At 37.5% G+C, this 72,089-nt stretch overlaps 1 protein-coding gene and 1 long non-coding RNA gene across 2 annotated transcripts; one reads left to right on the top strand and one right to left on the bottom strand.

Annotated features, from left to right (window-relative positions):
• The first annotated feature begins 36,915 nt into the window (after positions 1-36,915).
• LOC139429443 (uncharacterized) lies at positions 36,916-39,848 on the top strand. Its single transcript, XM_071195205.1, has 2 exons — positions 36,916-39,571; positions 39,826-39,848. Exons 1-2 carry the CDS (start codon positions 36,916-36,918, stop codon positions 39,846-39,848), a joined length of 2,679 nt encoding a protein of 892 aa, XP_071051306.1.
• Positions 39,849-40,260: 412 nt separating this feature from the next.
• On the bottom strand, positions 40,261-41,008 carry LOC139429358 (uncharacterized). The gene is made up of 3 exons (XR_011640006.1): positions 40,918-41,008; positions 40,557-40,834; positions 40,261-40,467 (listed from the first exon to the last, which is right to left on the bottom strand). It is a non-coding gene; the product is annotated as an uncharacterized lncRNA (long non-coding RNA).
• Positions 41,009-72,089: the final 31,081 nt, after the last annotated feature.

The raw sequence follows: 72,089 nt of genomic DNA on the forward strand, positions 1-72,089 counted from the left end.
GCAGAATTATCGGAACCAAAAGTGATAGAAAGTTCAAACATGGCTCAGAACGACGTATAACGTCATAATATCACGTATTGGGCACATTTTATTTTTTATCTCCAACATGCCCCAATATGTTATTTGGCCCCTGAATATCACAAATATGGTCAACAGAATTATCGGAACCAAAAGTGATAGAAAGTTCAAACATGGCTCAGAACGGCATATAACATCATAATATCACGTTTTGGGCACATTTTGTTTTTCATCTCCAACATGCTCCAATGTAACATTTGGCACCTGAATATCACATATATGGTCGACAGAATTACCGGAACCAAAAGTGATAGAAAGTTCAAACATGTCTCAGAACGGCGTATAACGTCATAATATCACGTTTTGGGCACATTTTGTTTTTTATCTCCAACATGGTTCAACATGTCATTTGGCTCCTAAATATCACAAATATGGTCAACAGAATTACCGGAACCAAAAGTGATAGAAAGTTCAAACATGTCTCAGAACGGCGTATAACGTCATAATATCACGTTTTGGGCACATTTTGTTTCTTATCTCCAACTTGCTCCAACATGTCATTTGGTGCCTGAATAACACAAATATGGTCAGCAGAATTATCGGAACCAAAAGTGATAGAAAGTTCAAACATGGCTCAGAACGGCGTATGACGTCATAATATAACGTTTTGGGCACATTTTGTTTTTTATCTCCAACATGGTACATCATGTCATTTGGCACCTGAATAACACAAATATGGTCAACAGAATTATCGGAACCAAAAGTGATAGAAAGTTCAAACATGGCTCAGAACGGCGTATAACGTCATAATATCACGTTTTGGGCACATTTTGTTTTTTATCTCCAACATGGTTCAACATGTCATTTGGCGCCTGAATAATACAAATATGGTCAGCAGAATTATCGGAACCAAAAGTGATAGAAAGTTCAAACATGGCTCAGAACGGCGTATAACGTCATAATATCACGTTTTGGGCACATTTTGTTTTTTATCTCCAACATGGTTCAACATGTCATTTGGCTCCTAAATATCACAAATATGGTCAGCAGAATTATCGGAACCAAAAGTGATAGAAAGTTCAAGCATGGCTCAGAACGGCGTATAACGTCATAATATCACGTTTTAGGCACATTTTGTTTTTTATCTCCAACATGCTCCAATGTGACATTTGGCATCTGAATATCACATATATGGTCGACAGAATTACCGGAACCAAAAGTGATAGAAAGTTCAAACATGGCTCAGAACGACGTATAACGTCATAATATCACGTTTTGGGCACATTTTATTTTTTATCTCCAACATGCCCCAATATGTTATTTGGCCCCTGAATATCACAAATATAGTCAACAGAATTATCGGAACCAAAAGTGATAGAAAGTTCAAACATGGCTCAGAACGGCATATAACATCATAATATCACGTTTTGGTCACATTTTGTATTTCATCTCCAACATGCTCCAATGTGACATTTGGCATCTGAATATCACATATATGGTCGACAGAATTACCGGAACCAAAAGTGATAGAACGTTCAAACATGTCTCAGAACGGCGTATAACGTCATAATATCACGTTTTGGGCACATTTTGTTTTTTATCTCCAACATGGTTCAACTTGTCATTTGGCTCCTAAATATCACAAATATGGTCAGCAGAATTATCGGAACCAAATGTGATAGAAAGTTCAAACATGGCTCAGAACGGCGTATAACGTCATAATATCACGTTTTGGGCACATTTTGTTTTTTATCTCCAACATGCTCCAAGATGTCATTTGGCGCCTGAATATCACAAATATGGTCAACAGAATTACCGGAACCAAAAGTGATAGAAAGTTCAAACATGGCTCAGAACGGCGTATAACGTCATAATATCACGTTTTGGGCACATTTTGTTTTTTATCTCCAACATGCTCCAACATGTCATTTGGTGCCTGAATAACACAAATATGGTCAGCAGAATTATCGGAACCAAAAGTGATAGAAAGTTCAAACATGGCTCAGAACGGCGTATGACGTCATAATATAACGTTTTGGGCACATTTTGTTTTTTATCTCCAACATGGTACATCATGTCATTTGGCACCTGAATAACACAAATATGGTCAACAGAATTATCGGAACCAAAAGTGATAGAAAGTTCAAACATGGCTCAGAACGGCGTATAACGTCATAATATCACGTTTTGGGCACATTTTGTTTTTTATCTCCAACATGGTTCAACATGTCATTTGGCGCCTGAATAATACAAATATGGTCAGCAGAATTATCGGAACCAAAAGTGATAGAAAGTTCAAACATGGCTCAGAACGGCGTATAACGTCATAATATCACGTTTTGGGCACATTTTGTTTTTTATCTCCAACATGGTTCAACATGTCATTTGGCTCCTAAATATCACAAATATGGTCAGCAGAATTATCGGAACCAAAAGTGATAGAAAGTTCAAGCATGGCTCAGAACGGCGTATAACGTCATAATATCACGTTTTAGGCACATTTTGTTTTTTATCTCCAACATGCTCCAATGTGACATTTGGCATCTGAATATCACATATATGGTCGACAGAATTACCGGAACCAAAAGTGATAGAAAGTTCAAACATGGCTCAGAACGACGTATAACGTCATAATATCACGTTTTGGGCACATTTTATTTTTTATCTCCAACATGCCCCAATATGTTATTTGGCCCCTGAATATCACAAATATAGTCAACAGAATTATCGGAACCAAAAGTGATAGAAAGTTCAAACATGGCTCAGAACGGCATATAACATCATAATATCACGTTTTGGTCACATTTTGTATTTCATCTCCAACATGCTCCAATGTGACATTTGGCATCTGAATATCACATATATGGTCGACAGAATTACCGGAACCAAAAGTGATAGAACGTTCAAACATGTCTCAGAACGGCGTATAACGTCATAATATCACGTTTTGGGCACATTTTGTTTTTTATCTCCAACATGGTTCAACTTGTCATTTGGCTCCTAAATATCACAAATATGGTCAGCAGAATTATCGGAACCAAATGTGATAGAAAGTTCAAACATGGCTCAGAACGGCGTATAACGTCATAATATCACGTTTTGGGCACATTTTGTTTTTTATCTCCAACATGCTCCAAGATGTCATTTGGCGCCTGAATATCACAAATATGGTCAACAGAATTACCGGAACCAAAAGTGATAGAAAGTTCAAACATGGCTCAGAACGGCGTATAACGTCATAATATCACGTTTTGGGCACATTTTGTTTTTTATCTCCAACATGCTCCAACATGTCATTTGGTGCCTGAATAACACAAATATGGTCAGCAGAATTATCGGAACCAAAAGTGATAGAAAGTTCAAACATGGCTCAGAACGGCGTATAAAATCATAATATCACGTTTTGGGCACATTTTGTTTTTTATCTCCAACATGGTTCAACATGTCATTTGGCGCCTGAATAACACAAATATGGTCAGCAGAATTATCGGAACCAAAAGTGATAGAAAGTTCAAACATGGCTCAGAACGACGTATAACGTCATAATATCACGTTTTGGTCACATTTTATTTTTTATCTCCAACATGCGCCAATATGTTATTTGGCCCCTGAATATCACAAATATGGTCAACAGAATTATCGGAACCAAAAGTGATAGAAAGTTCAAACATGGCTCAGAACGGCATATAACATCATAATATCACGTTTTGGGCACATTTTGTTTTTCATCTCCAACATGCTCCAATGTGACATTTGGCATCTGAATATCACATATATGGTCGACAGAATTACCGGAACCAAAAGTGATAGAAAGTTCAAACATGTCTCAGAACGGCGTATAACGTCATAATATCACGTTTTGGGCACATTTTGTTTTTTATCTCCAACATGGTTCAACATGTCATTTGGCTCCTAAATATCACAAATATGGTCAGCAAAATTATCGGAACCAAAAGTGATAGAAAGTTCAAACATGGCTCAGAACGGCGTATAACGTCATAATATCACGTTTTGGGCACATTTTCTTTTTTATCTCCAACATGGTTCAACATGTCATTTGGCTCCTAAATATCACAAATATGGTCAGCAGAATTATCGGAACCAAAAGTGATAGAAAGTTCAAACATGGCTCAGAACGGCGTATAACGTCATAATATCACGTTTTGGGCACATTTTGTTTTTTATCTCCGACTTGCTCCAACATGTTATTTGGCGCCTGAATATCACAAATATGGTCAGCAGAATTATCGGAACCAAAAGTGATAGAAAGTTCAAACATGGCTCAGAACGGCGTATAACGTCATAATATCACGTTTTGGGGACATTTTGTTTTTTATCTCCAACATGGTTCAACATGTCATTTGGCTCCTAAATATCACAAATATGGTCAGCAGAATTATCGGAGCCAAAAGTGATAGAAAGTTCAAACATGGCTCAGAACGGCGTATAACGTCATAATATCACGTTTTGGGCACATTTTGTTTTTTATCTCCGACTTGCTCCAACATGTTATTTGGCGCCTGAATATCACAAATATGGTCAGCAGAATTATCGGAACCAAAAGTGATAGAAAGTTCAAACATGGCTCAGAACGGCGTATAACGTCATAATATCACGTTTTGGGCACATTTTGTTTTTTATCTCCAACTTGCTCCAACATGTCATTTGGCGCCTGAATAATACAAATATGGTCAGCAGAATTATCGGAACCAAAAGTGATAGAAAGTTCAAACATGGCTCAGAACGGCGTATAGCGTCATAATATCACGTTTTGGGCACATTTTGTTTTTTATCTCCAACATGGTTCAACATGTCATTTGGCGCCTGAATAACACAAATATGGTCAGCAGAATTATCGGAACCAAAAGTGATAGAAAGTTCAAACATGGCTCAGAACGGCGATAACGTCATAATATCACGTTTTGGGCACATTTTGTTTCTTATCTCCAACTTGCTCCAACATGTCATTTGGTGCCTGAATAACACAAATATGGTCAGCAGAATTATCGGAACCAAAAGTGATAGAAAGTTCAAACATGGCTCAGAACGGCGTATGACGTCATAATATAACGTTTTGGGCACATTTTGTTTTTTATCTCCAACATGGTACATCATGTCATTTGGCACCTGAATAACACAAATATGGTCAACAGAATTATCGGAACCAAAAGTGATAGAAAGTTCAAACATGGCTCAGAACGGCGTATGACGTCATAATATCACGTTTTGGGCACATTTTGTTTTTTATCTCCAACATGGTTCAACATGTCATTTGGCGCCTGAATAACACAAATATGGTCAGCAGAATTATCGGAACCAAAAGTGATAGAAAGTTCAAACATGGCTCAGAACGGCGTATAACGTCATAATATCACGTTTTGGGCACATTTTGTTTTTTATCTCCAACATGGTTCAACATGTCATTTGGCTCCTAAATATCACAAATATGGTCAGCAGAATTATCGGAACCAAAAGTGATAGAAAGTTCAAGCATGGCTCAGAACGGCGTATAACGTCATAATATCACGTTTTAGGCACATTTTGTTTTTTATCTCCAACATGCTCCAATGTGACATTTGGCATCTGAATATCACATATATGGTCGACAGAATTACCGGAACCAAAAGTGATAGAAAGTTCAAACATGGCTCAGAACGACGTATAACGTCATAATATCACGTTTTGGGCACATTTTATTTTTTATCTCCAACATGCCCCAATATGTTATTTGGCCCCTGAATATCACAAATATAGTCAACAGAATTATCGGAACCAAAAGTGATAGAAAGTTCAAACATGGCTCAGAACGGCATATAACATCATAATATCACGTTTTGGGCACATTTTGTTTTTCATCTCCAACATGCTCCAATGTGACATTTGGCATCTGAATATAACATATATGGTCGACAGAATTACCGGAACCAAAAGTGATAGAAAGTTCAAACATGTCTCAGAACGGCGTATAACGTCATAATATCACGTTTTGGGCACATTTTGTTTTTTATCTCCAACATGGTTCAACTTGTCATTTGGCTCCTAAATATCACAAATATGGTCAGCAGAATTATCGGAACCAAATGTGATAGAAAGTTCAAACATGGCTCAGAACGGCGTATAAAATCATAATATCACGTTTTGGGCACATTTTGTTTTTTATCTCCAACATGGTTCAACATGTCATTTGGCGCCTGAATAACACAAATATGGTCAGCAGAATTATCGGAACCAAAAGTGATAGAAAGTTCAAACATGGCTCAGAACGACGTATAACGTCATAATATCACGTTTTGGGCACATTTTATTTTTTATCTCCAACATGCCCCAATATGTTATTTGGCCCCTGAATATCACAAATATGGTCAACAGAATTATCGGAACCAAAAGTGATAGAAAGTTCAAACATGGCTCAGAACGGCATATAACATCATAATATCACGTTTTGGGCACATTTTGTTTTTTATCTCCAACATGCTCCAACATGTCATTTGGTGCCTGAATAACACAAATATGGTCAGCAGAATTATCGGAACCAAAAGTGATAGAAAGTTCAAACATGGCTCAGAACGGCGTATAAAATCATAATATCACGTTTTGGGCACATTTTGTTTTTTATCTCCAACATGGTTCAACATGTCATTTGGCGCCTGAATAACACAAATATGGTCAGCAGAATTATCGGAACCAAAAGTGATAGAAAGTTCAAACATGGCTCAGAACGACGTATAACGTCATAATATCACGTTTTGGGCACATTTTATTTTTTATCTCCAACATGCCCCAATATGTTATTTGGCCCCTGAATATCACAAATATGGTCAACAGAATTATCGGAACCAAAAGTGATAGAAAGTTCAAACATGGCTCAGAACGGCATATAACATCATAATATCACGTTTTGGGCACATTTTGTTTTTCATCTCCAACATGCTCCAATGTGACATTTGGCATCTGAATATCACATATATGGTCGACAGAATTACCGGAACCAAAAGTGATAGAAAGTTCAAACATGTCTCAGAACGGCGTATAACGTCATAATATCACGTTTTGGGCACATTTTGTTTTTTATCTCCAACATGGTTCAACATGTCATTTGGCTCCTAAATATCACAAATATGGTCAACAGAATTACCGGAACCAAAAGTGATAGAAAGTTCAAACATGTCTCAGAACGGCGTATAACGTCATAATATCACGTTTTGGGCACATTTTGTTTCTTATCTCCAACTTGCTCCAACATGTCATTTGGTGCCTGAATAACACAAATATGGTCAGCAGAATTATCGGAACCAAAAGTGATAGAAAGTTCAAACATGGCTCAGAACGGCGTATGACGTCATAATATAACGTTTTGGGCACATTTTGTTTTTTATTTCCAACATGGTACATCATGTCATTTGGCACCTGAATAACACAAATATGGTCAACAGAATTATCGGAACCAAAAGTGATAGAAAGTTCAAACATGGCTCAGAACGGCGTATAACGTCATAATATCACGTTTTGGGCACATTTTGTTTTTTATCTCCAACATGGTTCAACATGTCATTTGGCGCCTGAATAACACAAATATGGTCAGCAGAATTATCGGAACCAAAAGTGATAGAAAGTTCAAACATGGCTCAGAACGGCGTATAACGTCATAATATCACGTTTTGGGCACATTTTGTTTTTTATCTCCAACATGGTTCAACATGTCATTTGGCGCCTGAATAACACAATATGGTCAGCAGAATTATCGGAACCAAAAGTGATAGAAAGTTCAAACATGGCTCAGAACGGCGTATAACGTCATAATATCACGTTTTAGGCACATTTTGTTTTTTATCTCCAACATGCTCCAATGTGACATTTGGCATCTGAATATCACATATATGGTCGACAGAATTACCGGAACCAAAAGTGATAGAAAGTTCAAACATATCTCAAAACGGCGTATAACGTCATAATATCACGTTTTGGGGGCATTTTGTTTTTTATCTCCAACATGGTTCAACATGTCATTTGGCTCCTAAATATCACAAATATGGTCAGCAGAATTATTGGAACCAAAAGTGATAGAAAGTTCAAACATGGCTCAGAACGGCGTATAACGTCATAATATCACGTTTTGGGCACATTTTGTTTTTTATCTCCAACATGCTCCAATGTGACATTTGGCATCTGAATATCACATATATGGTCGACAGAATTACCGGAACCAAAAGTGATAGAAAGTTCAAACATGTCTCAGAACGGCGTATAACGTCGTAATATCACGTTTTGGGCACATTTTGTTTTTTATCTCCAACATGCTCCAAAATGTCATTTGGCGCCTGAATATCACAAATATGGTCAACGGGATTATCGGATCCAAAAGTGATAGAAAGTTCAAACATGGCTCAGAACGGCTTATAACGCTATAATATCACGTTTTGGGCACATTTTGTTTTTTATCTCCAACATGGTTCAACATGTCATTTGGCTCCTAAATATCACAAATATGGTCAGCAAAATTATCGGAACCAAAAGTGATAGAAAGTTCAAACATGGCTCAGAACGGCGTATAACGTCATAATATCACGTTTTGGGCACATTTTGTTTTTTATCTCCAACATGGTTCAACATGTCATTTGGCTCCTAAATATCACAAATATGGTCAGCAGAATTATCGGAACCAAAAGTGATAGAAAGTTCAAACATGGCTCAGAACGGCGTATAACGTCATAATATCACGTTTTGGGCACATTTTGTTTTTTATCTCCGACTTGCTCCAACATGTTATTTGGCGCCTGAATATCACAAATATGGTCAGCAGAATTATCGGAACCAAAAGTGATAGAAAGTTCAAACATGGCTCAGAACGGCGTATAACGTCATAATATCACGTTTTGGGCACATTTTGTTTTTTATCTCCAACTTGCTCCAACATGTCATTTGGCGCCTGAATAACACAAATATGGTCAGCAGAATTATCGGAACCAAAAGTGATAGAAAGTTCAAACATGGCTCAGAACGGCGTATAACGTCATAATATCACGTTTTGGGCACATTTTGTTTTTTATATTCGACTTGCTCCAACATGTTATTTGACGCCTGAATATCACAAATATGGTCAGCAGAATTATCGGAACCAAAAGTGATAGAAAGTTCAAACATGGCTCAGAACGGCGTATAGCGTCATAATATCACATTTTGGGCACATTTTGTTTTTTATCTCCAACTTGCTCCAACATGTCATTTGGCGCCTGAATTACACAAATATGGTCAGCAGAATTATCGGAACCAAAAGTGATAGAAAATTCAAACATGGCTCAGAACGGCGTATAGCGTCATAATATCACGTTTTGGGCACATTTTGTTTTTTATCTCCAACATGTTTCAACATGTCATTTGGCTCCTAGATATCACAAATATGGTCAGCAGAATTATCGTAACCAAAAGTGATAGAAAGTTCAAACATGGCTCAGAACGGCGTATAACGTCATAATATCACGTTTTAGGCACATTTTGTTTTTTATCTCCAACATGCTCCAATGTGACATTTGGCATCTGAATATCACATATATGGTCGACAGAATTACCGGAACCAAAAGTGATAGAAAGTTCAAACATGGCTCAGAACGGCGTATAACGTCATAATATCACGTTTTGGGCACATTTTGTTTTTTATCTCCAACATGCTCCAAGATGTCATTTGGCGCCTGAATATCACAAATATGGTCAACAGAATTACCGGAACCAAAAGTGATAGAAAGTTCAAACATGTCTCAGAACGGCGTATAACGTCATAATATCACGTTTTGGGCACATTTTGTTTCTTATCTCCAACATGCTCCAACATGTCATTTGGTGCCTGAATAACACAAATATGGTCAGCAGAATTATCGGAACCAAAAGTGATAGAAAGTTCAAACATGGCTCAGAACGGCGTATAACGTCATAATATCACGTTTTGGGCACATTTTGTTTTTTATCTCCAACATGGTTCAACATGTCATTTGGCGCCTGAATAACACAAATATGGTCAGCAGAATTATCGGAACCAAAAGTGATAGAAAGTTCAAACATGGCTCAGAACGGCGTATAACGTCATAATATCACGTTTTGGGCACATTTTGTTTTTTATCTCCAACATGGTTCAACATGTCATTTATCTCCTAAATATCACAAATATGGTCAGCAGAATTATCGGAACCAAAAGTGATAGAAAGTTCAAACATGGCTCAGAACGGCGTATAACGTCATAATATCACGTTTTGGGCACATTTTGTTTTTTATCTCCAACATGTTTCAACATGTCATTTGGCTCCTAAATATCACAAATATGGTCAGCAGAATTGTCGGAACCAAAAGTGATAGAAAGTTCAAACATGGCTCAGAACGGCGTATAACGTCATAATATCACGTTTTAGGCACATTTTGTTTTTTATCTCCAACATGCTCCAATGTGACATTTGGCATCTGAATATCACATATATGGTCGACAGAATTACCGGAACCAAAAGTGATAGAAAGTTCAAACATGTCTCAGAACGGCGTATAACGTCATAATATAACGTTTTGGGCACATTTTGTTTTTTATCTCCAACATGCTCCAATATGTCATTTGGCCCCTGAATATCACAAATATGGTGAACAGAATTATCGGAACCAAAAGTGATAGAAAGTTCAAACATATCTCAAAACGGTGTATAACGTCATAATATCACGTTTTGGGGACATTTTGTTTTTTATCTCCAACATGGTTCAACATGTCATTTGGCTCCTAAATATCACAAATATGGTCAGCAGAATTATTGGAACCAAAAGTGATAGAAAGTTCAAACATGGCTCAGAACGGCGTATAACGTCATAATATCACGTTTTGGGCACATTTTGTTTTTTATCTCCAACATGCTCCTATGTGACATTTGGCATCTGAATATCACATATATGGTCGACAGAATTACCGGAACCAAAAGTGATAGAAAGTTCAAACATGTCTCAGAACGGCGTATAACGTCATAATATCACGTTTTGGGCACATTTTGTTTTTTATCTCCAACATGCTCCAAAATGTCATTTGGCGCCTGAATATCACAAATATGGTCAACGGGATTATCGGATCCAAAAGTGATAGAAAGTTCAAACATGGGTCAGAACGGCGTATAACGTCATAATATCACGTTTTGGGCACATTTTGTTTTTTATCTCCAACATGCTCCAAGATGTCATTTGGCGCCTGAATATCACAAATATGGTCAGCAGAATTATCGGAACCAAAAGTGATAGAAAGTTCAAACATGGCTCAGAACGGCGTATAACGTTATAATATCACGTTTTGGGCACATTTTGTTTTTTATCTCCAACATGGTTCAACTTGTCATTTGGCTCCTAAATATCACAAATATGGTCAGCAGAATTATCGGAACCAAATGTGATAGAAAGTTCAAACATGGCTCAGAACGGCGTATAAAATCATAATATCACGTTTTGGGCACATTTTGTTTTTTATCTCCAACATGGTTCAACATGTCATTTGGCGCCTGAATAACACAAATATGGTCAGCAGAATTATCGGAACCAAAAGTGATAGAAAGTTCAAACATGGCTCAGAACGACGTATAACGTCATAATATCACGTTTTGGGCACATTTTATTTTTTATCTCCAACATGCCCCAATATGTTATTTGGCCCCTGAATATCACAAATATGGTCAACAGAATTATCGGAACCAAAAGTGATAGAAAGTTCAAACATGGCTCAGAACGGCATATAACATCATAATATCACGTTTTGGGCACATTTTGTTTTTTATCTCCAACATGCTCCAACATGTCATTTGGTGCCTGAATAACACAAATATGGTCAGCAGAATTATCGGAACCAAAAGTGATAGAAAGTTCAAACATGGCTCAGAACGGCGTATAAAATCATAATATCACGTTTTGGGCACATTTTGTTTTTTATCTCCAACATGGTTCAACATGTCATTTGGCGCCTGAATAACACAAATATGGTCAGCAGAATTATCGGAACCAAAAGTGATAGAAAGTTCAAACATGGCTCAGAACGACGTATAACGTCATAATATCACGTTTTGGGCACATTTTATTTTTTATCTCCAACATGCCCCAATATGTTATTTGGCCCCTGAATATCACAAATATGGTCAACAGAATTATCGGAACCAAAAGTGATAGAAAGTTCAAACATGGCTCAGAACGGCATATAACATCATAATATCACGTTTTGGGCACATTTTGTTTTTCATCTCCAACATGCTCCAATGTGACATTTGGCATCTGAATATCACATATATGGTCGACAGAATTACCGGAACCAAAAGTGATAGAAAGTTCAAACATGTCTCAGAACGGCGTATAACGTCATAATATCACGTTTTGGGCACATTTTGTTTTTTATCTCCAACATGGTTCAACATGTCATTTGGCTCCTAAATATCACAAATATGGTCAACAGAATTACCGGAACCAAAAGTGATAGAAAGTTCAAACATGTCTCAGAACGGCGTATAACGTCATAATATCACGTTTTGGGCACATTTTGTTTCTTATCTCCAACTTGCTCCAACATGTCATTTGGTGCCTGAATAACACAAATATGGTCAGCAGAATTATCGGAACCAAAAGTGATAGAAAGTTCAAACATGGCTCAGAACGGCGTATGACGTCATAATATAACGTTTTGGGCACATTTTGTTTTTTATTTCCAACATGGTACATCATGTCATTTGGCACCTGAATAACACAAATATGGTCAACAGAATTATCGGAACCAAAAGTGATAGAAAGTTCAAACATGGCTCAGAACGGCGTATAACGTCATAATATCACGTTTTGGGCACATTTTGTTTTTTATCTCCAACATGGTTCAACATGTCATTTGGCGCCTGAATAACACAAATATGGTCAGCAGAATTATCGGAACCAAAAGTGATAGAAAGTTCAAACATGGCTCAGAACGGCGTATAACGTCATAATATCACGTTTTGGGCACATTTTGTTTTTTATCTCCAACATGGTTCAACATGTCATTTGGCGCCTGAATAACACAATATGGTCAGCAGAATTATCGGAACCAAAAGTGATAGAAAGTTCAAACATGGCTCAGAACGGCGTATAACGTCATAATATCACGTTTTAGGCACATTTTGTTTTTTATCTCCAACATGCTCCAATGTGACATTTGGCATCTGAATATCACATATATGGTCGACAGAATTACCGGAACCAAAAGTGATAGAAAGTTCAAACATATCTCAAAACGGCGTATAACGTCATAATATCACGTTTTGGGGGCATTTTGTTTTTTATCTCCAACATGGTTCAACATGTCATTTGGCTCCTAAATATCACAAATATGGTCAGCAGAATTATTGGAACCAAAAGTGATAGAAAGTTCAAACATGGCTCAGAACGGCGTATAACGTCATAATATCACGTTTTGGGCACATTTTGTTTTTTATCTCCAACATGCTCCAATGTGACATTTGGCATCTGAATATCACATATATGGTCGACAGAATTACCGGAACCAAAAGTGATAGAAAGTTCAAACATGTCTCAGAACGGCGTATAACGTCGTAATATCACGTTTTGGGCACATTTTGTTTTTTATCTCCAACATGCTCCAAAATGTCATTTGGCGCCTGAATATCACAAATATGGTCAACGGGATTATCGGATCCAAAAGTGATAGAAAGTTCAAACATGGCTCAGAACGGCTTATAACGCTATAATATCACGTTTTGGGCACATTTTGTTTTTTATCTCCAACATGGTTCAACATGTCATTTGGCTCCTAAATATCACAAATATGGTCAGCAAAATTATCGGAACCAAAAGTGATAGAAAGTTCAAACATGGCTCAGAACGGCGTATAACGTCATAATATCACGTTTTGGGCACATTTTGTTTTTTATCTCCAACATGGTTCAACATGTCATTTGGCTCCTAAATATCACAAATATGGTCAGCAGAATTATCGGAACCAAAAGTGATAGAAAGTTCAAACATGGCTCAGAACGGCGTATAACGTCATAATATCACGTTTTGGGCACATTTTGTTTTTTATCTCCGACTTGCTCCAACATGTTATTTGGCGCCTGAATATCACAAATATGGTCAGCAGAATTATCGGAACCAAAAGTGATAGAAAGTTCAAACATGGCTCAGAACGGCGTATAACGTCATAATATCACGTTTTGGGCACATTTTGTTTTTTATCTCCAACTTGCTCCAACATGTCATTTGGCGCCTGAATAACACAAATATGGTCAGCAGAATTATCGGAACCAAAAGTGATAGAAAGTTCAAACATGGCTCAGAACGGCGTATAACGTCATAATATCACGTTTTGGGCACATTTTGTTTTTTATATTCGACTTGCTCCAACATGTTATTTGACGCCTGAATATCACAAATATGGTCAGCAGAATTATCGGAACCAAAAGTGATAGAAAGTTCAAACATGGCTCAGAACGGCGTATAGCGTCATAATATCACATTTTGGGCACATTTTGTTTTTTATCTCCAACTTGCTCCAACATGTCATTTGGCGCCTGAATTACACAAATATGGTCAGCAGAATTATCGGAACCAAAAGTGATAGAAAATTCAAACATGGCTCAGAACGGCGTATAGCGTCATAATATCACGTTTTGGGCACATTTTGTTTTTTATCTCCAACATGTTTCAACATGTCATTTGGCTCCTAGATATCACAAATATGGTCAGCAGAATTATCGTAACCAAAAGTGATAGAAAGTTCAAACATGGCTCAGAACGGCGTATAACGTCATAATATCACGTTTTAGGCACATTTTGTTTTTTATCTCCAACATGCTCCAATGTGACATTTGGCATCTGAATATCACATATATGGTCGACAGAATTACCGGAACCAAAAGTGATAGAAAGTTCAAACATGGCTCAGAACGGCGTATAACGTCATAATATCACGTTTTGGGCACATTTTGTTTTTTATCTCCAACATGCTCCAAGATGTCATTTGGCGCCTGAATATCACAAATATGGTCAACAGAATTACCGGAACCAAAAGTGATAGAAAGTTCAAACATGTCTCAGAACGGCGTATAACGTCATAATATCACGTTTTGGGCACATTTTGTTTCTTATCTCCAACATGCTCCAACATGTCATTTGGTGCCTGAATAACACAAATATGGTCAGCAGAATTATCGGAACCAAAAGTGATAGAAAGTTCAAACATGGCTCAGAACGGCGTATAACGTCATAATATCACGTTTTGGGCACATTTTGTTTTTTATCTCCAACATGGTTCAACATGTCATTTGGCGCCTGAATAACACAAATATGGTCAGCAGAATTATCGGAACCAAAAGTGATAGAAAGTTCAAACATGGCTCAGAACGGCGTATAACGTCATAATATCACGTTTTGGGCACATTTTGTTTTTTATCTCCAACATGGTTCAACATGTCATTTATCTCCTAAATATCACAAATATGGTCAGCAGAATTATCGGAACCAAAAGTGATAGAAAGTTCAAACATGGCTCAGAACGGCGTATAACGTCATAATATCACGTTTTGGGCACATTTTGTTTTTTATCTCCAACATGTTTCAACATGTCATTTGGCTCCTAAATATCACAAATATGGTCAGCAGAATTGTCGGAACCAAAAGTGATAGAAAGTTCAAACATGGCTCAGAACGGCGTATAACGTCATAATATCACGTTTTAGGCACATTTTGTTTTTTATCTCCAACATGCTCCAATGTGACATTTGGCATCTGAATATCACATATATGGTCGACAGAATTACCGGAACCAAAAGTGATAGAAAGTTCAAACATGTCTCAGAACGGCGTATAACGTCATAATATAACGTTTTGGGCACATTTTGTTTTTTATCTCCAACATGCTCCAATATGTCATTTGGCCCCTGAATATCACAAATATGGTGAACAGAATTATCGGAACCAAAAGTGATAGAAAGTTCAAACATATCTCAAAACGGTGTATAACGTCATAATATCACGTTTTGGGGACATTTTGTTTTTTATCTCCAACATGGTTCAACATGTCATTTGGCTCCTAAATATCACAAATATGGTCAGCAGAATTATTGGAACCAAAAGTGATAGAAAGTTCAAACATGGCTCAGAACGGCGTATAACGTCATAATATCACGTTTTGGGCACATTTTGTTTTTTATCTCCAACATGCTCCTATGTGACATTTGGCATCTGAATATCACATATATGGTCGACAGAATTACCGGAACCAAAAGTGATAGAAAGTTCAAACATGTCTCAGAACGGCGTATAACGTCATAATATCACGTTTTGGGCACATTTTGTTTTTTATCTCCAACATGCTCCAAAATGTCATTTGGCGCCTGAATATCACAAATATGGTCAACGGGATTATCGGATCCAAAAGTGATAGAAAGTTCAAACATGGGTCAGAACGGCGTATAACGTCATAATATCACGTTTTGGGCACATTTTGTTTTTTATCTCCAACATGCTCCAAGATGTCATTTGGCGCCTGAATATCACAAATATGGTCAGCAGAATTATCGGAACCAAAAGTGATAGAAAGTTCAAACATGGCTCAGAACGGCGTATAACGTTATAATATCACGTTTTGGGCACATTTTGTTTTTTATCTCCAACATGGTTCAACATGTCATTTGGCTCCTAAATATCACAAATATGGTCAGCAAAATTATCGGAACCAAAAGTGATAGAAAGTTGAAACATGGTTCAGAACGGCGTATAACGTGATAATATCACGTTTTGGGCACATTTTGTTTTTTATCTCCAACTTGCTCCAACATGTCATTTGGCGCCTGAATAACACAAATATGGTCAGCAGAATTATCGGAACCAAAAGTGATAGAAAGTTCAAACATGGCTCAGAACGGCGTATAACGTCATAATATCACGTTTTGGGCACATTTTGTTTTTCATCTCCAACATGCTCCAATGTGACATTTGGCATCTGAATATCACATATATGGTCGACAGAATTACCGGAACCAAAAGTGATAGAAAGTTCAAACATGTCTCAGAACGGCGTATAACGTCATAATATCACGTTTTGGGCACATTTTGTTTTTTATCTCCAACATGCTCCAATATGTCATTTGGCGCCTGAATATCACAAATATGGTCAACAGAATTATCGGAACCAAAAGTGATAGAAAGTTCAAACATGGCTCAGAACGGCGTATAACGTCATAATATCACGTTTTGGGCACATTTTGTTTTTTATCTCCAACATGGTTCAACATGTCATTTGGCTCCTAAATATCACAAATATGGTCAGCAGAATTATCGGAACCAAAAGTGATAGAAAGTTCAAACATGGCTCAGAACGGCGTATAACGTCATAATATAACGTTTTGAGCACATTTTGTTTTTTATCTCCAACATGGTTCAACATGTCATTTGGCGCCTGAATAACACAAATATGGTCAGCAGAATTATCGGAACCAAAAGTGATAGAAAGTTCAAACATGGCTCAGAACGGCGTATAACGTCATAATATCACGTTTTGGGGACATTTTGTTTTTTATCTACAACATGGTTCAACATGTCATTTGGCTCCTAAATATCACAAATATGGTCAGCAGAATTATCGGAACCAAAAGTGGTAGAAAGTTCAAACATGGCTCAGAACGGCGTATAACGTCATAATATCACGTTTTGGGCACATTTTGTTTTTTATCTCCAACTTGCTCCAACATGTCATTTGGCGCCTGAATAACACAAATATGGTCAGCAGAATTATCGGAACCAAAAGTGATAGAAAGTTCAAACATGGCTCAGAACGGCGTATAACGTCATAATATCACGTTTTGGGCACATTTTGTTTTTTATCTCCAACATGGTTCAACATGTCATTCGGCTCCTAAATATCACAAATATGGTCAGCAGAATTATCGGAACCAAAAGTGATAGAAAGTTCAAACATGGCTCAGAACGGCGTATAACGTCATAATATCACGTTTTGGGCACATTTTGTTTTTTTATCTCCGACTTGCTCCAACATGCTATTTGGCGCCTGAATATCACAAATATGGTCAGCAGAATTATCGGAACCAAAAGTGATAGAAAGTTCAAACATGGCTCAGAACGTCGTATAACGTCATAATATAACGTTTTGAGCACATTTTGTTTTTTATCTCCAACATGGTTCATCATGTCATTTGGCGCCTGAATGACACAAATATGGTCAGCAGAATTATCGGAACCAAAAGTGATAGAAAGTTCAAACATGGCTCAGAACGGCGTATAACGTCATAATATCACGTTTTGGGCACATTTTGTTTTTTATCTCCAACATGGTTCAACATGTCATTTGGCGCCTGAATAACACAAATATGGTCAGCAGAATTATCGGAACCAAAAGTGATAGAAAGTTCAAACATGGCTCAGAACGGCGTATAACGTCATAATATCACGTTTTGGGGACATTTTGTTTTTTATCTCCAACATGGTTCAACATGTCATTTGGCTCCTAAATATCACAAATATGGTCAGCAGAATTATCGGAGCCAAAAGTGATAGAAAGTTCAAACATGGCTCAGAACGGCGTATAACGTCATAATATCACGTTTTGGGCACATTTTGTTTTTTATCTCCAACATGGTTCAACATGTCATTTGGCGCCTGAATAACACAAATATGGTCAGCAGAATTATCGGAACCAAAGGTGATAGAAAGTTCAAACATGGCTCAGAACGGCGTATAACGTCATAATATCACGTTTTGGGGACATTTTGTTTTTTATCTCCAACATGGTTCAACATGTCATTTGGCTCCTAAATATCACAAATATGGTCAGCAGAATTATCGGAACCAAAAGTGGTAGAAAGTTCAAACATGGCTCAGAACGGCGTATAACGTCATAATATCACGTTTTGGGCACATTTTGTTTTTTATCTCCAACATGGTTCAACATGTCATTTGGCTCCTAAATATCACAAATATGGTCAGCAGAATTATCGGAACCAAAAGTGATAGAAAGTTCAAACATGGCTCAGAACGGCGTATAACGTCATAATATCACGTTTTGGGCACATTTTGTTTTTCATCTCCAACATGCTCCAATGTGACATTTGGCATCTGAATATCACATATATGGTCAGCAGAATTATCGGAACCAAAAGTGATAGAAAGTTCAAACATGGCTCAGAACGGCGTATAACGTCATAATATCACGTTTTGGGGACATTTTGTTTTTTATCTCCAACATGGTTCAACATGTCATTTGGCTCCTAAATATCACAAATATGGTCAGCAGAATTATCGGAGCCAAAAGTGATAGAAAGTTCAAACATGGCTCAGAACGGCGTATAACGTCATAATATCACGTTTTGGGCACATATTGTTTTTTATCTCCAACATGGTTCAACATGTCATTTGGCGCCTGAATAACACAAATATGGTCAGCAGAATTATCGGAACCAAAAGTGATAGAAAGTTCAAACATGGCTCAGAACGGCGTATAACGTCATAATATCACGTTTTGGGGACATTTTGTTTTTTATCTCCAACATGGTTCAACATGTCATTTGGCTCCTAAATATCACAAATATGGTCAGCAGAATTATCGGAACCAAAAGTGGTAGAAAGTTCAAACATGGCTCAGAACGGCGTATAACGTCATAATATCACGTTTTGGGCACATTTTGTTTTTTATCTCCAACATGGTTCAACATGTCATTTGGCTCCTAAATATCACAAATATGGTCAGCAGAATTATCGGAACCAAAAGTGATAGAAAGTTCAAACATGGCTCAGAACGGCGTATAACGTCATAATATCACGTTTTGGGCACATTTTGTTTTTCATCTCCAACATGCTCCAATGTGACATTTGGCATCTGAATATCACATATATGGTCGACAGAATTACCGGAACCAAAAGTGATAGAAAGTTCAAACATGTCTCAGAACGGCGTATAACGTCATAATATCACGTTTTGGGCACATTTTGTTTTTTATCTCCAACATGCTCCAATATGTCATTTGGCGCCTGAATATCACAAATATGGTCAACAGAATTATCGGAACCAAAAGTGATAGAAAGTTCAAACATGGCTCAGAACGGCGTATAACGTCATAATATCACGTTTTGGGCACATTTTGTTTTTTATCTCCAACATGGTTCAACATGTCATTTGGCTCCTAAATATCACAAATATGGTCAGCAGAATTATCGGAACCAAAAGTGATAGAAAGTTCAAACATGGCTCAGAACGGCGTATAACGTCATAATATCACGTTTTGGGCACATTTTGTTTTTTATCTCCAACATGGTTCAACATGTCATTTGGCGCCTGAATAACACAAATATGGTCAACAGAATTATCGGAACCAAAAGTGATAGAAAGTTCAAACATGGCTCAGAACGGCGTATAACGTCATAATATCACGTTTTGGGCACATTTTGTTTTTTATCTCCAACATGGTTCAACATGTCATTTGGTTCCTAAATATCACAAATATGGTCAGCAGAATTATCGGAACCAAAAGTGATAGAAAGTTCAAACATGGCTCAGAACGGCGTATAACGTCATAATATCACGTTTTGGGCACATTTTGTTTTTTATCTCCAACATGGTTCAACATGTCATTTGGCGCCTGAATAACACAAATATGGTCAGCAGAATTATCGGAACCAAAAGTGATAGAAAGTTCAAACATGGCTCAGAACGGCGTATAACGTCATAATATCACGTTTTGGGCACATTTTGTTTTTTATCTCCAACATGGTTCAACATGTCATTTGGCTCCTAAATATCACAAATATGGTCAGCAGAATTATCGGAACCAAAAGTGATAGAAAGTTCAAACATGGCTCAGAACGGCGTATAACGTCATAATATCACGTTTTGGGCACATTTTGTTTTTCATCTCCAACATGCTCCAATGTGACATTTGGCATCTGAATATCACATATATGGTCGACAGAATTACCGGAACCAAAAGTGATAGAAAGTTCAAACATATCTCAGAACGGCGTATAACGTCATAATATCACGTTTTGGGCACATTTTGTTTTTTATCTCCAACATGCTCCAATATGTCATTTGGCGCCTGAATATCACAAATATGGTCAACAGAATTATCGGAACCAAAAGTGATAGAAAGTTCAAACATGGCTCAGAACGGCGTATAACGTCATAATATCACGTTTTGGGCACATTTTGTTTTTTATCTCCAACATGGTTCAACATGTCATTTGGCTCCTAAATATCACAAATATGGTCAGCAGAATTATCGGAACCAAAAGTGATAGAAAGTTCAAACATGGCTCAGAACGGCGTATAACGTCATAATATCACGTTTTGGGCACATTTTGTTTTTTATCTCCAACATGGTTCAACATGTCATTTGGCGCCTGAATAACACAAATATGGTCAGCAGAATTATCGGAACCAAAAGTGATAGAAAGTTCAAACATGGCTCAGAACGGCGTATAACGTCATAATATCTCGTTTTGGGCACATTTTGTTTTTTATCTCCAACATGGTTCAACATGTCATTTGGCTCCTAAATATCACAAATATGGTCAGCAGAATTGTCGGAACCAAAAGTGATAGAAAGTTCAAACATGGCTCAGAACGGCGTATAACGTCATAATATAACGTTTTGAGCACATTTTGTTTTTTATCTCCAACATGGTACATCATGTCATTTGGCGCCTGAATAACACAAATATGGTCAGCAGAATTATCGGAAACAAAAGTGATAGAAAGTTCAAACATGGCTCAGAACGGCGTATAACGTCATAATATCACGTTTTGGGCACATATTGTTTTTATCTCCAACATGGTTCAACATGTCATTTGGCTCCTAAATATCACAAATATGGTCAGCAGAATTATCGGAACCAAAAATGATAGAAAGTTCAAACATGGCTCAGAACGGCGTATAACGTCATAATATCACGTTTTGGGCACATTTTGTTTTTTATCTCCAACATGGTTCAACATGTCATTTGGCTCCTAAATATCACAAATATGGTCAGCAGAATTATCGGAACCAAAAGTGATAGAAAGTTCAAACATGGCTCAGAACGGCGTATAACGTCATAATATCACGTTTTGGGCACATTTTGTTTTTTATCTCCAACATGGTTCAACATGTCATTTGGCGCCTGAATAATACAAATATGGTCAGCAGAATTATCGGAACCAAAAGTGATAGAAAGTTCAAACATGGCTCAGAACGGCGTATAACGTCATAATATCACGTTTTGGGGACATTTTGTTTTTTATCTCCAACATGGTTCAACATGTCATTTGGCTCCTAAATATCACAAATATGGTCAGCAGAATTATCGGAACCAAAAGTGATAGAAAGTTCAAACATGGCTCAGAACGGCGTGTAACGTCATAATATCACGTTTTGGGCACATTTTGTTTTTTATCTCCAACATGGTTCAACATGTCATTCGGCTCCTAAATATCACAAATATGGTCAGCAGAATTATCGGAACCAAAAGTGATAGAAAGTTCAAACATGGCTCAGAACGGCGTATAACGTCATAATATCACGTTTTGGGCACATTTTGTTTTTTATCTCCGACTTGCTCCAACATGCTATTTGGCGCCTGAATATCACAAATATGGTCAGCAGAATTATCGGAACCAAAAGTGATAGAAAGTTCAAACATGGCTCAGAACGGCGTATAACGTCATAATATCACGTTTTGGGCACATTTTGTTTTTTATCTCCAACTTGCTCCAACATGTCATTTGGCGCCTGAATAACACAAATATGGTCAGCAGAATTATCGGAACCAAAAGTGATAGAAAGTTCAAACATGGCTCAGAACGGCGTATAACGTCATAATATCACGTTTTGGGCACATTTTGTTTTTTATCTCCAACATGTTTCAACATGTCATTTAGCTCCTAAATATCACAAATATGGTCAGCAGAATTATCGGAACCAAAAGTGATAGAAAGTTCAAACATGGCTCAGAACGGCGTATAACGTCATAATATCACGTTTTGGGCACATTTTGTTTTTTATCTCCAACTTGCTCCAACATGTCATTTGGCGCCTGAATAACACAAATATGGTCAGCAGAATTATAGGAACCAAAAGTGATAGAAAGTTCAAACATGGCTCAGAACGGCGTATAACGTCATAATATCACGTTTTGGGAACATTTTGTTTTTTATCTCCAACATGTTCCAATATGTCATTTGACCCCTGAATATCACAAATATGGTCAACAGAATTATCGGAACCAAAAGTGATAGAAAGTTGAAACATGGCTCAGAACGGCGTATATCGTCATAATATCACGTTTTGGGCACATTTTGTTTTTTATCTCCAACATGCTCCAAGATGTCATTTGGCGCCTGAATATCACAAATATGGTCAACAGAATTACCGGAACCAAAAGTGATAGAAAGTTCAAACATGTCTCAGAACGGCGTATAACGTCATAATATCACGTTTTGGGGACATTTTGTTTTTTATCTCCAACTTGCTCCAACATGTCATTTGGCGCCTGAATAACACAAATATGGTCAGCAGAATTATCGGAACCAAAAGTGATAGAAAGTTCAAACATGGCTCAGAACGGCATATAACATCATAATATCACGTTTTGGGCACATTTTGTTTTTCATCTCCAACATGCTCCAATGTGACATTTGGCATCTGAATATCACATATATGGTCGACAGAATTGCCGGAACCAAAAGTGATAGAAAGTTCAAACATGTCTCAGAACGGCGTATAACGTCATAATATCACGTTTTGGGCACATTTTGTTTTTTATCTCCAACATGCTCCAATATGTCATTTGGCGCCTGAATATCACAAATATGGTCAACAGAATTATCGGAACCAAAAGTGATAGAAAGTTCAAACATGTCTCAGAACGGCGTATAACGTCATAATATAACGTTTTGGGCACATTTTGTTTTTTATCTCCAACATGCTCCAATATGTCATTTGGCCCCTGAATATCACAAATATGGTGAACAGAATTATCGGAACCAAAAGTGATAGAAAGTTCAAACATGGCTCAGAACGGCGTATAACGTCATAATATCACGTTTTGGGCACATTTTGTTTTTTATCTCCAACATGGTTCAACATGTCATTCGGCTCCTAAATATCACAAATATGGTCAGCAGAATTATCGGAACCAAAAGTGATAGAAAGTTCAAACATGGCTCAGAACGGCGTATAACGTCATAATATCACGTTTTGGGCACATTTTGTTTTTTTATCTCCGACTTGCTCCAACATGCTATTTGGCGCCTGAATATCACAAATATGGTCAGCAGAATTATCGGAACCAAAAGTGATAGAAAGTTCAAACATGGCTCAGAACGTCGTATAACGTCATAATATAACGTTTTGAGCACATTTTGTTTTTTATCTCCAACATGGTTCATCATGTCATTTGGCGCCTGAATAACACAAATATGGTCAGCAGAATTATCGGAACCAAAAGTGATAGAAAGTTCAAACATGGCTCAGAACGGCGTATAACGTCATAATATCACGTTTTGGGCACATTTTGTTTTTTATCTCCAACATGGTTCAACATGTCATTTGGCTCCTAAATATCACAAATATGGTCAGCAGAATTATCGGAACCAAAAGTGATAGAAAGTTCAAACATGCCTCAGAACGGCGTATAACGTCATAATATCACGTTTTGGGCACATTTTGTTTTTTATCTCCAACTTGCTCCAACATGTCATTTGGCGCCTGAATAACACAAATATGGTCAGCAGAATTATCGGAACCAAAAGTGATAGAAAGTTCAAACATGGCTCAGAACGGCGTATAACGTCATAATATAACGTTTTGAGCACATTTTGTTTTTTATCTCCAACATGGTACATCATGTCATTTGGCGCCTGAATAACACAAATATGGTCAGCAGAATTATCGGAACCAAAAGTGATAGAAAGTTCAAACATGGCTCAGAACGGCGTATAACGTCATAATATCACGTTTTGGGCACATTTTGTTTTTTATCTCCAACATGGTTCAACATGTCATTTGGCTCCTAAATATCACAAATATGGTCAGCAGAATTATCGGAACCAAAAGTGATAGAAAGTTCAAACATGGCTCAGAACGGCGTATAACGTCATAATATCACGTTTTGGGCACATTTTGTTTTTTATCTCCAACATGGTTCAACATGTCATTTGGCTCCTAAATATCACAAATATGGTCAGCAGAATTATCGGAACCAAAAGTGATAGAAAGTTCAAACATGGCTCAGAACGGCGTATAACGTCATAATATCACGTTTTGGGGACATTTTGTTTTTTATCTCCAACATGGTTCAACATGTCATTTGGCTCCTAAATATCACAAATATGGTCAGCAGAATTATCGGAGCCAAAAGTGATAGAAAGTTCAAACATGGCTCAGAACGGCGTATAACGTCATAATATCACGTTTTGGGCACATTTTGTTTTTTATCTCCAACATGGTTCAACATGTCATTTGGCGCCTGAATAACACAAATATGGTCAGCAGAATTATCGGAACCAAAAGTGATAGAAAGTTCAAACATGGCTCAGAACGGCGTATAACGTCATAATATCACGTTTTGGGCACATTTTGTTTTTTATCTCCAACATGCTCCAAGATGTCGTTTGGCGCCTGAATGTCACAAATATGGTCAACAGAATTACCGGAACCAAAAGTGATAGAAAGTTCAAACATGTCTCAGAACGGCGTATAACGTCATAATATCACGTTTTAGGCACATTTTGTTTTTTATCTCCAACATGCTCCAATGTGACATTTGGCATCTGAATATCACATATATGGTCGACAGAATTACCGGAACCAAAAGTGATAGAAAGTTCAAACATGGCTCAGAACGACGTATAACGTCATAATATCACGTTTTGGGCACATTTTGTTTTTTATCTCCAACATGCTCCAATATGTTATTTGGCACCTGAATATCACAAATATGGTCAACAGAATTATCGAAACCAAAAGTGATAGAAAGTTCAAACATGGCTCAGAACGGCATATAACATCATAATATCACGTTTTGGGCACATTTTGTTTTTCATCTCCAACATGCTCCAATGTGACATTTGGCATCTGAATATCACATATATGGTCGACAGAATTACCGGAACCAAAAGTGATAGAAAGTTCAAACATGTCTCAGAACGGCGTATAACGTCATAATATCACGTTTTGAGCACATTTTGTTTTTTATCTCCAACATGTTTCAACATGTCATTTGGCTCCTAAATATCACAAATATGGTCAGCAGAATTATCGGAACCAAAAGTGATAGAAAGTTCAAACATGGCTCAGAACGGCGTATAACGTCATAATATCACGTTTTGGGCACATTTTGTTTTTTATCTCCAACATGTTTCAACATGTCATTTGGCTCCTAAATATCACAAATATGGTCAGCAGAATTATCGGAACCAAAAGTGATAGAAAGTTCAAACATGGCTCAGAACAGCGTATAACGTCATAATATCACGTTTTGGGCACATTTTGTTTTTTATCTCCAACATGTTTCAACATGTCATTTGGCTCCTAAATATCACAAATATGGTCAGCAGAATTATCGGAACCAAAAGTGATAGAAAGTTCAAACATGTCTCAGAACGGCGTATAACGTCATAATATCACGTTTTGGGCACATTTTGTTTTTTATCTCCAACATGCTCCAAGATGTCATTTGGCGCCTGAATATCACAAATATGGTCAACAGAATTATCGGAACCAAAAGTGATAGAAAGTTCAAACCTGTCTCAGAACGGCGTATAACGTCATAATATCACGTTTTGGGCACATTTTGTTTTTTATCTCCAACATGGTTCAACATGTCATTTGGCGCCTGAATAACACAAATATGGTCAGCAGAATTATCGAAACCAAAAGTGATAGAAAGTTCAAGCATGTCTCAGAACGGCGTATAACGTCATAATATCACGTTTTGGGCACATTTTGTTTTTTATCTCCAACATGCTCTAAGATGTCATTTGGCGCCTGAATATCACAAATATGGTCAACAGAATTATCGGAACCAAAAGTGATAGAAAGTTCAAACCTGTCTCAGAACGGCGTATAACGTCATAATATCACGTTTTGGGCACATTTTGTTTTTTATCTCCAACTTGCTCCAACATGTCATTTGGCGCCTGAATAACACAAATATGGTCAGCAGAATTATCGGAACCAAAAGTGATAGAAAGTTCAAACATGGCTCAGAACGGCGTATAACGTCATAATATAACGTTTTGAACACATTTTGTTTTTTATCTCCAACATGGTTCATCATGTCATTTGGCGCCTGAATAACACAAATATGGTCAGCAGAATTATCGGAACCAAAAGTGATAGAAAGTTCAAACATGGCTCAGAACGGCGTATAACGTCATAATATCACGTTTTGGGCACATTTTGTTTTTTATCTCCAACATGGTTCAACATGTCATTTGGCTCCTAAATATCACAAATATGGTCAGCAGAATTATCGGAACCAAAAGTGATAGAAAGTTCAAACATGGCTCAGAACAGCGTATAACGTCATAATATCACGTTTTGGGCACATTTTGTTTTTTATCTCCAACTTGCTCCAACATGTCATTTGGCGCCTGAATAACACAAATATGGTCAGCAGAATTATCGGAACCAAAAGTGATAGAAAGTTCAAACATGTCTCAGAACGGCGTATAACGTCATAATATAACGTTTTGGGCACATTTTGTTTTTTATCTCCAACTTGCTCCAACATGTCATTTGGCGCCTGAATAACACAAATATGGTCAGCAGAATTATCGGAACCAAAAGTGATAGAATGTTCAAACATGGCTCAGAACGGCGTATAACGTCATAATATCACGTTTTGGGCACATTTTGTTTTTTATCTCCAACATGGTTCAACATGTCATTTGGCGCCTGAATAACACAAATATGGTCAGCAGAATTATCGGAACCAAAAGTGATAGAAAGTTCAAACATGTCTCAGAACGGCGTATAACGTCATAATATCACGTTTTGGGCACATTTTGTTTTTTATCTCCAACATGCTCCAAGATGTCATTTGGCGCCTGAATATCACAAATATGGTCAACAGAATTATCGGAACCAAAAGTGATAGAAAGTTCAAAGCTGTCTCAGAACGGCGTATAACGTCATAATATCACGTTTTGGGCACATTTTGTTTTTTATCTCCAACATGCTCCAAGATGTCATTTGGCGCCTGAATATCACATATATGGTCGACAGAATTACCGGAACCAAAAGTGATAGAAAGTTCAAACATGTCTCAGAACGGCGTATAACGTCATAATATCACGTTTTGGGCACATTTTGTTTTTTATCTCCAACATGCTCCAATATGTCATTTGGCGCCTGAATATCACAAATATGGTCAACAGAATTATCGGAACCAAAAGTGATAGAAAGTTCAAACATGTCTCAGAACGGCGTATAACGTCATAATATAACGTTTTGGGCACATTTTGTTTTTTATCTCCAACTTGCTCCAACATGTCATTTGGCGCCTGAATAACACAAATATGGTCAGCAGAATTATCGGAACCAAAAGTGATAGAAAGTTCAAACATGGCTCAGAACGGCGTATAACGTCATAATATCACGTTTTGGGCACATTTTGTTTTTTATCTCCAACATGGTTCAACATGTCATTTGGCGCCTGAATAACACAAATATGGTCAGCAGAATTATCGGAACCAAAAGTGATAGAAAGTTCAAACATGTCACAGAACGGCGTATAACGTCATAATATCACGTTTTGGGCACATTTTGTTTTTTATCTCCAACATGCTCCAAGATGTCATTTGGCGCCTGAATATCACAAATATGGTCAACAGAATTATCGGAACCAAAAGTGATAGAAAGTTCAAACCTGTCTCAGAACGGCGTATAACGTCATAATATCACGTTTTGGGCACATTTTGTTTTTTATCTCCAACTTGCTCCAACATGTCATTTGGCGCCTGAATAACACAAATATGGTCAGCAGAATTATCGGAACCAAAAGTGATAGAAAGTTCAAACCTGTCTCAGAACGGCGTATAACGTCATAATATCACGTTTTGGGCACATTTTGTTTTTTATCTCCAACTTGCTCCAACATGTCATTTGGCGCCTGAATAACACAAATATGGTCAACAGAATTACCGGAACCAAAAGTGATAGAAAGTTCAAACATGGCTCAGAACGGCGTATAACGTCATAATATCACGTTTTGGGCACATTTTGTTTTTTATCTCCAACATGTTTCAACATGTCATTTAGCTCCTAAATATCACAAATATGGTCAGCAGAATTATCGGAACCAAAAGTGATAGAAAGTTCAAACATGGCTCAGAACGGCGTATAACGTCATAATATCACGTTTTGGGCACATTTTGTTTTTTATCTCCAACTTGCTCCAACATGTCATTTGGCGCCTGAATAACACAAATATGGTCAGCAGAATTATCGGAACCAAAAGTGATAGAAAGTTCAAACATGGCTCAGAACGGCGTATAACGTCACAATATCACGTTTTGGGAACATTTTGTTTTTTATCTCCAACATGTTCCAATATGTCATTTGACCCCTGAATATCACAAATATGGTCAACAGAATTATCGGAACCAAAAGTGATAGAAAGTTCAAACATGGCTCAGAACGGCGTATAACGTCATAATATCACGTTTTGGGCACATTTTGTTTTTTATCTCCAACATGGTTCAACATGTCATTTGGCGCCTGAATAACACAAATATGGTCAGCAGAATTATCGGAACCAAAAGTGATAGAAAGTTCAAACATGGCTCAGAACGGCGTATAACGTCATAATATCACGTTTTGGGCACATTTTGTTTTTTATCTCCAACATGTTTCAACATGTCATTTGGCTCCTAAATATCACAAATATGGTCAGCAGAATTATCGGAACCAAAAGTGATAGAAAGTTCAAACATGGCTCAGAACGGCGTATAACGTCATAATATCACGTTTTGGGCACATTTTGTTTTTTATCTCCAACATGTTTCAACATGTCATTTGGCTCCTAAATATCACAAATATGGTCAGCAGAATTATCGGAACCAAAAGTGATAGAAAGTTCAAACATGGCTCAGAACGGCGTATAACGTCATAATATCACGTTTTGGGCACATTTTGTTTTTTATCTCCAACATGTTTCAACATGTCATTTGGCTCCTAAATATCACAAATATGGTCAACAGAATTATCGGAACCAAAAGTGATAGAAAGTTCAAACATGGCTCAGGACGGCGTATAACGTCATAATATCACGTTTTGGGCACATTTTGTTTTTTATCTCCAACATGGTTCAACATGTCATTTGGCTCCTAAATATCACAAATATGGTCAGCAGAATTATCGGAACCAAAAGTGATAGAAAGTTCAAACATGGCTCAGAACGGCGTATAACGTCATAATATCACGTTTTGGGCACATTTTGTTTTTTATCTCCAACTTGCTCCAACATGTCATTTGGCGCCTGAATAACACAAATATGGTCAGCAGAATTATCGGAACCAAAAGTGATAGAAAGTTCAAACATGGCTCAGAACGGCGTATAACGTCATAATATCACGTTTTGGGCACATTTTGTTTTTTATCTCCAACATGCTCCAAGATGTCATTTGGCGCCTGAATATCACAAATATGGTCAACAGAATTATCGGAACCAAAAGTGATAGAAAGTTCAAACCTGTCTCAGAACGGCGTATAACGTCATAATATCACGTTTTGGGCACATTTTGTTTTTTATCTCCAACATGCTCCAAGATGTCATTTGGCGCCTGAATATCACAAATATGGTTAACAGAATTATCGGAACCAAAAGTGATAGAAAGTTCAAACCTGTCTCAGAACGGCGTATAACGTCATAATATCACGTTTTGGGCACATTTTGTTTTTTATCTCCAACATGCTCCAAGATGTCGTTTGGCATCTGAATATCACATATATGGTCGACAGAATTACCGGAACCAAAAGTGATAGAAAGTTCAAACATGGCTCAGAAAGACGTATAACGTCATAATATCACGTTTTAGGCACATTTTGTTTTTTATCTCCAACATGCTCCAATGTGACATTTGGCATCTGAATATCACATATATGGTCGACAGAATTACCGGAACCAAAAGTGATAGAAAGTTCAAACATGGCTCAGAACGACGTATAACGTCATAATATCACGTTTCGGGCACATTTTGTTTTTTATCTCCAACATGCTCCAATATGTTATTTGGCACCTGAATATCACAAATATGGTCAATAGAATTATCGGAACCAAAAGTGATAGAAAGTTCAAACATGGCTCAGAACGGCATATAACATCATAATATCACGTTTTGGGCACATTTTGTTTTTCATCTCCAACATGCTCCAATGTGACATTTGGCATCTGAATATCACATATATGGTCGACAGAATTACCGGAACCAAAAGTGATAGAAAGTTCAAACATGTCTCAGAACGGCGTATAACGTCATAATATCACGTTTTGGGCACATTTTGTTTTTTATCTCCAACATGCTCCAATATGTCATTTGGCGCCTGAATATCACAAATATGGTCAACAGAATTATCGGAACCAAAAGTGATAGAAAGTTCAAACCTGTCTCAGAACGGCGTATAACGTCATAATATCACGTTTTGGGCACATTTTGTTTTTTATCTCCAACTTGCTCCAACATGTCATTTGGCGCCTGAATAACACAAATATGGTCAGCAGAATTATCGGAACCAAAAGTGATAGAAAGTTCAAACATGGCTCAGAACGGCGTATAACGTCATAATATCACGTTTTGGGCACATTTTGTTTTTTATCTCCAACATGTTTCAACATGTCATTTAGCTCCTAAATATCACAAATATGGTCAGCAGAATTATCGGAACCAAAAGTGATAGAAAGTTCAAACATGGCTCAGAACGGCGTATAACGTCATAATATCACGTTTTTTGCACTTTTTGTTGTTTATCTCCAACTTGCTCCAACATGTCATTTGGCGCCTGAATAACACAAATATGGTCAGCACAATTATCGGAACCAAAAGTGATAGAAAGTTCAAACATGGCTCAGAACGGCGTATAACGTCATAATATCACGTTTTGGGCACATTTTGTTTTTTATCTCCAACTTGCTCCAACATGTCATTTGGCGCCTGAATAACACAAATATGGTCAGCAGAATTATCGGAACCAAAAGTGATAGAAAGTTCAAACATGGCTCAGAACGGCGTATAACGTCATAATATCACGTTTTGGGCACATTTTGTTTTTTATCTCCAACATGGTTCAACATGTCATTTGGCTCCTAAATATCACAAATATGGTCAGCAGAATTATCGGAACCAAAAGTGATAGAAAGTTCAAACATGGCTCAGAACGGCGTATAACGTCATAATATCACGTTTTGGGCACATTTTGTTTTTTATCTCCAACTTGCTCCAACATGTCATTTGGCGCCTGAATAACACAAATATGGTCAGCAGAATTATCGGAACCAAAAGTGATAGAAAGTTCAAACATGGCTCAGAACGGCGTATAACGTCATAATATCACGTTTTGGGCACATTTTGTTTTTTATCTCCAACATGCTCCAAGATGTCATTTGGCGCCTGAATATCACAAATATGGTCAACAGAATTATCGGAACCAAAAGTGATAGAAAGTTCAAACCTGTCTCAGAACGGCGTATAACGTCATAATATCACGTTTTGGGCACATTTTGTTTTTTATCTCCAACATGCTCCAAGATGTCGTTTGGCGCCTGAATATCACAAATATGGTCAACAGAATTACCGGAACCAAAAGTGATAGAAAGTTCAAACATGGCTCAGAACGACGTATAACGTCATAATATCACGTTTTGAGCACATTTTGTTTTTTATCTCCAACATGGTTCATCATGTCATTTGGCGCCTGAATAACACAAATATGTTCAGCAGAATTATCGGAACCAAAAGTGATAGAAAGTTCAAACATGTCTCAGAACGGCGTATAACGTCATAATATCACGTTTTGGGCACATTTTGTTTTTTATCTCCAACATGCTCCAATATGTCATTTGGCGCCTGAATATCACAAATATGGTCAACAGAATTATCGGAACCAAAAGTGATAGAAAGTTCAAACATGTCTCAGAACGGCGTATAACGTCATAATATAACGTTTTGGGCACATTTTGTTTTTTATCTCCAACATGCTCCAATATGTCATTTGGCCCCTGAATATCACAAATATGGTGTACAAAATTATCGGAACCAAAAGTGATAGAAAGTTCAAACATGGCTCAGAACGGCGTATAACGTCATAATATCACGTTTTGGGCACATTTTGTTTTTTATCTCCAACATGCTCCAATATGTCATTTGGCCCCTGAATATCACAAATATGGTGAACAGAATTATCGGAACCAAAAGTGATAGAAAGTTCAAACATGGCTCAAAACGGCGTATAACGTCATAATATCACGTTTTGGGCACATTTTGTTTTTTATCTCCAACTTGCTCCAACATGTCATTTGGCGCCTGAATAACACAAATATGGTCAGCAGAATTATCGGAACCAAAAGTGATAGAAAGTTCAAACATGGCTCAGAACGGCGTATAACGTCATAATATCACGTTTTGGGCACATTTTGTTTTTTATCTCCAACTTGCTCCAACATGTCATTTGGCGCCTGAATAACACAAATATGGTCAGCAGAATTATCGGAACCAAACGTGATAGAAAGTTCAAACATGGCTCAGAACGGCGTATAACGTCATAATATCACGTTTTGGGCACATTTTGTTTTTTATCTCCAACATGGTTCAACATGTCATTTGGCGCCTGAATAACACAAATATGGTCAGCAGAATTATCGGAACCAAAAGTGATAGAAAGTTCAAACATGGCTCAGAGCGGCGTATAACGTCATAATATCACGTTTTGGGGACATTTTGTTTTTTATCTCCAACATGGTTCAACATGTCATTTGGCTCCTAAATATCACAAATATGGTCAGCAGAATTATCGGAACCAAAAGTGATAGAAAGTTCAAATATGGCTCAGAACGGCGTATAATGTCATAATATCACGTTTTGGGCACATTTTGTTTTTTATCTCCAACTTGCTCCAACATGTCATTTGGCGTCTGAATAACACAAATATGGTCATCAGAATTATCGGAACCAAAAGTGATAGAAAGTTTAAGCATGGCTCAGAACGGCGGATAACGTCATAATATCACGTTTTGGGCACATTTTGTTTTTTATCTCCAACAATGTGACATTTGGCATCTGAATATCACATATATGGTCGACAGAATTACCGGAACCAAAAGTGATAGAAAGTTCAAATATGGCTCAGAACGGCGTATAACGTCATAATATCACGTTTTGGGCACATTTTGTTTTTTATCTACAACATGGTTCAACATGTCATTTGGCTCCTAAATATCACAAATATGGTCAGCAGAATTATCGGAACCAAAAGTGATAGAAAGTTCAAACATGGCTCAGAACGGCGTATAACGTCATAATATCACGTTTTGGGCACATTTTGTTTTTTATCTCCAACATGGTTCAACATGTCATTTGGCGCCTGAATATCACAAATATGGTCAACAGAATTATCGGAAACAAAAGTGATAGAAAGTTCAAACCTGTCTCAGAACGGCGTATAACGTCATAATATCACGTTTCGGGCACATTTTGTTTTTTATCTCCAACATGCTCCAATATGTTATTTGGCACCTGAATATCACAAATATGGTCAATAGAATTATCGGAACCAAAAGTGATAGAAAGTTCAAACATGGCTCAGAACGGCATATAACATCATAATATCACGTTTTGGGCACATTTTGTTTTTCATCTCCAACATGCTCCAATGTGACATTTGGCATCTGAATATCACATATATGGTCGACAGAATTACCGGAACCAAAAGTGATAGAAAGTTCAAACATGTCTCAGAACGGCGTATAACGTCATAATATCACGTTTTGGGCACATTTTGTTTTTTATCTCCAACTTGCTCCAACATGTCATTTGGCGCCTGAATATCACAAATATGGTTAACAGAATTATCGGAACCAAAAGTGATAGAAAGTTCAAACCTGTCTCAGAACGGCGTATAACGTCATAATATCACGTTTTGGGCACATTTTGTTTTTTATCTCCAACATGCTCCAAGATGTCATTTGGCGCCTGAATATCACAAATATGGTCAACAGAATTATCGGAACCAAAAGTGATAGAAAGTTCAAACCTGTCTCAGAACGGCGTATAACGTCATAATATCACGTTTTGGGCACATTTTGTTTTTTATCTCCAACATGCTCCAAGATGTCATTTGGCGCCTGAATATCACAAATATGGTTAACAGAATTATCGGAACCAAAAGTGATAGAAAGTTCAAACCTGTCTCAGAACGGCGTATAACGTCATAATATCACGTTTTGGGCACATTTTGTTTTTTATCTCCAACATGCTCCAAGATGTCGTTTGGCATCTGAATATCACATATATGGTCGACAGAATTACCGGAACCAAAAGTGATAGAAAGTTCAAACATGGCTCAGAAAGACGTATAACGTCATAATATCACGTTTTAGGCACATTTTGTTTTTTATCTCCAACATGCTCCAATGTGACATTTGGCATCTGAATATCACATATATGGTCGACAGAATTACCGGAACCAAAAGTGATAGAAAGTTCAAACATGGCTCAGAACGACGTATAACGTCATAATATCACGTTTCGGGCACATTTTGTTTTTTATCTCCAACATGCTCCAATATGTTATTTGGCACCTGAATATCACTGTTCATGCAAGGACGCATTGTCGAACCTCGAACGCGCATGATCCACTCGGGGGCGTGCGCCCTCTAACGTTATCCTCACCTTTATCATTATCGATAAATCGTTCGCGCGCACGAGTCGAATTTGAAGGTAAAGAAAAAGTAGTGAGTGACAATATAGATATATATACGTAAGACAATTTTATCTTTTATTTTCATATTTATTAACATTTGAAATCAGCACCTCCTCGTTAATTACCCAGCTTATTGCTGCGCGTACATTTATGGTCCTTCGAGCCGGATTCGGCATTTTGATTACCGGTTTTTGGGCAAATTTAACGCCGTCTCTTGTCAATCGCCATTTTTCCTCACGCCTTTCTTCACGTTTTTCGTTCTACAAATCTGAGTTTTTCATCGTCATCTCAGCAATTAAACCCAACAACTATTTCGTTTAAACCTGAAAATAATAAAACAATTATTAATATCAATATATTTTTCTTGTTTAAAGAAAACCTCTTTGACGTTGCGCGTTGTCAATCCTTCTTTTGGAATATCTACTTTATTCTTTATCAGTTTTTAAATTCTCCCTTGAGAATCTATTCCCCTTGGAACAATTTTGATTTCTTTTACTTCCACATTTTCTGGAATATTTTTCTTTTCATTTTTTTTCTTAATTCTCCCTTGAGAATCTATTCCCCTTGGAATAATTTGGATTTCTTTTACCTCCAAGTTTTTTGGAACATTTTTCTTTTAATTTTTTTTTTTTTTTTTTCTTCTTAATTCTCCTTTGAGAATCTATTCCCCTTGGAATAATTTTGATTTTTCTTACTTTGCACATTTCTGGAATATCTTTCTTTTAGTTTTGCTTCATTCTCCCTTGAGAATTCATTCCCCCTGGAATTTCATTATTTTTTTTTTTTTTTTTTTTTTTCTGGGAATTTATTGCCCTTGCAATTTAAATTCTTACCTCAATATTCTTACAATAGAATATATTATAATTTTCATTTTGATTTTCCCTTTATGGTGTTTCCCCTTGGCTACCTTAATTATCCCCATTCATATTAACTTTCCTAAGTCTCCCTTGAGATGGACAAGCTTACAAAATTAAAGTTACGACGAAGTGTTTTCCAAAATCGTCTTACCGAGGCTCGAGACAGTGGTCAAACTGCTTCCGATGATTCCTCTCTACAACTCATCTTTCTTGAACAAGCCAAACGTGCTGATAAAGCTTACGACGAATTTACAACCATTCACAATCAAATTATAGGACTTATTGAAGAAACAGACTTTGATGATCAAGATAAAATTCGCAAAGATGTTGATACGGCCTATTTTACTATAAAGGCTCTCTTTCACAAAATGCAACAACCCGATGCTTCCGATTCTGTTCCAGCTCCGTCTACGCCTAAATTAAATAAAATTGTCATTCCGACTTTCGATGGAAATTATAAAAACTGGCCGACATTTTTTGATTTATTTAGAACGTTAATTCATGAAAACGATTCCTTGTCACCAGTGGCAAAGTATCAATATTTGCTTACTTCCTTGAAAGGAGAAGCGTTTAATTTGTTAAAGGGCCTTCCCGTCACAAATGAAAACTATTCCATTGCCTATACCACCTTAAAAGGAAGATATCAGAACAAGCGTCATTTGGCTACGCTTTATTTTAACGAGATTATAAATTTAAAACCTGTTCATGATGAATCGTCCAAGTCTTTCCGACATTTTATTGATACCTTCAAAGAGAATGTTGAAGGGTTTCGATCGCTTAAGTTTCCCGTTCAACATTGGGATTTTCTCTTATTCAATCTTCTTCTTCTGAAGATCAACACCGCAACAAAGACGAAATTTGAATCCGAACACGCGTCAGTTGAAATTCCAACGTACACTCAATTAATCGATTTCCTGGAAAAGCAGGCAAAAGCTTTGAATTCAGTTTCACTCACGTCAAATGAAAAAACTCACCTGAATCAATCAAAATCGTCTCAAAATATTCGTAACAAGCCATCCATCAATCTGAAGGTTGAAGAGGCCACAAAAATTAAATGTGTGTTGTGTTCCCAATCACATCCATTATATCGATGTTCAACATTTCACGCAAAATCTGCAGCCGATAGATTATCATTTGCCAGAGACAACAACTTATGTCGCAATTGTCTTAATAACTCGCATCAAACAAATAGCTGTTCATCTACTCATCGTTGTAGAGTTTGCCATCAAAAACACCACAGCTCTTTACACTTCGATAATTTTAAATCGTCATTGGTTCACGTTGGAACTACAGCCTGTGATGTCAGTCAAACCTCCGACCCTACAAATCAACAGATTATTTTACCGATCGCCTTTTTGCAAATCAAAGATCGATTTGGTACATTACATCTCGTTCGAGCCTTAATAGACTCAGGAAGTATGTCCAACTTCATTACAGCAAAACTTGCTAAAAAACTTCGTTTGCCTCGGACTCGAAATACTTCATTGGAAATCAGAGGCCTTAATTCTATGACTTCTGTATGCAACAAAGGAAAAGTTAAATGTTATGTTCAACCATGCCACACGTCACAACCGTCTTTTGATTTTGATGCCATAATTACACCCAACATATGCTCTGATCAACCCACTTATCAAGACATTCAAATGGCTTATGAACATCTAAAAAACTTAAATTTTCAAAAGGAATTTAAATCGAATCTTAAAGAAGTTGATTTACTTCTGGGTGCGGAATTAGTACCTCAAATCCTTACTAGTGGTCGTATACGAGGAGGTCCCAACGATCCAGTCGCAGTTGAATCCGTTTTCGGTTGGTTGCTTATGGGACGTTCTTCATTATCTTCATCGACACCAACATCAACTTGTTTGTCAACGATAGCTTCTTCATGTTCACTTGATCATACGATACAAAAGTTTTGGGAAATTGAGTCGATTCCCGTGAAATCTGTATTCACCCCGGAAGAAGAAGCCTGTGAAAAACATTTCCGAGATAATTATACACGTACGACTGGTGGTAGATTCATCGTTTCCTTACCCTTCAAGTCCAATAAACCTACACTGGGAGATTCCTATCAAACTGCTCTCAAAAGATTTAAATCCTTAGAAAACCGTTTGCTTAAAAATCCTTCTTTACATGACGATTACATATCCTTTATGTCTGATTATCTTTCCTCCGGTCACATGTCTTTAAATACCGTCAGCTCACCTCTTTCCTCAGCCACATACTACATTCCTCATCATTGTGTAATGCGCGCAGAAAGCGCATCCACCAAGCTTCGTGTCGTCTTCGACGCCTCGGCGATGTCTTCGAATGGGAAATCGTTAAACGATAACTTACTGATTGGTCCCAAGTTACAACAGGACATCGTCAAGGTTTTGCTTAATTTTCGATGTTACAAATTTGCCTTCACGTGCGACATAAAGCAGATGTACCGCCAAATTTTGATTTCCCCTCAAGATAGGAATTATCAACGAATCCTTTGGCGATTCTCTCCTCAAGAGCCATTACAAGAATTCATTCTTAATACAGTTACGTATGGCGTATCATCGGCTCCGTTCTTAGCCCTGCGCACTCTGTTGGAACTGGCTAATCTATATATTAATGAATATCCTTTAGCTGCAAATATCTTAAAAAATAATATCTACGTTGATGATATCGTCACTGGGACAAATTCCATCAAAGAAGGTCTTACCTTACAAAAGGAATTAATCACACTTTTAAAAAAAGGAGGTTTTGAGCTGAGGAAGTGGGCCAGTAACTGCAACGAAATCTTACGATCGGTCTCGGAAAGCGATATACAAACTCCAATATCAATGGACTACGATGAAATATCCTGCGTCAAGGTTCTGGGACTACAATGGGACCCCAATAGCGATATGTTTCACTATTCCTATTCTCCTCGTCCCTCACTTTCCACAAAACGATCTATTTTGTCTGACATTTCTCGCATCTATGACCCTTTGGGCTTTTTAACCCCCTGTACCTTTAAAGCAAAATGTTTTATTCAGCAACTTTGGCAACTGAATCTTGAGTGGGATGAAATTCCTCCATATCACATTGCTCAAAATTGGCAAGATTTTAGAGTTAAATTAAAATTATTATCTAACTTACGTGTACCACGATTAATAATTCCCGATGACTCAAACTCAATCCAACTTCATTTGTTTTGCGACGCTTCGCAAAGTGGCTACTGTGCGGTAGCATATTTTCGATGTGTTACACCTCAATCTGTGACGACTTCTTTTATCTGCGGTAAATCCCGCGTAGCTCCTCTTAAAACTCTCTCAGTCCCTCGACTTGAGCTTTGTGCAGCGGTATTGCTCGCCGATCTTTTAAAAATTATTCAGGAAAATCTATCTCCTGAAATTAAAATAACTTCTGTTACCGCCTGGTCAGATTCCCAGGTTGTTTTAAATTGGGTAACTTCTTTACCTCATAAATGGAAAGTATTTGTATCTAATCGGGTGAGCCACATTCAGGAAATATTACCTCCAACCTCATGGAAATATGTCCCATCATCGGACAATCCAGCTGATTGTGGTTCCCGTGGTCTGTTTCCGGACCAGCTGTCCTCATTTAATCTATGGTGGAACGGCCCCACTTGGCTAATCTCTGATTCTTACTCTTGGCCATCTCAGATCATGTGTAATCTAAATGATCAAGAATTGATCAATGAACAAAAACCTATCGTAGTTAACTTAATAGAAAATTCTACAAACTTTATCGATAATTTACTTACTAACATTTCTTCTTTATCAAAGATTAAAAGAATTGTAGCTTATGTTCTGCGATTTATACTTAGAACTAGAAAACAGAAGTCCTTATTCTCCGTTTCATTGTCTCAATTTGAGCTCCAAAAAGCTCTACACGTTCTTGTTAAACATGTTCAGCGTGAACATTTTTCTGAGATCTTTACTGCTATTCTCAAATCTAAAAAACTTCCAAAACCCATTCGTAAACTCGTTCCTTTTCTTGATCGGGATGGGTTGCTCAGGGTGGGTGGACGGTTAAAACATTCTGAAGTGTCATACGAACAAAAACATCCGTTATTATTGCCGCGTGATTCTCGGTTGAGTGAATTAGTTATTGAAGATACTCACCGCGAGTTTTTGCATCCTGGACATCGTACTCTGCACGCACTTCTGGCTCAGCAGTTCTGGATTCTGTCACCGCGACGAGCTATTCATCGAGTCATTTCCGGATGTATGAAATGTGTTCGAGCTGATCCCAAGACGCAGATTCCATTGATGGCTAATCTTCCCAGTTACCGATTCTCTGAGCTGAAAGCCTTTTACGTATCTGGGGTGGACTTTGCCGGCCCAATATTTACGACAATGCATCGCTCTCGTGGCGTACGGTCTGTAAAGTCGTACATTTGCGTTTTTGTTTGTGCGTCCACTAAAGCCGTACACTTAGAGTTAGTTTCAGACTTATCGACAGACGCCTTTATCGCTGCTCTCCGACGCTTTCTATCTCGTAGAGGACATTGCTCGATGTTATTTAGCGACCAAGGAACAAACTTTGTGGGAGCTGACAACAAACTTCGTGAATTGGCCGCAGCAACTGGTACCTCCTTTGGGATCAACTGGCACTTTAATCCTCCCGGAGGCCCCCATTTCAATGGATTATCTGAAGCGGGAGTAAAATCGGTGAAAAACCATCTCACAAGAGTTATCGGAGAGCAGATACTTACATTCGAAGAAATGTACACCGTTTTAACACAAGTGGAAGCAGTATTAAATTCAAGGCCGTTGTATCCGATGTCAGGTGATGCAAATGACTTACAACCCTTAACCCCCGCGCATTTTTTAGTTTTAGGTCCACTTAATTCCGAATTACCGGAACCTAACCTTACAAAACGACCGTTAAATCGTCTTGACCGTTGGAACCTAATCCAAAGGATGGTCCAAGATTTCTGGGGGCGCTGGCGTGACGAGTATTTGCACACACTACAACAGAGACACAAATGGTCGGAAAATTCTCCAGGAATTAACGTTGGAGACCTTGTTGTTATAAAACACGACCAAAAACCGCCACTTCAATGGACATTTGGGCGCGTATGCGACATCCACCCTGGCCAAGATGGACTCGTTCGCGTCGTATCTGTTAACACCACCAATGGCGTTTTGGTTCGACCTGTTTCAAAGATTTGTTTGTTACCAAAAAAGAATCGTGATAATTGTAATTAATTTATACTTAATCTATTCGTTGTACTCTTCGTTTCATTATTTTGTTCACTAGTCACTTTAATTGTTGTTAAAATTATATTAATTTTGGTGGGTGGAATGTTCATGCAAGGACGCATTGTCGAACCTCGAACGCGCATGATCCACTCGGGGGCGTGCGCCCTCTAACGTTATCCTCACCTTTATCATTATCGATAAATCGTTCGCGCGCACGAGTCGAATTTGAAGGTAAAGAAAAAGTAGTGAGTGACAATATAGATATATATACGTAAGACAATTTTATCTTTTATTTTCATATTTATTAACATTTGAAATCAGCACCTCCTCGTTAATTACCCAGCTTATTGCTGCGCGTACAATCACAAATATGGTCAATAGAATTATCGGAACCAAAAGTGATAGAAAGTTCAAACATGGCTCAGAACGGCATATAACATCATAATATCACGTTTTGGGCACATTTTGTTTTTCATCTCCAACATGCTCCAATGTGACATTTGGCATCTGAATATCACATATATGGTCGACAGAATTACCGGAACCAAAAGTGATAGAAAGTTCAAACATGTCTCAGAACGGCGTATAACGTCATAATATCACGTTTTGGGCACATTTTGTTTTTTATCTCCAACATGCTCCAATATGTCATTTGGCGCCTGAATATCACAAATATGGTCAACAGAATTATCGGAACCAAAAGTGATAGAAAGTTCAAACCTGTCTCAGAACGGCGTATAACGTCATAATATCACGTTTTGGGCACATTTTGTTTTTTATCTCCAACTTGCTCCAACATGTCATTTGGCGCCTGAATAACACAAATATGGTCAGCAGAATTATCGGAACCAAAAGTGATAGAAAGTTCAAACATGGCTCAGAACGGCGTATAACGTCATAATATCACGTTTTGGGCACATTTTGTTTTTTATCTCCAACATGTTTCAACATGTCATTTAGCTCCTAAATATCACAAATATGGTCAGCAGAATTATCGGAACCAAAAGTGATAGAAAGTTCAAACATGGCTCAGAACGGCGTATAACGTCATAATATCACGTTTTTTGCACTTTTTGTTGTTTATCTCCAACTTGCTCCAACATGTCATTTGGCGCCTGAATAACACAAATATGGTCAGCACAATTATCGGAACCAAAAGTGATAGAAAGTTCAAACATGGCTCAGAACGGCGTATAACGTCATAATATCACGTTTTGGGCACATTTTGTTTTTTATCTCCAACTTGCTCCAACATGTCATTTGGCGCCTGAATAACACAAATATGGTCAGCAGAATTATCGGAACCAAAAGTGATAGAAAGTTCAAACATGGCTCAGAACGGCGTATAACGTCATAATATCACGTTTTGGGCACATTTTGTTTTTTATCTCCAACATGGTTCAACATGTCATTTGGCTCCTAAATATCACAAATATGGTCAGCAGAATTATCGGAACCAAAAGTGATAGAAAGTTCAAACATGGCTCAGAACGGCGTATAACGTCATAATATCACGTTTTGGGCACATTTTGTTTTTTATCTCCAACTTGCTCCAACATGTCATTTGGCGCCTGAATAACACAAATATGGTCAGCAGAATTATCGGAACCAAAAGTGATAGAAAGTTCAAACATGGCTCAGAACGGCGTATAACGTCATAATATCACGTTTTGGGCACATTTTGTTTTTTATCTCCAACATGCTCCAAGATGTCATTTGGCGCCTGAATATCACAAATATGGTCAACAGAATTATCGGAACCAAAAGTGATAGAAAGTTCAAACCTGTCTCAGAACGGCGTATAACGTCATAATATCACGTTTTGGGCACATTTTGTTTTTTATCTCCAACATGCTCCAAGATGTCGTTTGGCGCCTGAATAACACAAATATGGTCAGCAGAATTATCGGAACCAAAAGTGATAGAAAGTTCAAACATGGCTCAGAACGGCGTATAACGTCATAATATCACGTTTTGGGCACATTTTGTTTTTTATCTCCAACATGGTTCAACATGTCATTTGGCTCCTAAATATCACAAATATGGTCAGCAGAATTATCGGAACCAAAAGTGATAGAAAGTTCAAACATGGCTCAGAGCGGCGTATAACGTCATAATATCACGTTTTGGGGACATTTTGTTTTTTATCTCCAACATGGTTCAACATGTCATTTGGCTCCTAAATATCACAAATATGGTCAGCAGAATTATCGGAACCAAAAGTGATAGAAAGTTCAAACATGTCTCAGAACGGCGTATAACGTCATAATATCACGTTTGGGGACATTTTGTTTTTTATCTCCAACTTGCTCCAACATGTCATTTGGCGCCTGAATAACACAAATATGGTCAGCAGAATTATCGGAACCAAAAGTGATAGAAAGTTCAAACATGGCTCAGAACGGCATATAACATCATAATATCACGTTTTGGGCACATTTTGTTTTTCATCTCCAACATGCTCCAATGTGACATTTGGCATCTGAATATCACATATATGGTCGACAGAATTACCGGAACCAAAAGTGATAGAAAGTTCAAACATGTCTCAGAACGGCGTATAACGTCATAATATCACGTTTTGGGCACATTTTGTTTTTTATCTCCAACATGCTCCAATATGTCATTTGGCGCCTGAATATCACAAATATGGTCAACAGAATTATCGGAACCAAAAGTGATAGAAAGTTCAAACATGTCTCAGAACGGCGTATAACGTCATAATATAACGTTTTGGGCACATTTTGTTTTTTATCTCCAACATGCTCCAATATGTCATTTGGCCCCTGAATATCACAAATATGGTGTACAAAATTATCGGAACCAAAAGTGATAGAAAGTTCAAACATGGCTCAGAACGGCGTATAACGTCATAATATCACGTTTTGGGCACATTTTGTTTTTTATCTCCAACATGCTCCAATATGTCATTTGGCCCCTGAATATCACAAATATGGTGAACAGAATTATCGGAACCAAAAGTGATAGAAAGTTCAAACATGGCTCAAAACGGCGTATAACGTCATAATATCACGTTTTGGGCACATTTTGTTTTTTATCTCCAACTTGCTCCAACATGTCATTTGGCGCCTGAATAACACAAATATGGTCAGCAGAATTATCGGAACCAAAAGTGATAGAAAGTTCAAACATGGCTCAGAACGGCGTATAACGTCATAATATCACGTTTTGGGCACATTTTGTTTTTTATCTCCAACTTGCTCCAACATGTCATTTGGCGCCTGAATAACACAAATATGGTCAGCAGAATTATCGGAACCAAAAGTGATAGAAAGTTCAAACATGGCTCAGAACGGCGTATAACGTCATAATATCACGTTTTGGGCACATTTTGTTTTTTATCTCCAACATGGTTCAACATGTCATTTGGCTCCTAAATATCACAAATATGGTCAGCAGAATTATCGGAACCAAAAGTGATAGAAAGTTCAAACATGGCTCAGAACGGCGTATAACGTCATAATATCACGTTTTGGGCACATTTTGTTTTTTATCTCCAACTTGCTCCAACATGTCATTTGGCGCCTGAATAACACAAATATGGTCAGCAGAATTATCGGAACCAAAAGTGATAGAAAGTTCAAACATGGCTCAGAACGGCGTATAACGTCATAATATCACGTTTTGGGCACATTTTGTTTTTTATCTCCAACATGCTCCAAGATGTCATTTGGCGCCTGAATATCACAAATATGGTCAACAGAATTATCGGAACCAAAAGTGATAGAAAGTTCAAACCTGTCTCAGAACGGCGTATAACGTCATAATATCACGTTTTGGGCACATTTTGTTTTTTATCTCCAACATGCTCCAAGATGTCGTTTGGCGCCTGAATAACACAAATATGGTCAGCAGAATTATCGGAACCAAAAGTGATAGAAAGTTCAAACATGGCTCAGAACGGCGTATAACGTCATAATATCACGTTTTGGGCACATTTTGTTTTTTATCTCCAACATGGTTCAACATGTCATTTGGCTCCTAAATATCACAAATATGGTCAGCAGAATTATCGGAACCAAAAGTGATAGAAAGTTCAAACATGGCTCAGAGCGGCGTATAACGTCATAATATCACGTTTTGGGGACATTTTGTTTTTTATCTCCAACTTGGTTGAACATGTCATTTGGCTCCTAAATATCACAAATATGGTCAGCAGAATTATCGGAACCAAAAGTGATAGAAAGTTCAAACATGTCTCAGAACGGCGTATAACGTCATAATATCACGTTTTGGGGACATTTTGTTTTTTATCTCCAACTTGCTCCAACATGTCATTTGGCGCCTGAATAACACAAATATGGTCAGCAGAATTATCGGAACCAAAAGTGATAGAAAGTTCACACATGGCTCAGAACGGCATATAACATCATAATATCACGTTTTGGGCACATTTTGTTTTTCATCTCCAACATGCTCCAATGTGACATTTGGCATCTGAATATCACATATATGGTCGACAGAATTACCGGAACCAAAAGTGATAGAAAGTTCAAACATGTCTCAGAACGGCGTATAACGTCATAATATCACGTTTTGGGCACATTTTGTTTTTTATCTCCAACATGCTCCAATATGTCATTTGGCGCCTGAATATCACAAATATGGTCAACAGAATTATCGGAACCAAAAGTGATAGAAAGTTCAAACATGTCTCAGAACGGCGTATAACGTCATAATATAACGTTTTGGGCACATTTTGTTTTTTATCTCCAACATGCTCCAATATGTCATTTGGCCCCTGAATATCACAAATATGGTGTACAAAATTATCGGAACCAAAAGTGATAGAAAGTTCAAACATGGCTCAGAACGGCGTATAACGTCATAATATCACGTTTTGGGCACATTTTGTTTTTTATCTCCAACATGCTCCAATATGTCATTTGGCCCCTGAATATCACAAATATGGTGAACAGAATTATCGGAACCAAAAGTGATAGAAAGTTCAAACATGGCTCAAAACGGCGTATAACGTCATAATATCACGTTTTGGGCACATTTTGTTTTTTATCTCCAACTTGCTCCAACATGTCATTTGGCGCCTGAATAACACAAATATGGTCAGCAGAATTATCGGAACCAAAAGTGATAGAAAGTTCAAACATGGCTCAGAACGGCGTATAACGTCATAATATCACGTTTTGGGCACATTTTGTTTTTTATCTCCAACTTGCTCCAACATGTCATTTGGCGCCTGAATAACACAAATATGGTCAGCAGAATTATCGGAACCAAACGTGATAGAAAGTTCAAACATGGCTCAGAGCGGCGTATAACGTCATAATATCACGTTTTGGGGACATTTTGTTTTTTATCTCCAACATGGTTCAACATGTCATTTGGCTCCTAAATATCACAAATATGGTCAGCAGAATTATCGGAACCAAAAGTGATAGAAAGTTCAAATATGGCTCAGAACGGCGTATAACGTCATAATATCACGTTTTGGGGACATTTTGTTTTTTATCTCCAACATGGTTCAACATGTCATTTGGCTCCTAAATATCACAAATATGGTCAGCAGAATTATCGGAACCAAAAGTGATAGAAAGTTCAAATATGGCTCAGAACGGCGTATAACGTCATAATATCACGTTTTGGGCACATTTTGTTTTTTATCTCCAACTTGCTCCAACATGTCATTTGGCGTCTGAATAACACAAATATGGTCATCAGAATTATCGGAACCAAAAGTGATAGAAAGTTTAAGCATGGCTCAGAACGGCGGATAACGTCATAATATCACGTTTTGGGCACATTTTGTTTTTTATCTCCAACAATGTGACATTTGGCATCTGAATATCACATATATGGTCGACAGAATTACCGGAACCAAAAGTGATAGAAAGTTCAAATATGGCTCAGAACGGCGTATAACGTCATAATATCACGTTTTGGGCACATTTTGTTTTTTATCTACAACATGGTTCAACATGTCATTTGGCTCCTAAATATCACAAATATGGTCAGCAGAATTATCGGAACCAAAAGTGATAGAAAGTTCAAACATGGCTCAGAACGGCGTATAACGTCATAATATCACGTTTTGGGCACATTTTGTTTTTTATCTCCAACATGGTTCAACATGTCATTTGGCGCCTGAATATCACAAATATGGTCAACAGAATTATCGGAAACAAAAGTGATAGAAAGTTCAAACCTGTCTCAGAACGGCGTATAACGTCATAATATCACGTTTTGGGCACATTTTGTTTTTTATCTCCAACATGCTCCAAGATGTCGTTTGGCGCCTGAATATCACAAATATGGTCAACAGAATTACCGGAACCAAAAGTGATAGAAAGTTCAAACATGTCTCAGAACGGCGTATAACGTCATAATATCACGTTTTGGGCACATTTTGTTTTTTATCTCCAACATGCTCCAAGATGTCGTTTGGCGCCTGAATATCACAAATATGGTCAACAGAATTACCGGAACCAAAAGTGATAGAAAGTTCAAACATGGCTCAGAACGACGTATAACGTCATAATATCACGTTTTGGGCACATTTTGTTTTTTATCTCCAACATGCTCCAATATGTTATTTGGCACCTGAATATCACAAATATGGTCGACAGAATTACCGGAACCAAAAGTGATAGAAAGTTCAAACATGGCTCAGAACGACGTATAACGTCATAATATCACGTTTTGGGCACATTTTGTTTTTTATCTCCAACATGCTCCAATATGTTATTTGGCATCTGAATATCACATATATGGTCGACAGAATTACCGGAACCAAAAGTGATAGAAAGTTCAAACATGGCTCAGAACGACGTATAACGTCATAATATCACGTTTTGGGCACATTTTGTTTTTTATCTCCAACATGTTTCAACATGTCATTTGGCTCCTAAATATCACAAATATGGTCAGCAGAATTATCGGAACCAAAAGTGATAGAAAGTTCAAACATGGCTCAGAACGGCGTATAACGTCATAATATCACGTTTTGGGCACATTTTGTTTTTTATCTCCAACATGTTTCAACATGTCATTTGGCTCCTAAATATCACAAATATGGTCAGCAGAATTATCGGAACCAAAAGTGATAGAAAGTTCAAACATGGCTCAGAACGGCGTATAACGTCATAATATCACGTTTTGGGCACATTTTGTTTTTTATCTCCAACATGTTTCAACATGTCATTTGGCTCCTAAATATCACAAATATGGTCAACAGAATTATCGGAACCAAAAGTGATAGAAAGTTCAAACATGGCTCAGAACGGCGTATAACGTCATAATATCACGTTTTGGGCACATTTTGTTTTTTATCTCCAACATGGTTCAACATGTCATTTGGCTCCTAAATATCACAAATATGGTCAGCAGAATTATCGGAACCAAAAGTGATAGAAAGTTCAAACATGGCTCAGAACGGCGTATAACGTCATAATATCACGTTTTGGGCACATTTTGTTTTTTATCTCCAACTTGCTCCATCATGTCATTTGGCGCCTGAATAACACAAATATGGTCAGCAGAATTATCGGAACCAAAAGTGATAGAAAGTTCAAACATGGCTCAGAACGGCGTATAACGTCATAATATCACGTTTTGGGCACATTTTGTTTTTTATCTCCAACATGCTCCAAGATGTCATTTGGCGCCTGAATATCACAAATATGGTCAACAGAATTATCGGAACCAAAAGTGATAGAAAGTTCAAACCTGTCTCAGAACGGCGTATAACGTCATAATATCACGTTTTGGGCACATTTTGTTTTTTATCTCCAACATGCTCCAATATGTTATTTGGCACCTGAATATCACAAATATGGTCAACAGAATTATCGGAACCAAAAGTGATAGAAAGTTCAAACATGGCTCAGAACGGCATATAACATCATAATATCACGTTTTGGGCACATTTTGTTTTTCATCTCCAACATGCTCCAATGTGACATTTGGCATCTAAATATCACATATATGGTCGACAGAATTACCGGAACCAAAAGTGATAGAAAGTTCAAACATGTCTCAGAATGGCGTATAACGTCATAATATCACGTTTTGGGCACATTTTGTTTTTTATCTCCAACATGCTCCAATATGTCATTTGGCGCCTGAATATCACAAATATGGTCAACAGAATTATCGGAACCAAAAGTGATAGATAGTTCAAACATGTCTCAGAACGGCGTATAACGTCATAATATAACGTTTTGGGCACATTTTGTTTTTTATCTCCAACTTGCTCCAACATGTCATTTGGCGCCTGAATAACACAAATATTGTCAGCAGAATTATCGGAACCAAAAGTGATAGAAAGTTCAAACATGGCTCAGAACGGCGTATAACGTCATAATATCACGTTTTGGGCACATTTTGTTTTTTATCTCCAACATGGTTCAACATGTCATTTGGCGCCTGAATAACACAAATATGGTCAGCAGAATTATCGGAACCAAAAGTGATAGAAAGTTCAAACATGGCTCAGAACGGCGTATAACGTCACAATATCACGTTTTGGGAACATTTTGTTTTTTATCTCCAACATGTTCCAATATGTCATTTGACCCCTGAATATCACAAATATGGTCAACAGAATTATCTGAACCAAAAGTGATAGAAAGTTCAAACATGGCTCAGAACGGCGTATATCGTCATAATATCACGTTTTGGGCACATTTTGTTTTTTATCTCCAACATGCTCCAAGATGTCGTTTGGCGCCTGAATATCACAAATATGGTCAACAGAATTACCGGAACCAAAAGTGATAGAAAGTTCAAAATGGCTCAGAACGGCATATAACATCATAATATCACGTTTTGGGCACATTTTGTTTTTCATCTCCAACAGGCTCCAATGTGACATTTGGCATCTGAATATCACATATATGGTCGACAGAATTACCGGAACCAAAAGTGATAGAAAGTTCAAACATGGCTCAGAACGGCGTATAACGTCATAATATCACGTTTTGGGCACATTTTGTTTTTTATCTCCAACATGTTTCAACATGTCATTTGGCTCCTAAATATCACAAATATGGTCAACAGAATTATCGGAACCAAAAGTGATAGAAAGTTCAAACATGGCTCAGAACGGCGTATAACGTCATAATATCACGTTTTGGGCACATTTTGTTTTTTATCTCCAACATGGTTCAACTTGTCATTTGGCTCCTAAATATCACAAATATGGTCAGCAGAATTATCGGAACCAAAAGTGATAGAAAGTTCAAACATGGCTCAGAACGGCGTATAACGTCATAATATCACGTTTTGGGCACATTTTGTTTTTTATCTCCAACATGGTTCAACATGTCATTTGGCTCCTAAATATCACAAATATGGTCAGCAGAATTATCGGAACCAAAAGTGATAGAAAGTTCAAACATGTCTCAGAACGGCGTATAACGTCATAATATCACGTTTTGGGCACATTTTGTTTTTTATCTCCAACATGCTCCAAGATGTCATTTGGCGCCTGAATATCACAAATATGGTCAACAGAATTATCGGAACCAAAAGTGATAGAAAGTTCAAACCTGTCTCAGAACGGCGTATAACGTCATAATATCACGTTTTGGGCACATTTTGTTTTTTATCTCCAACATGGTTCAACATGTCATTTGGCGCCTGAATAACACAAATATGGTCAGCAGAATTATCGGAACCAAAAGTGATAGAAAGTTCATACCTGTCTCAGAACGGCGTATAACGTCATAATATAACGTTTTGGGCACATTTTGTTTTCTATCTCCAACATGCTCCAATGTGACATTTGGCATCTGAATATCACATATATGGTCGACTGAATTACCGGAACCAAAAGTGATAGAAAGTTCAAACATGTCTCAGAACGGCGTATAACGTCATAATATCACGTTTTGAGCACATTTTGTTTTTTATCTCCAACATGTTTCAACATGTCATTTGGCTCCTAAATATCACAAATATGGTCAGCAGAATTATCGGAACCAAAAGTGATAGAAAGTTCAAACATGGCTCAGAACGGCGTATAACGTCATAATATCACGTTTTGGGCACATTTTGTTTTTTATCTCCAACATGTTTCAACATGTCATTTGGCTCCTAAATATCACAAATATGGTCAGCAGAATTATCGGAACCAAAAGTGATAGAAAGTTCAAACATGGCTCAGAACGGCGTATAACGTCATAATATCACGTTTTGGGCACATTTTGTTTTTTATCTCCAACATGTTTCAACATGTCATTTGGCTCCTAAATATCACAAATATGGTCAGCAGAATTATCGGAACCAAAAGTGATAGAAAGTTCAAACATGGCTCAGAACGGCGTATAACGTCATAATATCACGTTTTGGGCACATTTTGTTTTTTATCTCCAACATGTTTCAACATGTCATTTGGCTCCTAAATATCACAAATATGGTCAGCAGAATTATCGGAACCAAAAGTGATAGAAAGTTCAAACATGGCTCAGAACGGCGTATAACGTCATAATATCACGTTTTGGGCACATTTTGTTTTTTATCTCCAACATGTTTCAACATGTCATTTGGCTCCTAAATATCACAAATATGGTCAACAGAATTATCGGAACCAAAAGTGATAGAAAGTTCAAACATGGCTCAGAACGGCGTATAACGTCATAATATCACGTTTTGGGCACATTTTGTTTTTTATCTCCAACATGGTTCAACATGTCATTTGGCTCCTAAATATCACAAATATGGTCAGCAGAATTATCGGAACCAAAAGTGATAGAAAGTTCAAACATGGCTCAGAACGGCGTATAACGTCATAATATCACGTTTTGGGCACATTTTGTTTTTTATCTCCAACTTGCTCCAACATGTCATTTGGCGCCTGAATAACACAAATATGGTCAGCAGAATTATCGGAACCAAAAGTGATAGAAAGTTCAAACATGGCTCAGAACGGCGTATAACGTCATAATATCACGTTTTGGGCACATTTTGTTTTTTATCTCCAACATGCTCCAAGATGTCATTTGGCGCCTGAATATCACAAATATGGTCAACAGAATTATCGGAACCAAAAGTGATAGAAAGTTCAAACCTGTCTCAGAACGGCGTATAACGTCATAATATCACGTTTTGGGCACATTTTGTTTTTTATCTCCAACATGCTCCAAGATTGCATTTGGCGCCTGAATATCACAAATATGGTCAACAGAATTATCGGAACCAAAAGTGATAGAAAGTTCAACCCTGTCTCAGAACGGCGTATAACGTCATAATATCACGTTTTGGGCACATTTTGTTTTTTATCTCCAACATGCTCCAAGATGTCGTTTGGCGCATGAATATCACAAATATGGTCAACAGAATTACCGGAACCAAAAGTGATAGAAAGTTCAAACATGTCTCAGAACGGCGTATAACGTCATAATATCACGTTTTAGGCACATTTTGTTTTCTATCTCCAACATGCTCCAATGTGACATTTGGCATCTGAATATCACATATATGGTCGACAGAATTACCGGAACCAAAAGTGATAGAAAGTTCAAACATGGCTCAGAACGACGTATAACGTCATAATATCACGTTTTGGGCACATTTTGTTTTTTATCTCCAACATGCTCCAATATGTTATTTGGCACCTGAATATCACAAATATGGTCAACAGAATTATCGGAACCAAAAGTGATAGAAAGTTCAAACATGGCTCAGAACGGCATATAACATCATAATATCACGTTTTGGGCACATTTTGTTTTTCATCTCCAACATGCTCCAATGTGACATTTGGCATCTAAATATCACATATATGGTCGACAGAATTACCGGAACCAAAAGTGATAGAAAGTTCAAACATGTCTCAGAATGGCGTATAACGTCATAATATCACGTTTTGGGCACATTTTGTTTTTTATCTCCAACATGCTCCAATATGTCATTTGGCGCCTGAATATCACAAATATGGTCAACAGAATTATCGGAACCAAAAGTGATAGATAGTTCAAACATGTCTCAGAACGGCGTATAACGTCATAATATAACGTTTTGGGCACATTTTGTTTTTTATCTCCAACTTGCTCCAACATGTCATTTGGCGTCTGAATAACACAAATATTGTCAGCAGAATTATCGGAACCAAAAGTGATAGAAAGTTCAAACATGGCTCAGAACGGCGTATAACGTCATAATATCACGTTTTGGGCACATTTTGTTTTTTATCTCCAACATGGTTCAACATGTCATTTGGCGCCTGAATAACACAAATATGGTCAGCAGAATTATCGGAACCAAAAGTGATAGAAAGTTCAAACATGGCTCAGAACGGCGTATAACGTCACAATATCACGTTTTGGGAACATTTTGTTTTTTATCTCCAACATGTTCCAATATGTCATTTGACCCCTGAATATCACAAATATGGTCAACAGAATTATCTGAACCAAAAGTGATAGAAAGTTCAAACATGGCTCAGAACGGCGTATATCGTCATAATATCACGTTTTGGGCACATTTTGTTTTTTATCTCCAACATGCTCCAAGATGTCGTTTGGCGCCTGAATATCACAAATATGGTCAACAGAATTACCGGAACCAAAAGTGATAGAAAGTTCAAAATGGCTCAGAACGGCATATAACATCATAATATCACGTTTTGGGCACATTTTGTTTTTCATCTCCAACAGGCTCCAATGTGACATTTGGCATCTGAATATCACATATATGGTCGACAGAATTACCGGAACCAAAAGTGATAGAAAGTTCAAACATGTCTCAGAACGGCGTATAACGTCATAATATCACGTTTTGGGCACATTTTGTTTTTTATCTCCAACATGCTCCAATATGTCATTTGGCGCCTGAATATCACAAATATGGTCAACAGAATTATCGGAACCAAAAGTGATAGAAAGTTCAAACATGTCTCAGAACGGCGTATAACGTCATAATATAACGTTTTGGGCACATTTTGTTTTTTATCTCCAACTTGCTCCAACATGTCATTTGGCGCCTGAATAACACAAATACGGTCAGCAGAATTATCGGAACCAAAAGTGATAGAAAGTTCAAACATGGCTCAGAACGGCGTATAACGTCATAATATCACGTTTTGGGCACATTTTGTTTTTTATCTCCAACATGGTTCAACATGTCATTTGGCGCCTGAATAACACAAATATGGTCAGCAGAATTATCGGAACCAAAAGTGATAGAAAGTTCAAACATGTCTCAGAACGGCGTATAACGTCATAATATAACGTTTTGGGCACATTTTGTTTTTTATCTCCAACATGCTCCAAGATGTCATTTGGCGCCTGAATATCACAAATATGGTCAACAGAATTATCGGAACCAAAAGTGATAGAAAGTTCAAACCTGTCTCAGAACGGCGTATAACGTCATAATATCACGTTTTGGGCACATTTTGTTTTTTATCTCCAACATGGTTCAACATGTCATTTGGCGCCTGAATAACACAAATATGGTCAGCAGAATTATCGGAACCAAAAGTGATAGAAAGTTCAAACATGTCTCAGAACGGCGTATAACGTCATAATATCACGTTTTGGGCACATTTTGTTTTTTATCTCCAACATGGTTCAACATGTCATTTGGCTCCTAAATATCACAAATATGGTCAGCAGAATTATCGGAACCAAAAGTGATAGAAAGTTCAAACATGGCTCAGAACGGCGTATAACGTCATAATATCACGTTTTGGGCACATTTTGTTTTTTATCTCCAACTTGCTCCAACATGTCATTTGGCGCCTGAATAACACAAATATTGTCAGCAGAATTATCGGAACCAAAAGTGATAGAAAGTTCAAACATGGCTCAGAACGGCGTATAACGTCATAATATCACGTTTTGGGCACATTTTGTTTTTTATCTCCAACATGCTCCAAGATGTCATTTGGCGCCTGAATATCACAAATATGGTCAACAGAATTATCGGAACCAAAAGTGATAGAAAGTTCAAACCTGTCTCAGAACGGCGTATAACGTCATAATATCACGTTTTGGGCACATTTTGTTTTTTATCTCCAACATGCTCCAAGATTGCATTTGGCGCCTGAATATCACAAATATGGTCAACAGAATTATCGGAACCAAAAGTGATAGAAAGTTCAAACCTGTCTCAGAACGGCGTATAACGTCATAATATCACGTTTTGGGCACATTTTGTTTTTTATCTCCAACATGCTCCAAGATGTCGTTTGGCGCCTGAATATCACAAATATGGTCAACAGAATTACCGGAACCAAAAGTGATAGAAAGTTCAAACATGTCTCAGAACGGCGTATAACGTCATAATATCACGTTTTAGGCACATTTTGTTTTTTATCTCCAACATGCTCCAATGTGACATTTGGCATCTGAATATCACATATATGGTCGACAGAATTACCGGAACCAAAAGTGATAGAAAGTTCAAACATGGCTCAGAACGACGTATAACGTCATAATATCACGTTTTGGGCACATTTTGTTTTTTATCTCCAACATGCTCCAATATGTTATTTGGCACCTGAATATCACAAATATGGTCAACAGAATTATCGGAACCAAAAGTGATAGAAAGTTCAAACATGGCTCAGAACGGCATATAACATCATAATATCACGTTTTGGGCACATTTTGTTTTTCATCTCCAACATGCTCCAATGTGACATTTGGCATCTGAATATCACATATATGGTCGACAGAATTACCGGAACCAAAAGTGATAGAAAGTTCAAACATGTCTCAGAAGGGCGTATAACGTCATAATATCACGTTTTGGGCACATTTTGTTTTTTATCTCCAACATGCTCCAATATGTCATTTGGCGCCTGAATATCACAAATATGGTCAACAGAATTATCGGAACCAAAAGTGATAGAAAGTTCAAACATGTCTCAGAACGGCGTATAACGTCATAATATAACGTTTTGGGCACATTTTGTTTTTTATCTCCAACTTGCTCCAACATGTCATTTGGCGCCTGAATAACACAAATATGGTCAGCAGAATTATCGGAACCAAAAGTGATAGAAAGTTCAAACATGGCTCAGAACGGCGTATAACGTCATAATATCACGTTTTGGGCACATTTTGTTTTTTATCTCCAACATGGTTCAACATGTCATTTGGCGCCTGAATAACACAACTATGGTCAGCAGAATTATCGGAACCAAAAGTGATAGAAAGTTCAAACATGGCTCAGAACGGCGTATAACGTCACAATATCACGTTTTGGGAACATTTTGTTTTTTATCTCCAACATGTTCCAATATGTCATTTGACCCCTGAATATCACAAATATGGTCAACAGAATTATCTGAACCAAAAGTGATAGAAAGTTCAAACATGGCTCAGAACGGCGTATATCGTCATAATATCAAGTTTTGGGCACATTTTGTTTTTTATCTCCAACATGCTCCAAGATGTCGTTTGGCGCCTGAATATCACAAATATGGTCAACAGAATTACCGGAACCAAAAGTGATAGAAAGTTCAAACATGGTTCAGAACGGCATATAACATCATAATATCACGTTTTGGGCACATTTTGTTTTTCATCTCCAACATGCTCCAATGTGACATTTGGTATCTGAATATCACATATATGGTCGACAGAATTACCGGAACCAAAAGTGATAGAAAGTTCAAACATGGCTCAGAACGGCGTATAACGTCATAATATCACGTTTTGGGCACATTTTGTTTTTTATCTCCAACATGGTTCAACATGTCATTTGGCGCCTGAATAACACAAATATGGTCAGCAGAATTATCGGAACCAAAAGTGATAGAAAGTTCAAACATGTCTCAGAACGGCGTATAACGTCATAATATCACGTTTTGGGCACATTTTGTTTTTTATCTCCAACATGCTCCAAGATGTCATTTGGCGCCTGAATATCACAAATATGGTCAACAGAATTATCGGAACCAAAAGTGATAGAAAGTTCAAACATGGCTCCGAACGGCGTATATCGTCATAATATCACGTTTTGGGCACATTTTGTTTTTTATCTCCAACATGGTTCAACATGTCATTTGGCGCCTGAATAACACAAATATGGTCAGCAGAATTATCGGAACCAAAAGTGATAGAAAGTTCAAACATGTCTCAGAACGGCGTATAACGTCATAATATCACGTTTTGGGCACATTTTGTTTTTTATCTCCAACATGCTCCAAGATGTCATTTGGCGCCTGAATATCACAAATATGGTCAACAGAACTATCGGAACCAAAAGTGATAGAAAGTTCAAACCTGTCTCAGAACGGCGTATAATGTCATAATATAACGTTTTGGGCACATTTTGTTTTCTATCTCCAACATGCTCCAATGTGACATTTGGCATCTGAATATCACATATATGGTCGACTGAATTACCGGAACCAAAAGTGATAGAAAGTTCAAACATGGCTCAGAACGGCGTATAACGTCATAATATCACGTTTTGGGCACATTTTGTTTTTTATCTCCAACTTGCTCCAACATGTCATTTGGCGCCTGAATAACACAAATATGGTCAGCAGAATTATCGGAACCAAAAGTGATAGAAAGTTCAAACATGGCTCAGAACGGCGTATAACGTCATAATATCACGTTTTGGGCACATTTTGTTTTTTATCTCCAACATGGTTCAACATGTCATTTGGCGCCTGAATAACACAAATATGGTCAGCAGAATTATCGGAACCAAAAGTGATAGAAAGTTCAAACATGGCTCAGAACGGCGTATAACGTCACAATATCACGTTTTGGGAACATTTTGTTTTTTATCTCCAACATGTTCCAATGTGTCATTTGACCCCTGAATATCACAAATATGGTCAACAGAATTATCTGAACCAAAAGTGATAGAAAGTTCAAACATGGCTCAGAACGGCGTATATCGTCATAATAACACGTTTTGGGCACATTTTGTTTTTTATCTCCAACATGCTCCAAGATGTCGTTTGGCGCCTGAACATCACAAATATGGTCAACAGAATTACCGGAACCAAAAGTGATAGAAAGTTCAAACATGGCTCAGAACGGCATATAACATCATAATATCACGTTTTGGTCACATTTTGTTTTTCATCTCCAACATGCTCCAATGTGACATTTGGCATCTGAATATCACATATATGGTCGACAGAATTACCGGAACCAAAAGTGATAGAAAGTTCAAACATGTCTCAGAACGGCGTATAACGTCATAATATCACGTTTTGGGCACATTTTGTTTTTTATCTCCAACATGCTCCAATATGTCATTTGGCGCCTGAATATCACAAATATGGTCAACAGAATTATGGGAACCAAAAGTGATAGAAAGTTCAAACATGTCTCAGAACGGCGTATAACGTCATAATATAACGTTTTGGGCACATTTTGTTTTTTATCTCCAACTTGCTCCAACATGTCATTTGGCGCCTGAATAACACAAATATGGTCAGCAGAATTATCGGAACCAAAAGTGATAGAAAGTTCAAACATGGCTCAGAACGGCGTATAACGTCATAATATCACGTTTTGGGCACATTTTGTTTTTTATCTCCAACATGTTTCAACATGTCATTTGGGTCCTAAATATCACAAATATGGTCAGCAGAATTATCGGAACCAAAAGTGATAGAAAGTTCAAACATGGCTCAGAACGGCGTATAACGTCATAATATCACGTTTTGGGCACATTTTGTTTTTTATCTCCAACATGTTTCAACATGTCATTTGGCTCCTAAATATCACAAATATGGTCAGCAGAATTATCGGAACCAAAAGTGATAGAAAGTTCAAACATGGCTCAGAACGGCGTATAACGTCATAATATCACGTTTTGGGCACATTTTGTTTTTTATCTCCAACATGTTTCAACATGTCATTTGGCTCCTAAATATCACAAATATGGTCAACAGAATTATCGGAACCAAAAGTGATAGAAAGTTCAAACATGGCTCAGAACGGCGTATAACGTCATAATATCACGTTTTGGGCACATTTTGTTTTTTATCTCCAACTTGCTCCAACATGTCATTTGGCGCCTGAATAACACAAATATGGTCAGCAGAATTATCGGAACCAAAAGTGATAGAAAGTTCAAACATGGCTCAGAACGGCGTATATCGTCATAATATCACGTTTTGGGCACATTTTGTTTTTTATCTGCAACATGCTCCAAGATGTCATTTGGCGCCTGAATATCACAAATATGGTCAACAGAATTACCGGAACCAAAAGTGATAGAAAGTTCAAACATGTCTCAGAACGGCGTATAACGTCATAATATCACGTTTTAGGCACATTTTGTTTTTTATCTCCAACATGCTCCAATGTGACATTTGGCATCTGAATATCACATATATGGTCGACAGAATTACCGGAACCAAAAGTGATAGAAAGTTCAAACATGGCTCAGAACGACGTATAACTTCATAATATCACGTTTTGGGCACATTTTGTTTTTTATCTCCAACTTGCTCCAACATGTCATTTGGCGCCTGAATAACACAAATATGGTCAGCAGAATTATCGGAACCAAAAGTGATAGAAAGTTCAAACATGGCTCAGAACGGCGTATAACGTCATAATATCACGTTTTGGGCACATTTTGTTTTTTATCTGCAACATGCTCCAAGATGTCATTTGGCGCCTGAATATCACAAATATGGTCAACAGAATTACCGGAACCAAAAGTGATAGAAAGTTCAAACATGTCTCAGAACGGCGTATAACGTCATAATATCACGTTTTGGGCACATTTTGTTTTTTATCTCCAACATGCTCCAATATGTCATTTGGCGCCTGAATATCACAAATATGGTCAACAGAATTATCGGAACCAAAAGTGATAGAAAGTTCAAACATGTCTCAGAACGGCGTATAACGTCATAATATAACGTTTTGGGCACATTTTGTTTTTTATCTCCAACTTGCTCCAACATGTCATTTGGCGCCTGAATAACACAAATATGGTCAGCAGAATTATCGGAACCAAAAGTGATAGAAAGTTCAAACATGGCTCAGAACGGCGTATAACGTCATAATATCACGTTTTGGGCACATTTTGTTTTTTATCTCCAACATGGTTCAACATGTCATTTGGCGCCTGAATAACACAAATATGGTCAGCAGAATTATCGGAACCAAAAGTGATAGAAAGTTCAAACATGTCTCAGAACGGCGTATAACGTCATAATATCACGTTTTGGGCACATTTTGTTTTTTATCTCCAACATGCTCCAAGATGTCATTTGGCGCCTGAATATCACAAATATGGTCAACAGAATTATCGGAACCAAAAGTGATAGAAAGTTCAAACATGGCTCCGAACGGCGTATATCGTCATAATATCACGTTTTGGGCACATTTTGTTTTTTATCTCCAACATGGTTCAACATGTCATTTGGCGCCTGAATAACACAAATATGGTCAGCAGAATTATCGGAACCAAAAGTGATAGAAAGTTCAAACATGTCTCAGAACGGCGTATAACGTCATAATATCACGTTTTGGGCACATTTTGTTTTTTATCTCCAACATGCTCCAAGATGTCATTTGGCGCCTGAATATCACAAATATGGTCAACAGAATTATCGGAACCAAAAGTGATAGAAAGTTCAAACCTGTCTCAGAACGGCGTATAATGTCATAATATAACGTTTTGGGCACATTTTGTTTTCTATCTCCAACATGCTCCAATGTGACATTTGGCATCTGAATATCACATATATGGTCGACTGAATTACCGGAACCAAAAGTGATAGAAAGTTCAAACATGGCTCAGAACGGCGTATAACGTCATAATATCACGTTCTGGGCACATTTTGTTTTTTATCTCCAACTTGCTCCAACATGTCATTTGGCGCCTGAATAACACAAATATGGTCAGCAGAATTATCGGAACCAAAAGTGATAGAAAGTTCAAACATGGCTCAGAACGGCGTATAACGTCATAATATCACGTTTTGGGCACATTTTGTTTTTTATCTCCAACATGGTTCAACATGTCATTTGGCGCCTGAATAACACAAATATGGTCAGCAGAATTATCGGAACCAAAAGTGATAGATAGTTCAAACATGGCTCAGAACGGCGTATAACGTCACAATATCACGTTTTGGGAACATTTTGTTTTTTATCTCCAACATGTTCCAATATGTCATTTGACCCCTGAATATCACAAATATGGTCAACAGAATTATCTGAACCAAAAGTGATAGAAAGTTCAAACATGGCTCAGAACGGCGTATATCGTCATAATAACACGTTTTGGGCACATTTTGTTTTTTATCTCCAACATGCTCCAAGATGTCGTTTGGCGCCTGAACATCACAAATATGGTCAACAGAATTACCGGAACCAAAAGTGATAGAAAGTTCAAACATGTCTCAGAACGGCGTATAACGTCATAATATAACGTTTTGGGCACATTTTGTTTTTTATCTCCAACTTGCTCCAACATGTCATTTGGCGCCTGAATAACACAAATATGGTCAGCAGAATTATCGGAACCAAAAGTGATAGAAAGTTCAAACATGGCTCAGAACGGCGTATAACGTCATAATATCACGTTTTGGGCACATTTTGTTTTTTATCTCCAACATGTTTCAACATGTCATTTGGGTCCTAAATATCACAAATATGGTCAGCAGAATTATCGGAACCAAAAGTGATAGAAAGTTCAAACATGGCTCAGAACGGCGTATAACGTCATAATATCACGTTTTGGGCACATTTTGTTTTTTATCTCCAACATGTTTCAACATGTCATTTGGCTCCTAAATATCACAAATATGGTCAGCAGAATTATCGGAACCAAAAGTGATAGAAAGTTCAAACATGGCTCAGAACGGCGTATAACGTCATAATATCACGTTTTGGGCACATTTTGTTTTTTATCTCCAACATGTTTCAACATGTCATTTGGCTCCTAAATATCACAAATATGGTCAACAGAATTATCGGAACCAAAAGTGATAGAAAGTTCAAACATGGCTCAGAACGGCGTATAACGTCATAATATCACGTTTTGGGCACATTTTGTTTTTTATCTCCAACTTGCTCCAACATGTCATTTGGCGCCTGAATAACACAAATATGGTCAGCAGAATTATCGGAACCAAAAGTGATAGAAAGTTCAAACATGGCTCAGAACGGCGTATATCGTCATAATATCACGTTTTGGGCACATTTTGTTTTTTATCTGCAACATGCTCCAAGATGTCATTTGGCGCCTGAATATCACAAATATGGTCAACAGAATTACCGGAACCAAAAGTGATAGAAAGTTCAAACATGTCTCAGAACGGCGTATAACGTCATAATATCACGTTTTAGGCACATTTTGTTTTTTATCTCCAACATGCTCCAATGTGACATTTGGCATCTGAATATCACATATATGGTCGACAGAATTACCGGAACCAAAAGTGATAGAAAGTTCAAACATGGCTCAGAACGACGTATAACGTCATAATATCACGTTTTGGGCACATTTTGTTTTTTATCTCCAACATGCTCCAATATGTTATTTGGCACCTGAATATCACAAATATGGTCAACAGAATTATCGGAACCAAAAGTGATAGAAAGTTCAAACATGGCTCAGAACGGCATATAACATCATAATATCACGTTTTGGGCACATTTTGTTTTTCATCTCCAACATGCTCCAATGTGACATTTGGCATCTGAATATCACATATATGGTCGACAGAATTACCGGAACCAAAAGTGATAGAAAGTTCAAACATGTCTCAGAACGGCGTATAACGTCATAATATCACGTTTTGGGCACATTTTGTTTTTTATCTCCAACATGCTCCAATATGTCATTTGGCGCCTGAATATCACAAATATGGTCAACAGAATTATCGGAACCAAAAGTGATAGAAATTTCAAACATGTCTCAGAACGGCGTATAACGTCATAATATAACGTTTTGGGCACATTTTGTTTTTTATCTCCAACATGCTCCAATATGTCATTTGGCCCCTGAATATCACAAATATGGTGAACAGAATTATCGGAACCAAAAGTGATAGAAAGTTCAAACATGGCTCAGAACGGCGTATAACGTCATAATATAACGTTTTGGGCACATTTTGTTTTTTATCTCCAACATGCTCCAATATGTCATTTGGCCCCTGAATATCACAAATATGGTGAACAGAGTTATCGGAACCAAAAGTGATAGAAAGTTCAAACATGGCTCAGAACGGCGTATAACGTCATAATATCACGTTTTGGGGACATTTTGTTTTTTATCTCCAACATGGTTCAACATGTCATTTGGCTCCTAAATATCACAAATATGGTCAGCAGAATTATCGGAACCAAAAGTGATAGAAAGTTCAAACATGGCTCAGAACGGCGTATAACGTCATAATATCACGTTTTGGGCATATTTTGTTTTTTATCTCCAACATGCTCCAATGTGACATTTGGCATCTGAATATCACATATATGGTCGACAGAATTACCGGAACCAAAAGTGATAGAAAGTTCAAACATGTCTCAGAACGGCGTATAACGTCATAATATCACGTTTTGGGCACATTTTGTTTTTTATCTCCAACTTGCTCCAACATGTCATTTGGCGCCTGAATAACACAAATATGGTCAGCAGAATTATCGGAACCAAAAGTGATAGAAAGTTCAAACATGGCTCAGAACGGCGTATAGCGTCATAATATCACGTTTTGGGCACATTTTGTTTTTTATCTCCAACATGGTTCAACATGTCATTTGGCGCCTGAATAACACAAATATGGTCAGCAGAATTATCGGAACCAAAAGTGATAGAAAGTTCAAACATGTCTCAGAACGGCGTATAACGTCATAATATCACGTTTTGGGCACATTTTGTTTTTTATCTCCAACTTGCTCCAACATGTCATTTGGCGCCTGAATAACACAAATATGGTCAGCAGAATTATCGGAACCAAAAGTGATAGAAAGTTCAAACATGGCTCAGAACGGCGTATAACGTCATAATATCACGTTTTGGGCACATTTTGTTTTTTATCTCCAACATGCTCCAAGATGTCATTTGGCGCCTGAATATCACAAATATGGTCAACAGAATTATCGGAACCAAAAGTGATAGAAAGTTCAAACCTGTCTCAGAACGGCGTATAACGTCATAATATAACGTTTTGGGCACATTTTGTTTTCTATCTCCAACATGCTCCAATGTGACATTTGGCATCTGAATATCACATATATGGTCGACTGAATTACCGGAACCAAAAGTGATAGAAAGTTCAAACATGGCTCAGAACGGCGTATAACGTCATAATATCACGTTTTGGGCACATTTTGTTTTTTATCTCCAACATGTTTCAACATGTCATTTGGCTCCTAAATATCACAAATATGGTCAGCAGAATTATCGGAACCAAAAGTGATAGAAAGTTCAAACATGGCTCAGAACGGCGTATAACGTCATAATATCACGTTTTGGGCACATTTTGTTTTTTATCTCCAACATGTTTCAACATGTCATTTGGCTCCTAAATATCACAAATATGGTCAGCAGAATTATCGGAACCAAAAGTGATAGAAAGTTCAAACATGGCTCAGAACGGCGTATAACGTCATAATATCACGTTTTGGGCACATTTTGTTTTTTATCTCCAACATGTTTCAACATGTCATTTGGGTCCTAAATATCACAAATATGGTCAGCAGAATTATCGGAACCAAAAGTGATAGAAAGTTCAAACATGGCTCAGAACGGCGTATAACGTCATAATATCACGTTTTGGGCACATTTTGTTTTTTATCTCCAATATGTTTCAACATGTCATTTGGCTCCTAAATATCACAAATATGGTCAGCAGAATTATCGGAACCAAAAGTGATAGAAAGTTCAAACATGGCTCAGAACGGCGTATAACGTCATAATATCACGTTTTGGGCACATTTTGTTTTTTATCTCCAACATGTTTCAACATGTCATTTGGCTCCTAAATATCACAAATATGGTCAACAGAATTATCGGAACCAAAAGTGATAGAAAGTTCAAACATGGCTCAGAACGGCGTATAACGTCATAATATCACGTTTTGGGCACATTTTGTTTTTTATCTCCAACTTGCTCCAACATGTCATTTGGCGCCTGAATAACACAAATATGGTCAGCAGAATTATCGGAACCAAAAGTGATAGAAAGTTCAAACATGGCTCAGAACGGCGTATATCGTCATAATATCACGTTTTGGGCACATTTTGTTTTTTATCTGCAACATGCTCCAAGATGTCATTTGGCGCCTGAATATCACAAATATGGTCAACAGAATTACCGGAACCAAAAGTGATAGAAAGTTCAAACATGTCTCAGAACGGCGTATAACGTCATAATATCACGTTTTAGGCACATTTTGTTTTTTATCTCCAACATGCTCCAATGTGACATTTGGCATCTGAATATCACATATATGGTCGACAGAATTACCGGAACCAAAAGTGATAGAAAGTTCAAACATGGCTCAGAACGACGTATAACGTCATAATATCACGTTTTGGGCACATTTTGTTTTTTATCTCCAACATGCTCCAATGTGACATTTGGCATCTGAATATCACATATATGGTCGACAGAATTACCGGAACCAAAAGTGATAGAAAGTTCAAACATGTCTCAGAACGGCGTATAACGTCATAATATCACGTTTTGGGCACATTTTGTTTTTTATCTCCAACTTGCTCCAACATGTCATTTGGCGCCTGAATAACACAAATATGGTCAGCAGAATTATCGGAACCAAAAGTGATAGAAAGTTCAAACATGGCTCAGAACGGCGTATAGCGTCATAATATCACGTTTTGGGCACATTTTGTTTTTTATCTCCAACATGGTTCAACATGTCATTTGGCGCCTGAATAACACAAATATGGTCAGCAGAATTATCGGAACCAAAAGTGATAGAAAGTTCAAACATGTCTCAGAACGGCGTATAACGTCATAATATCACGTTTTGGGCACATTTTGTTTTTTATCTCCAACTTGCTCCAACATGTCATTTGGCGCCTGAATAACACAAATATGGTCAGCAGAATTATCGGAACCAAAAGTGATAGAAAGTTCAAACATGGCTCAGAACGGCGTATAGCGTCATAATATCACGTTTTGGGCACATTTTGTTTTTTATCTCCAACATGGTTCAACATGTCATTTGGCGCCTGAATAACACAAATATGGTCAGCAGAATTATCGGAACCAAAAGTGATAGAAAGTTCAAACATGGCTCAGAACGGCGTATAGCGTCATAATATCACGTTTTGGGCACATTTTGTTTTTTATCTCCAACATGGTTCAACATGTCATTTGGCGCCTGAATAACACAAATATGGTCAGCAGAATTATCGGAACCAAAAGTGATAGAAAGTTCAAACATGGCTCAGAACGGCGTATAACGTCATAATATCACGTTTTGGGCACATTTTGTTTTTTATCTCCAACATGCTCCAAGATGTCATTTGGCGCCTGAATATCACAAATATGGTCAACAGAATTATCGGAACCAAAAGTGATAGAAAGTTCAAACCTGTCTCAGAACGGCGTATAACGTCATAATATAGCGTTTTGGGCACATTTTGTTTTCTATCTCCAACATGCTCCAATGTGACATTTGGCATCTGAATATCACATATATGGTCGACTGAATTACCGGAACCAAAAGTGATAGAAAGTTCAAACATGGCTCAGAACGGCGTATAACGTCATAATATCACGTTTTGGGCACATTTTGTTTTTTATCTCCAACATGTTTCAACATGTCATTTGGCTCCTAAATATCACAAATATGGTCAGCAGAATTATCGGAACCAAAAGTGATAGAAAGTTCAAACATGGCTCAGAACGGCGTATAACGTCATAATATCACGTTTTGGGCACATTTTGTTTTTTATCTCCAACATGTTTCAACATGTCATTTGGCTCCTAAATATCACAAATATGGTCAGCAGAATTATCGGAACCAAAAGTGATAGAAAGTTCAAACATGGCTCAGAACGGCGTATAGCGTCATAATATCACGTTTTGGGCACATTTTGTTTTTTATCTCCAACATGCTCCAATGTGACATTTGGCATCTGAATATCACATATATGGTCGACAGAATTACCGGAACCAAAAGTGATAGAAAGTTCAAACATGTCTCAGAACGGCGTATAACGTCATAATATCACGTTTTGGGCACATTTTGTTTTTTATCTCCAACTTGCTCCAACATGTCATTTGGCGCCTGAATAACACAAATATGGTCAGCAGAATTATCGGAACCAAAAGTGATAGAAAGTTCAAACATGGCTCAGAACGGCGTATAGCGTCATAATATCACGTTTTGGGCACATTTTGTTTTTTATCTCCAACATGGTTCAACATGTCATTTGGCGCCTGAATAACACAAATATGGTCAGCAGAATTATCGGAACCAAAAGTGATAGAAAGTTCAAACATGTCTCAGAACGGCGTATAACGTCATAATATCACGTTTTGGGCACATTTTGTTTTTTATCTCCAACATGGTTCAACATGTCATTTGGCTCCTAAATATCACAAATATGGTCAGCAGAATTATCGGAACCAAAAGTGATAGAAAGTTCAAACATGGCTCAGAACGGCGTATAACGTCATAATATCACGTTTTGGGCACATTTTGTTTTTTATCTCCAACTTGCTCCAACATGTCATTTGGCGCCTGAATAACACAAATATGGTCAGCAGAATTATCGGAACCAAAAGTGATAGAAAGTTCAAACATGGCTCAGAACGGCGTATAACGTCATAATATCACGTTTTGGGCACATTTTGTTTTTTATCTCCAACATGCTCCAAGATGTCATTTGGCGCCTGAATATCACAAATATGGTCAACAGAATTATCGGAACCAAAAGTGATAGAAAGTTCAAACCTGTCTCAGAACGGCGTATAACATCATAATATAACGTTTTGGGCACATTTTGTTTTCTATCTCCAACATGCTCCAATGTGACATTTGGCATCTGAATATCACATATATGGTCGACTGAATTACCGGAACCAAAAGTGATAGAAAGTTCAAACATGGCTCAGAACGGCGTATAACGTCATAATATCACGTTTTGGGCACATTTTGTTTTTTATCTCCAACATGTTTCAACATGTCATTTGGCTCCTAAATATCACAAATATGGTCAGCAGAATTATCGGAACCAAAAGTGATAGAAAGTTCAAACATGGCTCAGAACGGCGTATAACGTCATAATATCACGTTTTGGGCACATTTTGTTTTTTATCTCCAACATGTTTCAACATGTCATTTGGCTCCTAAATATCACAAATATGGTCAGCAGAATTATCGGAACCAAAAGTGATAGAAAGTTCAAACATGGCTCAGAACGGCGTATAACGTCATAATATCACGTTTTGGGCACATTTTGTTTTTTATCTCCAACATGTTTCAACATGTCATTTGGGTTCTAAATATCACAAATATGGTCAGCAGAATTATCGGAACCAAAAGTGATAGAAAGTTCAAACATGGCTCAGAACGGCGTATAACGTCATAATATCACGTTTTGGGCACATTTTGTTTTTTATCTCCAACATGTTTCAACATGTCATTTGGCTCCTAAATATCACAAATATGGTCAGCAGAATTATCGGAACCAAAAGTGATAGAAAGTTCAAACATGGCTCAGAACGGCGTATAGCGTCATAATATCACGTTTTGGGCACATTTTGTTTTTTATCTCCAACATGCTCCAATGTGACATTTGGCATCTGAATATCACATATATGGTCGACAGAATTACCGGAACCAAAAGTGATAGAAAGTTCAAACATGTCTCAGAACGGCGTATAACGTCATAATATCACGTTTTGGGCACATTTTGTTTTTTATCTCCAACTTGCTCCAACATGTCATTTGGCGCCTGAATAACACAAATATGGTCAGCAGAATTATCGGAACCAAAAGTGATAGAAAGTTCAAACATGGCTCAGAACGGCGTATAGCGTCATAATATCACGTTTTGGGCACATTTTGTTTTTTATCTCCAACATGGTTCAACATGTCATTTGGCGCCTGAATAACACAAATATGGTCAGCAGAATTATCGGAACCAAAAGTGATAGAAAGTTCAAACATGTCTCAGAACGGCGTATAACGTCATAATATCACGTTTTGGGCACATTTTGTTTTTTATCTCCAACATGGTTCAACATGTCATTTGGCTCCTAAATATCACAAATATGGTCAGCAGAATTATCGGAACCAAAAGTGATAGAAAGTTCAAACATGGCTCAGAACGGCGTATAACGTCATAATATCACGTTTTGGGCACATTTTGTTTTTTATCTCCAACTTGCTCCAACATGTCATTTGGCGCCTGAATAACACAAATATGGTCAGCAGAATTATCGGAACCAAAAGTGATAGAAAGTTCAAACATGGCTCAGAACGGCGTATAACGTCATAATATCACGTTTTGGGCACATTTTGTTTTTTATCTCCAACATGCTCCAAGATGTCATTTGGCGCCTGAATATCACAAATATGGTCAACAGAATTATCGGAACCAAAAGTGATAGAAAGTTCAAACCTGTCTCAGAACGGCGTATAACGTCATAATATAACGTTTTGGGCACATTTTGTTTTCTATCTCCAACATGCTCCAATGTGACATTTGGCATCTGAATATCACATATATGGTCGACTGAATTACCGGAACCAAAAGTGATAGAAAGTTCAAACATGGCTCAGAACGGCGTATAACGTCATAATATCACGTTTTGGGCACATTTTGTTTTTTATCTCCAACATGTTTCAACATGTCATTTGGCTCCTAAATATCACAAATATGGTCAGCAGAATTATCGGAACCAAAAGTGATAGAAAGTTCAAACATGGCTCAGAACGGCGTATAACGTCATAATATCACGTTTTGGGCACATTTTGTTTTTTATCTCCAACATGTTTCAACATGTCATTTGGCTCCTAAATATCACAAATATGGTCAGCAGAATTATCGGAACCAAAAGTGATAGAAAGTTCAAACATGGCTCAGAACGGCGTATAACGTCATAATATCACGTTTTGGGCACATTTTGTTTTTTATCTCCAACATGTTTCAACATGTCATTTGGGTCCTAAATATCACAAATATGGTCAGCAGAATTATCGGAACCAAAAGAGATAGAAAGTTCAAACATGGCTCAGAACGGCGTATAACGTCATAATATCACGTTTTGGGCACATTTTGTTTTTTATCTCCAACATGTTTCAACATGTCATTTGGCTCCTAAATATCACAAATATGGTCAGCAGAATTATCGGAACCAAAAGTGATAGAAAGTTCAAACATGGCTCAGAACGGCGTATAACGTCATAATATCACGTTTTGGGCACATTTTGTTTTTTATCTCCAACATGTTTCAACATGTCATTTGGCTCCTAAATATCACAAATATGGTCAACAGAATTATCGGAACCAAAAGTGATAGAAAGTTCAAACATGGCTCAGAACGGCGTATAACGTCATAATATCACGTTTTGGGCACATTTTGTTTTTTATCTCCAACTTGCTCCAACATGTCATTTGGCGCCTGAATAACACAAATATGGTCAGCAGAATTATCGGAACCAAAAGTGATAGAAAGTTCAAACATGGCTCAGAACGGCGTATATCGTCATAATATCACGTTTTGGGCACATTTTGTTTTTTATCTGCAACATGCTCCAAGATGTCATTTGGCGCCTGAATATCACAAATATGGTCAACAGAATTACCGGAACCAAAAGTGATAGAAAGTTCAAACATGTCTCAGAACGGCGTATAACGTCATAATATCACGTTTTAGGCACATTTTGTTTTTTATCTCCAACATGCTCCAATGTGACATTTGGCATCTGAATATCACATATATGGTCGACAGAATTACCGGAACCAAAAGTGATAGAAAGTTCAAACATGGCTCAGAACGACGTATAACGTCATAATATCACGTTTTGGGCACATTTTGTTTTTTATCTCCAACATGCTCCAATATGTTATTTGGCACCTGAATATCACAAATATGGTCAACAGAATTATCGGAACCAAAAGTGATAGAAAGTTCAAACATGGCTCAGAACGGCATATAACATCATAATATCACGTTTTGGG

This window comes from Onthophagus taurus, chromosome 3 (genome assembly GCF_036711975.1).
Source record: "Onthophagus taurus isolate NC chromosome 3, IU_Otau_3.0, whole genome shotgun sequence".
Classification (NCBI taxonomy): domain Eukaryota; kingdom Metazoa; phylum Arthropoda; class Insecta; order Coleoptera; family Scarabaeidae; genus Onthophagus; species Onthophagus taurus.

Coding starts and splice junctions, on each gene's coding strand:
- LOC139429443 (XM_071195205.1), top strand. CDS start 36,916: ATGGACAAGCTTACAAAATTAAAGTTACGACGAAGTGTTTTCCAAAAT. Junction 39,572..39,825: donor TGAGCTGAGGAAGTGGGCCA/GTAACTGCAACG, acceptor TGTTTTATTCAG/CAACTTTGGCAACTGAATCT.